This window comes from Salvelinus namaycush, chromosome 2, assembly GCF_016432855.1.
Source record: "Salvelinus namaycush isolate Seneca chromosome 2, SaNama_1.0, whole genome shotgun sequence".
Classification (NCBI taxonomy): Eukaryota; Metazoa; Chordata; class Actinopteri; order Salmoniformes; family Salmonidae; genus Salvelinus; species Salvelinus namaycush.
In genome coordinates, this window is record NC_052308.1 from 60,237,605 (window position 1) to 60,309,693 (window position 72,089).

Consider the following 72,089-nt stretch of genomic DNA (forward strand, 5'->3'; position numbering starts at 1 on the left):
CTGGTCAGGACGTTACAGTACCCCCCTCCTGAGGTGCGGACTCCGAACGCACCCCTAAAACTCAAGAGGAGGGTCTGGGTGGGCATCTGTCCGCGCCGGACGAGGACACCACTCCACCACTGTCTTTGTCCCCCTCCTTAGCGTCCTTTGAGTGGCGACCCTCGCCCACGACCTTGGCCTAAGAATCCTCCCCAAGGCCCCCTCATGATTTTGGAGGTAGCTCAGGACAGAGAGGTAGCTCAGGACAGAGAGGTAGCTCAGGACAGAGAGGTAGCTCAGGACAGAGAGGTAGCTCAGGACAGAGGGGCAGCTCCGGACAGAGGGGCAGCTCCGGACAGAGAGGCAGCTCCGGACAGAGAGGCAGCTCTGGACTAATGGCAGCTCCGGACTGAATGGCAGCTCCGGACTGAATGGCAGCTCCGGACTGAATGGCAGCTCCGGACTGAATGGCAGCTCCGGACTGAGTGGCAGCTCCGGACTGAGTGGCAGCTCCGGACTGAGTGGCAGCTCATGACTGTAGGGCAGCTCATGACTGTAGGGCAGCTCATGACTGTAAGGCAGCTCATGACTGGAGGGCAGCTCATGACTGGAGGGCAGCTCATGACTGGAGGGCAGCTCATGACTGGCGGGCAGCTCATGACTGGCGGGCAGCTCATGACTGGCGGGCAGCTCATGACTGGAGGGCAGCTCATGACTGGAGGGCAGCTCTTGACTGGCTGGCGGCTCTTGACTGGCTGGCGGCTCTGGCAGCTCCTGACTGGCTGGCGGCTCTGGCAGCTCCTGACTGGCTGGCGGCTCTGGCAGCTCCTGACTGGCTGGCGGCTCTGGCAGCTCCTGACTGGCTGGCGGCTCTGGCGGCTCCTGACTGGCTGGCGGCTCTGGCGGCTCCTGACTGACGGACGGCTCTAGCGGCTCCTGACTGACGGACGGCTCTAATGGCTCGGGACAGACGGGCGGCTCTGAAGGCTCGTGTCAGACGGATGGCTCAGATGGCGCTGGTCAGACGGATGGCTCAGATGGCGCTGGGCAGACGGATGGCTCAGATGGCGCTGGGCAGACAGATGGCTCAGACGGCGCTGGGCAGACAGATGGCTCAGACGGCGCTGGGCAGACGGATGGCTCAGATGGTGCTGGGCAGGCAGGCAGCTCAGACGGTGCTGGGCAGGCGAGCAGTGCAGGCAGCTCAGACGGTGCTGGGCAGACGAGCAGTGCAGGCGGCGTTGGGCAGGCAGGCAGTACAGACGGTGCTGGGCAGACGAGCAGTGCAGGCGGCGTTGGGCAGACGGCCGACTCTGACCTGCTGAGGCGCACAGTAGGCCTGGTGCGTGGTGCCGGAACTGGTGGTACCGGACTGGAGACACGCACCTTAAGGCTAGTGCGGGGAGCAGGAACAGGGCACACTGGACTCTCAAAGCGCACTATAGGCCTGGTGCGTGGTACCGGCACTGGTGGTACCGGGCTGAGGGCACGCACCTCAGGCCGAGTGCGGGGAGAAGGAACAGTGCGTACAGGGCTCTGGAGACGCACAGGAGGCTTGATGCGTGGTGCCGGAACTGGAGGTACTGGGCTGGAGACACGCACCACAGGGAGAGTGCGTGGAGGAGGAACAGGGCTCTGGAGACACACTGGAAGCCTGGTGCGTGGTGTAGGCACTGGTGGTACTGGGCTGGGGCGGGAAGGTGGCGGCGGATCTACCGGACCGTGCAGGCGTACTGGCTCCCTTGAGCACCGAGCCTGCCCAACCTTACCTGGTTGAATGCTCCCCGTAGCCCGTCCAGTGTGGGTTATTCCACCTCCCCGCACTGGACGGGCTACGGGGAGCATTCAACCAGGTAAGGTTGGGCAGGCTCGGTGCTCAAGGGGCTGTGTTGGCGAACCGGGGACACCATGCGTAAGGTTGGTGCCATGTACACCGGCCCAAGGAGACGTACTGGAGGCCAGATATGTAGAGCCGGCTTCATGGCACTTGGCTCAATGCTCAATCTAGCCCGGCCAGTGCGGGGAGGTGGAATAACCCGCACCGGGCTATGCACACGTACAGGAGACACCGTGCGCTCTTCCGCATAACACGGTGTCTGCCCGTACTCCCGCTCTCCACGGTAAGCATGGGAAGTGGGCGCAGGTCTCCTACCTGACTTCGCCACACTATCCTTTAGCCCCCCCCCAAGAAATTTTTGGGGTTTCTTCACGGGCTTCTTACCGCGTCGTCGTGCTAACCTCATTCGCCGGTATCCCTCTGCACATTGCTCCATCGAATCCCAGGCGGGCTCCGGCACTCTCCCTGGGTCAACCGACCACCTGTCTATTTCCTCCCAAGTGGTGTAACCCAGATCCGCCTCCTGCTGCCGAGCTAGCTCCTCGAAACGCCGCCTCTCTGCTTTTGCTGCCTCCAGCTCTGCTTTGGGGCGGCGATACTCCTCTGGCTCTGCCCAGGGTCCTTTTCCGTCCAGCTCGTCCTCCCATGACCCTTTCTCCTGGTCCCGCTGCTGCTGCTGCTGCCGTTGCTGCCCGTTGCTACGCTGCTTGGTCCGAGTTTGGTGGGTGGTTCTGTAACGGCAGCCTTCCCTCTCTTCACTAGAAGAGGGGGTGAAACAGGGATCGGACCAACACGCAGCGTAGCCAGTGCTCAACATGTTTAATTAAACGAAAACAGTGAACACTTACAACGAACAAAATAACAAAATGTGGCAAACCGAAACAGTCCTATCTGGTGCAGAACACAAACACAGAGACAGGAAACAACCACCCACAATCCCCAACACAAAACAAGCCACCTATATATGATTCTCAATCAGGGACAACGATTGACAGCTGCCTCTGATTGAGAACCATATTAGGCTGGACACAGAAACAGACGAACTAGACACACAACATAGAATTCCCACCCAGCTCACGTCCTGACCAACACTAAACAAGCAAAACACATAAGAACTCTGGTCAGGACGTTACACTAGTGCTTAAAGATTCATTACTTAAGAATCAGGTCGCTGTGCTGCCACCCCGAAACACTGTGACATGTAGACTGGTAGTAGCTAGAAAACAAACTAAATAAATGAAAAGAAGGAAATTACAATAAAGTCTTGGCAGTGATGGCTTGACTACTGTAAACTCACAGGCAGAAAACTCACAGGCAGCCAATGCAGAGACCTAAAAAGCGATGTAACGTTTGCTCTCCGTCTGGTCTTGGTCAGTACCCGTGCTGCATCAATCTGTATGTTTTGCAGTTGACCAATGGCTTTCTTGGGTAGACCAGACAGGAGAGCTTGACTACTGTAATCCTCTCCTGTCTGGTCTACCGAAGAAAGCCATTGGCAAAACATACAGAATGCTCCAGCACGGGTACTGACCACGATCAGACGGAGAGCACACAGTACACCGTTTTTAAGGTCTCTGCACTGGCTGCCTGTGAGTTTCAGAATTCATTTTAAGATTGTTTTATTGGTTTTTAAATCAATCCACAATTGTGCACCCCAATACATGTCAGAAATGCCTTTATGTGTCCAGTAGGTCCCTCAGGTCCTCTGGCACTGGCCTTTTAACCATCCCAAAGAGAGGTATTCTTTAGTTATTATGCTCCAGGCCTCTGGAATAGCCTGCCAGAGAACCCGAGTGGGGCCGAAACTGTGGACATATTTAAGAGATCTTAAAACTCATATTTGTAGCTTTGCTTTTCCTTAGGGTGCTTTTTTAGTTTTTCAGTTTTTGTCATTATTTTTGTTTTTTTATCTTATGTTTGTTGGAGTAGTAAATATTTCAGCTTTTATTTTCATTATTTTCATTTTTTCCCCCCCTGTGAAGCACATTGCGTTGCATTCCATGTCTGAAATGTGATCTATAAATAAAGCTTGATTTGATGGGTCTCAGACATATATGTTTTTTTTGCATGTGCTCGCTGTTTAGGTATATTTAAAAAATAAACCACAACCAATTACATCTGTGAGAATAATAAACCAATAAGCACACTTAAAATAAACTGTAATAATAAGCATAACCTTAACCATAGCCATAAACTTAAGGATAACCATAACCATATGACTTCCTCCATTTTCACCATACTGTAGCCTACATGCATTGATTATAGCTTGTGAAATCCAGCCGACTGGAAACTTTGACCACTAGATGAATCAAGTGTACAGAATGTTTTAACCAAGGTCATAAACCTTCCATTCACACGCAAACACACACGCGGAGAGATACTTTATGCCTGCAGATAATGGCCAAACTCGCTGTAGCCAGAAAAGAGAGAGAGACAGAGAAACACAGAACAGAGAGAGAGAGAGAACAGAGAAAAAGGAGAGAAGAGAGAGGGAAAAGGTCACACCAATTAAGCAACACGGAGGTGGCGGAGAGTTCTCCATATCGTGTCGTGGGGAGGCCAAGCGTGAGGGCCCTGACAGAGGCCATGCTCAACACTGACTCATCAAAAACAGGAGGGACAGATCAAATAAACAACCCAAAAAAGAAAAAACATGTTTCTATTTTGACTATGGTTCCGGGCTACTGCTGTCCCTTGGCTCTCGAAGCTCTCACATATATTTCACTTTGCAACGGGGGTAATTTCTGTTTACAAATTTCACATGCGCCAAAGTGATGCAACTAGGGCACACTGGCAGATGGGAGAGGTTGGTTTGTGTAAATCATGAGAGGACGAGCCCCTCCCCACCGACTACTAGAGGCACAATGAAGCGCAGATTGTCGACCAGACAGACGCCTTGTTGACCTGTTGCAATGCATTCATCCACCAGGCGGGAGTGTAACTACTCAAAATCTATATTGGAGCACTGAGGAGCCCAAGTTTGGGTCGTGTTCATTAGGACATACAACAGAATTTAAAAAAAAAAGTTTTAAAACAAGCAGTTCTTATTGGACAAGTACAGATAGCACCTCCCCATTTCACTCCATTTAGATGCGTTTCCCTCCGTTTCATGCCTACCCAACACAACTATGTTCTAGTTGTAGTGCTAAGATGAACCTGCCCATCGAACTGGGACAAACATCAAACGCATGTCTGAAAGCGCAATGTAGAAAAACCCACTATCTGTGTCTGCAACAACTGAATACTGGTCTGAGTTACAGTAAGCATAGATGATGCTTGTTTAATTTCATTAACCTCGACAACACTGCAGAAATAGTGACTCCAGTCGATTGATGTGGTTCTTTTTCAAACAGTTTTGTTGTGACATTTTATTTTCTATCTGTACTGTACTGTATGTAAGACTAAATTTGCTGAGCACCAATTGCCTGTATTACAGCGACCTCTACTGGAAGCATGTTTGTGTGGTTCTCGTGACAGCTCTTTTGAATTGATGAGATGACAGACATTTTTGTTATGATGATAATAACATCCTTGACTTGACATTTGACATCAAGATGTGCTGTGCTGTTTGTGTGACACTGCATTAAATAGTGCAGGAAAAATAAATACTATGTGATATCTTTACATTTGTATATTTTCACCAGTAGATCTGTTTTTCTCTTATTTTGCACTTTTTTTCCTCTCTTATAGTGTGAACTTTAGTTAAGATGATTAGCACCCAACCACATAATTATAGACGGTACAATATCACCTCAAAATAATCTCCCTCCAGTACATTTGATACACTGTGACACAGAGGGGGAAAACAAGGAAACGGCTGTAGCCTATACATTAACTGTAAATCATCAATCACATATAAAAGACCAGAAAAGTAGCTGAGACACAAACTCAACACAGTTTAGCCAGCATTTCATCAGCTAGATGAGACTCTTAATGACAACCATGAACACAAATGAGGTCATATGAGGTCTTGAGCGGCCCATCAGTAAACAATAGCTACAGGCCCAATAGCCACAGGAAGGAGGGTTCAGCACTTGGATCTATTTTTACTACCGCAATTAACATCAAAGAATGTGATATCTCTCCATTCTTTGGCCACAGTCTGACACGTAGCTTCGTCAAATGTTGGATGGCTCCTTTCAACGCTGCTGCTATTGCTTGGCTTGTCTCCATCTGTTGCAAGAGCATACCTCCACGATACAGATAGAAGGGAGATTGTGGTGGGAGAGAGGAAGGGAGAGGGAGATATAAAAAGAGAGTGAGAGAGAGACCGAGAGAGAGAAAGAGAGAGAGAGAGTGTGTGTGTGTGTGTGTGTGTGTGTGTGTGTGTGTGTGTGTGTGTGTGTGTGTGTGTGTGTGTGTGTGTGTGTGTGTGTGTGTGTGTGTGTGTGTGTGTGTGTGTGTGTGTAAAACCTTCTTGGGAAAACCTTCTTATAACCTTATAATAATGCTATTTCATAACCACAATAGAAAGACTATACAGAGTATACTGTATGCGAAATGTATCAGTGGAGTTCAGGGTTGGGGTTGGGGTCAATTCCAGGAAGTAAACTGAAAGTCCAACCCCCCCCCCCCCCCCCCCCCCCCCCAAATGTAATCTTATAGGAGGCAATGAGGAAATTTGAGTTGATATTGGAGAATTTACTTTTTGTATTGACTGAATTGATGGAGTTGCTACAGTAAACTTTGTGCTCTCTTTAAATGTGAACCTTTGCACTCTATGCTAGTTCAGGAAACACTGTTAATATCTCATTGGACATTTTCTTTTCGTTACTGAAACAATACATTTATATTATTCATGTTTAGAAGAGTGTTTAAGATGTAATTTCTGGGACATAGAAAAATTGAATAATGTGTCCTAATTAACAGTTTTATTTCATAAAGACCATGTTTTGGGGCCATCTTTCCATCATACATGTGTTTATGTAGTTTTTTATGAAATTACTGTATATTGAGTTGCCACAACTTAATTGGTTTAAAGTGTGTTGAGTTGTTGCAACTTAATAGGTTTAGTGCAATCGGTTTCCTTAAGCCATTTAAGTAGGAAGTTTTCATGTTCAAGTGAGCTTGTGAGGACAGACGCTGGGAGATGAGAAGCAAGTACATGGAGTGAGTATTTAATATTTAACAGACATGAAACAAAACAGGGACAGCATCTGGACAATGGGAACAAAACGACATTAATGCAGACACAGGGAAGAAACTAAGGAAGTGACAGATATAGGGGAGGCAATCAATAAGGTAATAGAGTTCAGGTGAGTCCCATGATGCGCTGATGCGCGTAATGATGGTGACAGGTGTGCGTAATGATGTGAAGCCTGGCGCCATCGAGCACCAGAGAGGAGGAGCAGGAGCATGCGTGACAGAGCTTAACTCAAATAAGAATTTGTTCTTAACTGACTTGCCTAGTTAAATAAATGTTACATTTACGTTGATTATTTAAGTACGGTTAACAAGAACACTTGTTATGCTTACTCAAACATTGGCAGTACAGTATGCTCAAATTAGATATTTTTTTTAACTCAAATTGTTCAATGCAAATCGGTTTCCTCAAACCATTTGAGTAAAATTAACTAATCAGGTTTTACAGTGACAGTATCCCTATGCATGCATGGGTGCATGTGAAAATATGTTATAAATATGTTTGGGAAAACATGTTATGTTTACCTTGTGACAGAGAGGTGCCTGGCAGTGCCCATGGTTGTGTGATTCGTGGGACCGTCTGGTTTATTTAAGGTGACGAGGAGAAAGGGAAGAGAAAGAGAGAGAGAGAGAAAAGACAGCACACCTGACTTCCTCCACAATAAACAGTTGGGATCCATCCCAAATGGCAACCTATTTCCTATATAGTGCTTAGGGCTCTGGGCCATAGGGCTCTGGTCAAAAGTGCACTAGATAGGGAAGAATATAGGGTGCCATTTCAGACGCAACCTCGTAAAATGAGCTGGCGTGGTAGGCGGCCAAGAATATCAAAACGTCTGCCCACATCGACAAAACCTCAACAAGACACCGGGTCCCTTGTTTTCCATGGGAGCGGTGAACCGCATAAGCGACACAAAAATGAGGACAAAACAGAGACGGTTAAATAGTATATTAATGACCTCCATCTTTTGCGGCATCTTCTAAAAGGGTTTGGTATATTGTGATACCCTCTAATGGAGGTGGTAATAGAGCAGCCGTGTAGATAGGGGCAGGAATTTATATCTGGTATGCATCTGATAAAAAAAACAGTGATCTTATCACTTTGGGTCGACTGGGCCTTTCTTAGCGAGACAATACATCATAGACTGAGAGATGTGGGAGTTTATGTGGGTCGTGAATGTGCTGTTGCTTGAGTCCTCTCTCCACGTTCTCTTTAAATGCTTACGCCCTTCTACTGTGAAGGTATGGCTTATTCAAAGCCCCTATGTGAGAATAATGGATAAATTGCAAAGATTTAAGGATAGCTTGGACTATTTATCCATAAATTGCAGGGTTCATTCTATCCAATCATTGATTATGATTTTGACTCTGCCTCCATAATGAGCTGGTGTTGTGCACTTTTCATTCATAACACTGCAAAAGGTCACTTTCACACAGCTGTTTTACATATACGTGCATCGGAGAGGTAAACACAGCTGCAAGCCAAAACTGGCAATGCCAATACTGTGACGCTTCCAACACCACGTGTGGGTTCAGGTCTACCCGCAGGTGCCAACGTCAGTACCGCCATGGCAGAGCCTAACAAAGCGTTCAGTGTTGGTCCGAGCAAAGTCGCTGCCGCCGTCAGATTGAGCAGAAAGGAGAAGGTGAGTTATTGCCAAACATACCCTGTGCCAATGTTGTTGAGTCATTGTGTATGTGGCAGTAAAGTGGGCCAAATAAGCAACTGAGGAGATGACAGTCAGGCTGGCCATGAAGTGAATAAAATAGGCCTACCTACTATCTAAACATACAGTACCATTCAAAAGTTTGGACACACCTACTCATTCAAGCGTTTTTCTTTATTTTTACTATTTTCTACATTGTAGAATAACAGTGAAGGCATCAAAAGTATGGAATAACACATATGAAATCATGTAGTAAACAAAAAAGTGATAAACAAATCAAAATATATTTTATAGTTGAGATTCTTCAAAGTAGCCACCCTTTGGCTTGATGAAAGCTTTGCACACTCTTGGCATTCTCTCAACCAGCTTCACCTGCTGCTTTTCCTTCACTCTGCAGTCCAACTCATCCCAAACCATCTCAATTGGGTTAAGGTCGGGTGATTGTGGAAGCCAGGTCACCTGATGCAGCACCATCACTCTTCTTCTTGGTCAAATAGCCCTTACACAGCCTGGAGGTGCATTTTGGGTCATTGTCCTGTTGAAAAACAAATGATAGTCCCACTAAGCCCAAACCAGATGGGATGGCGTATCGCTGGAGAATGCTGTGGTAGCCATGCTGGTTAAGTGTGCCTTGAATTCTAAATAAATCACAGACAGTGTCACCAACAAAGCACCTTCACACCTCCTCCTCCATGTTTCACGGTGGGAACCACACATCATCCTTGGAACCAAAAATCTCAAATTTGGCTTCATCAGACCAAAGGACAGATTTCCACCAGTCTAATGTCCATTGCTGGTGCTTCTTGGCTCAAGCAAGTCTCTTCTTCTTATTGGTGTCCTTTAGTAGTGGTTTCTTTGCAAGAATTCGACCATGAAGGCCTGATTCACACAGTCTCCTCTGAACAGTTGATGTTGAGATGTGTCTGTTACTTGAACTCTGTGAAGCATTTATTTGGGCTGCAATCAGAGGTGCAGTTATTCTAATGAATTTATCCTCTGCAGCAGAGGTAACTCTGGGTCTTCCTTTCCTGTGGCGGTCTTCATGAGAGCCAGTTTCATCATAGCGCATGATGGTTTTTGTGAAGAACCTTTCAAAGCTCTTGACATTTTCTGGATTGACTGACCTCCATGTCTTAAAGTAATGATGGACTGTCATTTCTCTTTGCTTATTTGAGCTGTTCTTGCCATAATATGGACTTGGTCTTTTACCAAATAGAGCTATCTTCTGTATACCACCCCTATCTTGTCACAACACAACGGATTGTCTCAAACGCATTAAAAAGCAAAGACATTCCACAAATTAACTTTAACAAGGCACAACTGTTAATTGAAATGCATTCCAGGTGACTACCTCATGAAGCTGATTAAGAGAATGCCAAGAGTGTGCAAAGCTGTCATCAATGCAAAGGGTGGCTACTTTGAAGAATCTCAAATATAACATATATTTTGATTTGTTTAACACTTTTTTTGGTTACTACATGATTCCATATGTGTTCTTTCATAGTTTTGATGTCTTCACTATTATTCTACAATGTAGAAAATAGTAAAAAATAAAGAAAAACCCTTGAATTAGTCAGTGTTTCCAAACTTTTGACTGGTACTGTATAATGGGCTATTTCAGAATTCAGAGGTGAGAGAGTGTATTATAAGGATGTTATAACTACTTATGAGTTGTTATGACAGTTTACAGCAAGTGTTATAATACACTACAAGGGTAGGCCTATCATAAAGCATTATGAATGCATTTGCCTCATAGAAAGTTACTAAAAGTTGTCGTGAAGATAGCCTCCCCTTCTTAGCTTATCTAAGATAGCGTTAGCAGGAAAAGTTCCAGCAAGCCAACTGTTACTTAGACAGACCTTATCAAAGCACTTTTCATATCAGGGATAATTACGCCCCAGATGTAGCCACTGAGAGATGTTAATGGTTACTGTGCAAACAACAACCACTATAAAGACTTTCCCTGTGGGAGAACATAACATCTTAACCTTTAGGATTTACAATGTATAATTCAAGTTAAAACTCTACAGTGTTCAAAAGTAGTCAACTGTATTAGTGTTCATTTTCAATTCTTTACAGTTACTGAAACTCCCTGAAAGCTAACACTAATAGTGTTAAATGTAACACTAAAAAGTGTCTACACTTCACAGTGGTAGCTAACACAGTGTAGTATTTAACAACATCTACACTTTTTTGCTGTGAGATAACCGTCACAAATGTTGGGCTGTCGATCAATTTAGAAAAGTTGATCAAAACTATATTTGTTTTTAAGAAAGCTTGAATCGTTGGGAAAGGGCCAGTGGTCAAGTCAGCTTAGATGAAAAAGCAATTCCCCCGGGACTGTAATCCAAAATTAACTCCAAGATAACTACAGTAAAAAGCAGTTGGAAAAAGTCCCTAATGTTCCCTTCAAAAACATGGCAGACAATATGTCTGTCCCAGACCAATTCTCTACCTCTCTCTAAGATAGCATTGGGAAATAATCATCTTTGGGTAGTTTTTTTGTCTTATCCAAAGGGTGGCATGTCATAATCAGTGCCTTGGCACACTTCATGTGGTGGCTGAGTTGGCCCTAGTCTAGTGCCTAGAAGAAACTTGGTAACACTTTCTAGTGTTATAATTTACAATAAGTATATCATAAGGCATTATGCAATTTTATGGTATGTGTGCCTCATAGAAAGTGTTACCAATTGATTTGTGTTGTTGTTTTATATTACATTTGTATCCCTCTGATTATACAGCAAAATGTGTATTATCCCTATCCAAATATTGTTGTTATTGTTGATATTTTAATCATATTTTATTTCAAGTGCATGCTCAACTTTTTAAATGCCCCAACACCCTTTAATTCCAAAGTGGAGCATTATAATTTTGACTTTAGCAATGATACACTTCCAATTGACGGTTTATTATAACCCTGGAGACAGTAAGGTCGCAGGTTGGTCTTCCTTGATTTTTACAATGAAACACATGCATGTCTTCCTCTTCAGGAGAGGTGAAGGTCGAGTGTTATATGAGGTCCTCCTCTCTAAAAGGACGTGTGTACGTGCAGCCGGACTCAGTTCCAACAGTTCCTGTGAGAGTGCCAGTATTTACCAAGCAGGTGTTCAACTCGGTTTAATATTAATCCTAATTTATTATATGCTGCTGGTGTAGAGGAATTTCTAGGTAAAGGAACACGACCTTTCGTCAGTATCCGGTTTCAGCGAATGAGTCAAACATCAATGGGTAGTGAATTGCTGTCGACAGTTTTGATAAGGTGTTGCTGTTTATTATCATTACGGTCCAGGTATTTCTGGTTTATGATATAGGAGATGTATTTCTGATTTTATGATTATTACGATATTATATTTATAATGTTGCATCATATGTTTAAAATCAACTCTGAATATATAGTTGTTTTAATGTTAGGCTATAGTCACTCTTCATCCTAGTATAAAAGTCAATTTGATGACATCATATATACATTGAATGACATCATATATGGATGAGTGTCCAAAATAGGCTAATTTCATATTGCAAATTAACAAAGCTTCATTGTGGGTCAAAACTCTTTCTATTATGAAAACAACATTGGGGACATCAAATCATGATATGTACCTAAGAACTTCATAACACATTCATAATGTAGTAACACATTTATAAGCAGTAAACATAACATGCTTGTGTAAACAACCACTTTAACTTTAACTGAAAATATAAAATAATGAGTGGTTATAGCTTAATAATAATGATCTGAATGACAAAAACAACAGCGAATTGGAAAAAACGGCACGCTTTGTTTCTACCTTTGAATGGGCCTTGGCCCTCAGCGGTTGGCCCTGCCCTCGTTATGCTGACGTCAGGGGTTGGGTTACTTTGGACTACGTGTGGAGTGAAGTTGAGGGGGGAGGGGGTGGGGTACAGTACGGTGCGTCGGCGCCATGCGACTCGACCAGAACGACACACTGCAAACGACAGTCAGACAATTGGTAATGTCGTGCTCAAACAGTATTTTATCTATTACGAAACCCAAAAGTAGGGCAATTCACCACGTGATTAAATAATTTAGCTGGGATGCCGCCGCTCTCCAATTTCGTTTGTATTGTTTTAGGAGTCTTCCAAAACTTACACGATAGCAGCGCGTGAAAAGAGCTAGGTTTAAAGGGGTGCTCGCTCTGCCTTAAAGCATGGAGACGGAGAGCGCAAAGGAAAGCGCCTTCGTGACCGATTTGGACAGGGACCAGCAGTATTGTGAGCTTTGTGGAAAGATGGAAAACCTGCTTAAATGTGGACGATGTCGGAACTCGTTCTACTGTAGTAAAGAACACCAGAAATCGGACTGGAAGAAGCACAAGCAGTTTTGTAAAGAGGCCGAAAAACCTCAGTGTCAGCCGCAGCCCGAATCAACACAACGGCCCGCACGGACTGCGAAAGGAGGGCAAGGCAAGCAGTTAAAAAAGAAAAGCACCGAGCAACCGAATGACACAGCTTCTCAGAGCACCACAAACACTGGACGTTCAAATCCGCCTGCAGATGGCGAAAGAATGAAAGATTTGATCACTTCGCCAACTCGCTCGGGTAGTGTGTCTGACAGCAAGCAGACTGGGGAAGGAATTAAGCTCAGCTATAATACCAACGGACAAACGATGTCCCCCCCGCAAAAACTGGCTATGAACTATATCGTTCCATGTATGAATAAGCATGGCATCTGTGTTGTTGACAATTTCCTTGGAGAAGAGACTGGACTGAGTATTTTGGAAGATGTGAGAGCCCTCCACAAGACTGGTAAATTTACTGACGGACAGTTGGTTAGTCAAAGAAGCGACTCCACTAAAGATATACGAGGAGACAAAATAACTTGGACTGAAGGAAGAGAGCCTGGTTGTGAGAAGATAGCCTTTCTCATGAGTCGCATGGACGACCTGGTCCGACACTGTAATGGTAAACTGGGAAACTACAGAATAAATGGAAGGACGAAAGTAAGTAAACACTGAAAGTGAGTTGCACATTATTATTAGATGTTAACTTATTGAAATAGTTATTTATCTTCTCCAGTTAGACCTGTTTAAAAGTTATGACTCTTAAACATTTGTTTTTGCAGCAACATAATAATCATAATATTGAAAACAGGAATCAAATATTTAAAAATGTGTAATAGAAATAGTATGAATATGGTATCATGAATAATACTATTATAAGAATATATAATACATATAATCTTATAATAACATATGCCTATTCTTAATATAATAATTAGTAAGAGTAGGCCTATTCTTGGAAAATATTTGGAAAATATTCAGACCCCTTGATTTTCCCCCCACATTTTGTTATGTTAGACATTCTAAAATTGATTAAATTGTTTTTCTCCTCAATCTACACACAGTACCCCATAATGACAAAGCAAAAATGTTTTTATAAAATTTTGCAAATGTATAAAAAAAAACTGAAATATCACATTTTACATATATTTTTTATTTAACCTTAGCTAAGTCAGTTAAGAACAAATTCTTATTTACAATGACGGCTTACACCGGTCAAACCCGGACGACGCTGGGCCAATTGTGCACCGCCCTATGGGACTCCCAATCACGGCCGGTTGTGATCCAGCCTGGATTCCAACCAGGATGTCTGTAGTGACACCTCTAGCCCTGAGATGCAGTGCCTTAGAACGCTGTGCCACTCGGGAGCCAGGTATTCAGACCCTTTACTCAGTACTTTGTTGAAGCACCTTTGGCAGCGATTACAGCCTCGAGTCTTCTTGGGTATGACACTACAAGCTTGGCACACCTGTATTTGGGGAGTGTCTCTCATTCTTCTCTGCAGATACTCTCAAGCTCTTGTCAGGTTGGATGAGGAGCATCGCTACACAGCTACTTTCAGGTCTCTCCTTAAATATTCGATTGGATTCAAGTCCAGGCTCAGGCTGTGCCACTCAAGGACATTCAGAGACTTGGCTGTGTGCTTAGGGTCGTTGTCCTGTTGGAAGGTGAACCTTCACCTCAGTCTGAGGTCCTGAGCGCTCTGGAACAGGTTTTCATCAAGGATCTCTCTGTACTTTGCTCTGTTCATCTTTCCCTCGATCCTGCCTTTTGGCAAACTCCTTAAAGGCCTGATTGGTGGAGTGCTGCAGAAATGGTTGTCTTTCCAGAAGGTTCTCCCATCTCCACAGAGGAACTCTTGAGTTCTCTCAGAATGACCATCAGGATCTTGGTCACCTCCCTGACCAAGGCCCTACTTACCCGATTGCTCAGTTTGGCTGGGCGGCCAGCTCTAAGAAGATTCTTGGTGGTTCCAAACGTCTTCCATTTAAGAATCATGGAGGCCACTGTGTTCTTGGGGACCTTCAATGCTGCTCTGACATGAACTGGTCAACTGTGGGACCTTATATAGACAGGTGTGTGCCTTTCCAAATCATGTCCAATCAATTGAATTTACCACAGGGGCACTCCAATCAAGTTGTAGAAACATCTCAAGGATGATCAATGGAAACAGGATGCACCAGAGCTCAATTGCGAGTCTTATAGCAAAGGGTCTGAATACTTATGTAAATAAAGTATCTTTTATTTTTAATAAATTAGCAAACATTTCTAAAAACTGGTTTTCACTTGGTCATTATGGGGTATTGTGTGTAGATTGATGAAGAAAAACATGAATTTCATACATTTTAGAATAAGGCTGTAACGTAACAAAATGTGAAAGTCAAGGGGTCTGAATACTTTTCGCATGCACTGTATGAACGAGAATATTAAAGTATTGTAGCGAATTCGGAAACTAGCCCTGATATGACTAGAACCGTAGTCTGCAGCTGTGAGGCCGGTTGGACGTACTGCCAAAATCTTTAAAGCGACATTGGAGGCAGTTTATGGAAGAGAAATTAACATTAAATTCTATGGCAACAGCTCTGGTGGACATTCCTGCAGTCAGCATGCCAATTGTACCCAGCACAAGGTGCACCTGTGTAACGATCATGCTTGTTTAATCAGCTTCTTGATATGCCACACCTGTCAGGTGGATGGATTATCTTGGCAATGGAGATATTGTCACGTTCCTGACCTGTTTTCTGTTGTTTTGTATGTGTTTAGTTGGTCAGGACGTGAGTTTTGGGTGGGCAGTCTATGTTTTCTGTTTCTATGTTGGTTTTGGGTTGCCTGGTATGGCTCTCAATTAGAGGCAGGTGTTTGACGTTTCCTCTGATTGAGAGTCATATTAAGGTAGGTTGTTCTCACTGTTTGTTTGTGGGTGATTGTCTCCTGTGTCTGTGTTATGTTACGCCACATGGGACTGTTTCGTTTTTTTTTGTTCGTTCGTTTTATGTAGTCAGTTTTCCGGTTCATGCGTTCTTCCTGTTTCATGTGAGTTCGTCGTTCAGGTCTGTCTACGTCGTTTATTGTTTTGTAACTATTCAAGTGTTCGTTCGTGTTTTCCTGTTTTGTTTATTAAACATTATGAATTCACACCCCGCTGCATGTTGGTCGAATCACTACTCCTCCTCTTCGTATGAAGAGGAGGAGGAACACCGTTACAGAAACACCCACCAAACCCGGACCAAGCAGCGTGGCAACGGGCAGCAGCAACAGCAGCAGCAGTACAAGGAGGAATGGACATGGGAGGAGATTCTGGACGGAGAAGGACCCTGGGCAGAGCCAGAGGAGTGTCGTCGTCCCAAAGCGGAGCTGGAGGCATCAAAAGCAGAGAGGCGGCATTATGAGGCGCTTGCAAGGCAGAGTGGCTGGAAACCCGAGAGGCTCACCCAAAAATTTCTTGGGGGGGGGGCTAAAGGGGAGTGTGGCGAAGCCAGGTTGGATACCTGAGCCAACTCCCCGGGCTTACCGTGGAGTGAGAGGGCGTCGTACTGGTCAGACACCGTGTTATGCGGTAAAGCGCACGGTGTCCCCAGTACGCGTGCTTAGCCCAGTGCGGGCTATTCCACCTTGCCGCACTGGGAGGGCTAGGTTGGGCATCGAGCTGGATGTCATGAAGCCGGCCCAACGTATCTGGCCTCCAGTACGTCTCCTCGGGCCGGCGTACATGGCACCAGCCTTACAGGTGGTGTCCCCGGTTCGCCTGCATAGCCCAGTGCGGGTTGTTCCACCTCGCCGCACTGGCAGGGCTACGGGGACCATTCAACCTGGTAAGGTTGGAGAGGCTCGGTGCTCAAGAGCGCGTGTCCTCCTTCACGGTCCGGTATATCCGGCGCCACCTTCCCGCCCCAGCCCAGTACCACCAGTGCCTACACCACGCACCAGGCTTCCAGTGCATCGCCAGAGCCCTGTTCCTCCTCCCCGCACTCGCCCTGAGGTGCGTGCCCTCAGCCCGGTACCTCCAGTTCCGGCACCACGCATCAGGCCTATAGTGCGTCTCAGCCGGCCAGAGTCTGCCGTCTGCCCAGCGGTGCCTGAACTGCCCGTCTGCCCAGCGGCGCCTGAACTGCCCGTCTGCCCAACGCCGTCTGAACTGTCCGTCTGCCCAGCGCCGTCTGAGCCGTCCGTCTGCCCAGCGCCGTCTGAGCCATCCGTCTGCCCAGCGCCATCTGAGCCATCCGTCTGCCCAGCGCCGTCTGAGCCATCTGTCTGCCCAGCGCCATCTGAGTCATCCGTCTGCCACGAGCCATTAGAGCCGCCCGTCTGTCCCGAGCCATTAGAGCCGTCCGTCAGTCAGGAGCCGCTAGAGCCGTCCGTCAGTCAGGAGCTGCCAGAGCCACCAGCCAGTCAGGAGCTGCCAGAGACGCCAGCCAGTCAGGAGCTGCCAGAGACGCCAGCCAGTCAGGAGCTGCCAGAGACGCCAGCCAGTCAGGAGCAACCAGAGCCGCCAGCCAGTCAGGAGCTGCATGAGCTGCCTTACAGTCATGAGCTGCCCTACGGTCATGAGCTGCCCTACAGTCATGAGCTGCCCTACGGTCATGAGCTGCCCTACAGTCATGAGCTGCCCTACGGTCATGAGCTGCCTTACAGTCATGAGCTGCCCTACAGTCATGAGCTGCCCTACAGTCATGAGCTGCCCTACAGTCATGAGCTGCCCTACAGTCATGAGCTGCCCTACAGTCATGAGCTGCCCTCCAGTCATGAGCTGCCCTCCAGTCATGAGCTGCCACTCAGTCCGGAGCTGCCACCCAGTCCGGAGCTGCCACCCAGTCCGGAGCTGCCACCCAGTCCGGAGCTGCCACCCAGTCCGGAGCTGCCATTAGTACAGAGTTGTCCCTCTGTCCGGAGCTACCTCTCTGTCCTGAGCTACCTCTCTGTCCTGGGCTACCTCTCTGTCCTGAGCTACCTCTTTGTCCTGAACTACCTCTCTGTCCTGAGTTGTCTCCTCTATTGTAGAGGGGAGTTGGTGAAGGTTCCTGGACCATGGTCGGGGGCGAGGGTCGCCACTCAAGGGACGCTAAGGAGGTGGACAAAGACAATGGTGGAGTGGTGCCCTCGTCCACCGCCGGAGCCGCCACCGCGGACAGATGCCCACCCAGACCCTCCCCTTGAGTTGTTAGGGGTGCGCCCGGAGTTCGCACCTTGAGGGGGGGGTTCTGTCACGTTCCTGACCTGTTTTCTGTTGTTTTGTATGTGTTTAGTTGGTCAGGACGTGAGCTGGGTGGGAATTCTATGTTGTGTGTCTAGTTTGTCTGTTTCTATGTCAGCCTAGTGTGGGTTCTCAATCAGAGACAGATGGTAGTCGTTGTCTCTGATTGAGACTCATATATAGGAGGCTTGTTTTGTGTTGGGATTTTGTGGGTGTTTGTTACCTGTCTCTGTGTTTGTGTTCTGCACCAGATAGGTCTGTATCGGTTTTGCACATTTGTTATTTTGTATGTTTGTAGTGTTTCACTGGTTCTTGTATTAAACATGTTTAACACTAGCCGCGCTGCACTTTGGTCCTCTCCTTCACCCCTGGAAGAAAGCCTTTACAGATATGCTCACTGACAGGGATGTAAACAAATTTGTGCACAACACTTTGTATGGAACATCTCTGCAATTTTTTATTTCAGCTCATGAAACATGGGACCAACACTTCACATGTTGCGTTCATATACTTTTCCCACTGTAAATAGTAAAAAGTACTACTTAAGTACTTTACACCACTACCGGTACTTGAAACAAAACAGAATCAGTGTTACTCACAATAAAATAACTTGGTGCTTATTAAATTGTTAAATTAATTAAATATTACAGTCTTAATAAATGTAACTATTACTACGATATGCTACTTTCCATATGCTAGGATATTTTAGTTACAGGACAAAAAAAACTGAGAGAATGGGGTATTCCCTATTACTGAGGAGTCCAGATTCTCTTTCCCTCCACCACCACCTCCCTTTTTTTTGTAGGGATAATGGAGCTCTGTCGTCCTAACATAGGTTTTTCAGTATATTTATGAGGAAAGTGGTGGCGGGGGCAAGATTTGATCCCATGCAGTTATTGGCCATGTATGCTTAGTGGACTACAGCACAGCTACTGTGCCACACACCCTAACAACCTCTCACTCTTAACACTAGAACCGCTGGGCCTCGAGGGACCCCCCTTCAAGCTAATGAGGAGTCATTCTGACTGCAACATTCTAACAGTGTAATTTATATATTTCATATATGCTATCGCAAAAAAATATGATTTGGTTGTGTTTATGAAGGCCTTGGGTAACATTAGAATACAATTGTTATTTTATTTCAAATTACACAACATTTTCATTAGTTTATAACAGAAAACACCCAAATAAACTGTATGCTATATGTAAAAACAGAAAACACCCAAATTCAAGTGTTAAATCAATTTTATTCGTGGATTGCCATTGATACAACAGTGAAACAGAAAGAATATGTGTTCGAACACAGTAACAGCTTCTGTTTATAATGACAAAATAAATACCCCAACCACCAAGACACACGGTCAGCAAGACGTGTGGTCAGATGATGAAAACATCAGTAGCCTAAACATCATTATAAGCACCAATTGGCCTTGATAGTGAAAAATCATAACAAAAGCAATAATGGCATTGTAATGAATGTGTCTATGACAGCAGTCAAAAATAGGTAATTGTTGTCAACTCGTGCTTACACTGTGTCTTCACGCAATGGCACAAATCTTCGTAACTTTCACTTGCTTGACACACTGACGTACAGTGCATTCGGAAAGTATTCAGACCCCTTGACCTTTTCCACATTTTGTTACGTTACAGCCTTATTCTAAAAATATATATTCTAGACATTTTTGCAAATGTATTAAAAATATAACGATACCTTATTTACATAAGTATTCAAACCCTTTGCTATGAGACTCAAAATTCAGTTCAGGTGCATCCTGTTTCTGTTGATCGTCCTTGAGATGTTTCTACAACTTGATTGGAGTCCACCTGTGGTAAATTCAATTGATTGGACATGATTTGGAAAGGCACACACCTGTCTAAGCAAAAACCAAGAAATTAGTTTGAATGAATTGTCCGTAGAGCTCAGAGACAGCATTGTGTCGAGGCACAGATCTGGGGACGGGGTACCAAAATTTTTTTGCAGCATTGAAGGTCCCCAAGAACACAGTGGCCTCCATCCCTCCAATACATTTTTATAGAACGTTAGCAAAAATAGATAAGATCTTGCTACCAATGGAAAGGCAAATACCTTTCTATTTGTGGAAAAATCACCCTGATTAACTCTTTAGTCATGTCCCAGTTGACCTATTTGTTTATGGTCTTGCCTACACCTAGTGAACAGTTTATTTTTATTATATGGAGAGAAAAAAAAGATTCAATTTTATTTGGAACGGCAAGCCAGAAAATAATTAAAACGGGCCTATTTATATAATGAATATGAATTCGGAGGACAGAAATGAATAACAAAAAATAACAAAGAACAAATAATACAACAAATACTGGTTAACTTCTCTGGGATATGTGGGACGCTAACGTCCCACTTGGCCAAAAGCCTGTAAAAATGCAGAGCGCCAAATTCAAATAAATTACAATAAAAATCAAACTTTCATGAAATCACACATGAAAGACACCAAATTAAAGCTACACTTGTTGTGAATCCAGCCAACATGTCTGATTTCAAAAAGGATTTTCGGCGAAAGCAAACGATGCTATTATCTGAGTTAGCACCATAGTAAACAAAGAGAGATAAGCATATTTTAACCCTGCAGGCGCGACACAAAACGCAGAAATATAAATATAATTCATGCCATACCTTTGACGAGCTTCTGTTGTTGGCACTCCAATATGTCCCATAAACATCACAAATGGTGCTTTTGTTCGATTAATTCCGTCGATATATATCCAAAATATCAATTTATTTGACGCGTTTGATCCAGAAAAACACCGGTTCCAACTTGTGAAACGTGACTACAAAATATCTCAAAAGTTACCTCTAAACTTTTCCAAAACATTTCAAACTACTTTTGTAATACAACTTTAGGTATTTTTTAACGTAAATAATCGATACAATTGAAGACGGGATGATCTGTGTTCAATACAGGATTAAAACAAACTCTAGCTAGCTTTCTGGTCACGCGCATCTAACCGGACACTTCCAGTGACCCTCGTTCAAAATTGCCGTACTTCTTCATTACACAAAGGAAAAACCCTCAACCAATTTCTAAAGACTGTTGACATCCAGTGGAAGCGGTAGGAACTGCAAGAAGGTCAATTAGAAATCTGGATTCCCAATGAAAATCCATTGAAAAGAGAGTGACCTCAAAAAACTAAATCTGAATGGTTTGTCCTCGGGGTTTCGCCTGCTAAATAAGTTCTGTTATACTCACAGACATGATTCAAACAGTTTTAGAAACTTCAGAGTGTTTTCTATCCAAATCCATCCAAAATAATATGCATATCTTATCTTCTGGGGATGAGTAGCTGGCAGTTGAATTTGGGTATGCTTTTCATCCAAACGTGAAAATGCTGCCCCCTCTCCTAGAGAAGTTAAACTCAAATATACTAATTGATAAAAAACATTTTTTTTTTTTTTTTTTAATGTTTAAAAAGGCAATCTTTGTAAATCATATCATAAATACGACTGGTAGAGTTATGTCATACATACTTTTTTTCTGGGTGTTCGCCAGCTCATGTTTTTTATTCATACATGCAGCTAACAAAAACATGTACATTTCTGCTCTACCCAAAATTACAACCAACTAATTGCAGCACTACCGCAAAAATGGAAGAGGAAAGAGTAAGTAACTTGTCTGTCGGCCCTGCATTAAAGACCATAATTTGTTAGTTGTTTTGGTACTGTACATATGTAGCTTGTTTTTGGTCATAGATCCAGGAATGGCTGAAGATTTGCAATATTTAACTGGCGCTAACCCTGCAGATAGCACTACTGTGCAATCTGAAAAGTCATAGTCAATCGATCAATAATATAATAATACTTTTAGCAAAAAAATATTTTCAATTTACAATCGGTAGAAACAATGAGAATAGAAAGGTTCAGAACTTTTATGAAACATCACAGCACAGTTGAAAAATATATGGCAAATAGAAATCCAACAAGGAGGGTGTTAAGAGATGGATGGGAGGTTTTGAATGGAGCTGAAGGTTGGGACTAATAACAACAAGATAACTAATGTAAAACATACTGTGCCCGTAAAACGAATATAGGTTGAGAACTTTTTTTAAAAGAGCACAGTTTGAGAGATATGGCAAATAGAATGGGCATCAGAAACAGTTGGAAGGGGTTGAGGGTAGAAGAAGGACAGGAGTAAAAACAAACAAAATAGAATTATTGTAAAATAGACTGTCCATAAAATGTATATAGTATGTATAAGATGGAAAAACAGGCCTAAGTGTTGTTGTTCACTAGTTTGCACCAATTGTGGGAGGGGTAGTAGGGTAATAAAGGAAATATATAAAAAAATATATATGTATGTATATATGTATGTATATATTTGCAAAAAATATATGGGGGATTGGAAATGATGCAGACACGTACAATTGATGGAAGCAAAAATCTATCTGCAATATTAAAGCTGATCTACCCCCCCCCCCCCAAAAAAATACCTACTACTAACCCTAACCCAAATGCCAAGCGTCACGTCTGGAGGAAACCTGGCACCATTCCTACGGTGAAGCATGGTGGCAGCATGCTGTGGGGATGTTTTTCAGCGGCAGGGACTGGGAGATTAGTCAGGATCGTGGGAAAGATGAACTTCGCTAAATACAGAGAGATCCTTGTTGAAAACCTGCTCCGGAGCGCACAGAACATCAGATTGGTGCGAAGATTCACCTTCTAACAGGACAACACCCTAGGGCACACATCCAAAGACAATTCAGGAGTGGCTTTGGTTCAAGTTTCTGAATGTCCTTGAGAGGCCCGGACTTGAACCCGATCGAACATCTCTGGAGAGACCTAATAATAGCTGTGCAGCGACGCTCCCCATCCAACCTGACAGAGCTGGAGAAAAGAATGTGAGAAACTCCCCAAATACAAGGGTGCCAAGCTTGTAGCGTCGTACTCAAGAAGACTCGATGCTGTAATTGCTGCCAAAGATGCTTCAACAAAGTTTCTTTATTTTTACTATTTTCTACATTGTAGAATTTCAGTGAAGACATCAAAACTATGAAATAACGCATATGGAATCATGTAGTAACCAAAAAAAATATATATTTTATATTTGAGATTCTTCAAAGTAGCCACCCTTTGCCTTGATGACAGCATTGCACGCTCTTGGCCTTCTATCAACCAGCTTTGTGAGGTAGTCCGTTTGAATGCATTTCAATTAACAGGTGTGCCTTGTTAAAAGTTAATTTGTGGAATTTCTTTCCTTCTTAATGCTTTTGAGCCAATCAGTTGTGTTGTGACAAGGTAGGGGTGGTATACAGAAGATAGCCCTATTTGGTAAAAGACCAAGTCCATATTATGGCAAGAACAGCTCAAATTAGCTAAGTAGAAAATAGTAAACATTAAGAAAAATGAACGAGTAGGTGTGTCCAAACTTTTGACTGGTACTGTATTAAAGTTTATAAAAACATGTTTTTGCTTTGTCATTATGGGGTTTGATGAGGGAACAAACAATTTAATCAATTGTAGAATGTCTGTAACGTAACAATGTGGAAAAAGTCAAGTGACCTGAATACTTTCCGAATGCACCGTACCTTTGTTTGGTTGTAATGCATAATAGTCTTCGGTTCTCTCTTTGTTGTGTCCCCGTCGTCTTGTCATTCTTCAGCCATATTGTGGAGTACAATGGCTGTGCAAGTGCCTTATTTTGCACAGAGGAAAGGATCTCCCACCTCACTTTGTTCACGGTGCCTGCCAATGACAGTGGAGTAAAGAAATTGTCCATGGTGACATTTCTCCCCTTGCCAACCCTGATATAGGGTACATACAATTTTGTAGATTATAATTAGAACAGATCAATACAATAGAATGGCCCATCCTGTTCTTCATTCACAATTGGCAATTACATAATTATGCATCGTTCACTGTCTCTCGCTCATCAACCCATTCACCCCCCTTTTCCCCCATCATACTTTATTTCATTTATTTAATCTGATTTTATATGTGTGAAATTAGTTCCGGTATAGTTCAGGTTTAGCTCCGAGGCAATTATTGGGGTGATTATCAGCTGGGCACTGCACTTTCAACTGTCGGGAAAAGGAGGGCCAATGGGGAATAACCATTCACTCCAGTTCTGTTTGTGATAATAAGATTCTAACACCGACAGTGTGTTATATAGACTTATTTAGGAAAAGTCAAGAACGGAGGGGGGACGGGCATGACTTAAAAAATGGCAGAGTAATAAAAATGTAATTCATGGGCAGTAAAAAGTGTTAAGCCTAAAATAGATAGAAAGTCATGGCTGGCCACTGACTATTTTGTTACTCTTTGTTCGCCCTGAACAAGATTATACATGAATCTGGGAATGACGGCCAATCGCTCATGTCCAACTAACGGCAAGGATGCGGCAGACACCTGTGGGTGATGGTCGACCACTGACGGTGTTGGACTGATCGTCGGTTCCGATACGTTCCCTACTTTATGTCTGAGTTCCTGCCCGACTTTATTGCTTTATTGCATGCCAGACCTTACTATGCTTGGATAGGTATTTAACATATAAGCTAACCAATTACCTCCAGAGGTCACATAATTAGTTAAGATTGAACACATGTGGACTTTATTTAAGTGTCACATGATCTGAGAATATATACACCTGTTCTGAAAGGCCCCAGAGTCTGCAACACCAATAAGCAAGGGGCACCATCAAGCAAGCAGCACTATGAAGATCAAGGAGGTCTCCAAACAGGTCAGGGACAAAGTTGTGAAGTACAGATCAGGGTTGGGTTATAAAAAAATATCAGAAACTTTGAACATCCCATAGAGCACCATTAAATCCATTATTAAAAATGTTTAAAAATATGGCACCACAACAAACTAGAGGTCGACCGATCGGAATGGCCGATTAATTAGGGCCGATTTCAAGTTTTCATAACAATCGGAAATCACACACCTTTATTTAACTAGGCAAGTCAGTTAAGAGCACATTCTTATTTTCAATGACGGCCTAGGAACGGTGGGTTAACCTTTTACGGGGGCAGCCCGACACCGGTACACTTATGACAACATCCAGCTCAAAGTGCAGGGCGCGAAATTCAAAATCTATTTTTTTAAAATATTTAACTTTCACACATTAACAAGTCCAAGACACCAGATGAAAGGTGCACATCTTGTGAATCAAGCCAACATGTCCGATTTTTAAAATGTTTTACAGGGAAGACAAAATATGTAAATCTATTAGCTAACCACGTTAGCAAAAGACACCACTTTTCTAACTCCATCAGTTTCTTACTCCATCAGGTGCTATCACAAATTCGACCAAATAAAGATATAACTAGCCACTAACCAAGAAACAAATTCATCAGATGACAGTCTGATAACATATTTATTGTATAGCATATGTTTTGTTCGAAAAATTTGCATATTTCATGTATAAACCATAGTTTACATTTCAGCTACAATCCGAAATTGCACCGAAAGCAGCCATAATATTTACAGACACCAACGTCAAATAGCTAATTACTCATCATAAAACATTTCTGAAAAATACATAGTCTGCAGCAATTGAAAGACAGGCATCTTGTGATTCCAAACAATATTTCCGATTTATTAAATGTTTTACAGCGAAAACAAAATGTATCGCTATATTAGCGTAGCTACAATAGACAGACACAATTGGGCGCCCACGGCCAGTTCACATGCACGACAGATATATGAAATAACATCATAAAATGGGTCTTACTTTTGCTGATCTTTCATCAGAATGTTGAAGAAGGTGTCCTCTGTCCAGATGAGTCGTTGTTTCGATTCAGAATGGCAAATTTCCCTCTTCAATTAGCATTGGCACGAGCCGAGTGGCATAAATTTCTCCAACAAACAAACACAGTCAGAGGACGGAACACGGCAAAACTCCCGAATAAAGTTTCAATAATCTGATTAAACTATATTGAAACATACATTACGATGATATGGTCACATGTATCAAAAAAAAATCGAGCCGGAGATGTTAGCCGTTCGTTACGAAGGCAAAACAGAAGTCAATCCCACTTCCTTCAGAGTACCGGAAGTGGACGGTCACGTCAAAGAAATAGGTTTTTTTCCACCACAGAACAAGATGAGCACAAAAATTTCTTCTCTGACATCCTCTTTACACCAATAGGAAGGCGTATAGAGTGTCAGCAGACTCCTAAGTGTCAAGACCATGTATAGGCATCAAGTTGAAAAGAGCATCGATTTCTGACATTTCACTTCCTGGTCAGGAAAAGTGCTGCAGAAGGACTTCTGTTTCACTCAGAGAAATAATTCCAACTGTTTTAGAAACTAGAAAGTGTTTTCTATCCAAAAAGAATAATAATATTCATATTGTACGAGCAAGATTTGAGTAGGAGGCCGTTTGAAATGGGCACGATTTCACTGGCTACTCAACACTTTGCCTTGCAGCCATAAGAAGTTAACTGCCTTGTTCAGGGGCAGAACGACAGATTTTTACCTTGTCAGCTCGGGGATTCAATCTTGCAACCTTAGTTAACTAGTACAACGCTCTAACCACCTGCTTTACATTGCACTCCACGAGTATTATGCGAATGCAGTAAGAAGCCAAGGTAAGTTGCTAGCTAGCATTAAACTTATCTTATAAAAAACAATCAATCAATCATAATCACTAGTTAACTACACATGGTTAATGATATTACTAGTTTATCTAGCGTGTCCTGCGTTGCATATAATCGATGCAGTGCGCATTCGCGAAACAGGACTGTCGTTGCGCCAACGTGTACCTAACCATAAACATCAATGCCTTTCTTAAAATCAGTACACAGAAGTATATATTTTTAAACCTGCATATTTAGCTAAAAGAAATCCAGGTTAGCAGGCAATATTAACCAGGTGAAATTGTGTCACTTCTCTTGCGTTCATTGCACTCAGAGTCAGGGTATATGCAACAGTTTGGGCCGCCTGGCTCGTTGCGAACCAATTTGCCAGACTTTTACGTAATTATGACATAACATTGACGGGTGTGCAATGTAACAGCAATATTTAGACTTAGGGATGCCACCCGTTAGATAAAATAGGGAACGGTTCCGTACATTTATCGAGATGATAGTTTCCGGATTCGACCATATTAATGACCTAAGGCTCGTATTTCAGTGTGTTATTATGTTATAATTAAGTCTATGATTTGATAGAGCAGTCTGACTGAGCGATGGTAGGCACCAGCAGGCTCGTAAGCATTCATTCAAACAGCACTTTCGTGCGTTTTGCCAGCAGCTCGTTGCTGTGCTTCAAGCATTGCGCTGTTTATGACTTCAAGCCTATCAACTCCCGAGATTAGGCTGGTGTAACCGATGTGAAATGGCTAGCTAGTTAGCGGGGTGCGCGCTAATAGCGTTTCAAACGTCACTCGCTCTGAGACATGGAGTAGTTGTTCCCCTTGCTCTGCATGGGTAACGCTGCTTCGAGGGTGGCTGGTTCGAGCCCAGGTAGGAGCGAGGAGAGGGACGGAAGCTATACTGTTACACTGGCAATACTAAAGTGCCTATAAGAACATCCAATAGCCAAAGGTATATGAAATACAAATCATAGAGAGAAATAGTCCTATAATAACTACAACCTAAAACTTCTTACCTGGGAATATTGAAGAGTCATGTTAAAAGGAACCACCAGCTTTCATATGTTCTCATGTTCTGAGCAAGGAACTTAAACGTTAGCTTTCTTACATGGCACATATTGCACTTTTACTTTCTTCCCCAACACTTTGTTTTTGCATTATTTAAACCAAATTGAACATGTTTCATTATTTATTTGAGGCTAAATTGATTTTATTGATGTATTATATTAAGTTAAAATAAGTGTTCATTCAGTATTGTTGTAATTGTCATTATTACAAATACATTTTTTTTTTTAATCGGGCGATTAAATCGGTATCGTTTTTTTTTGGTTCTCCAATAATCGGTATCGGCGTTGAAAAATCATAATCGGTTGACCTCTACAACAAACCTACTAAGAGAGGGCCGCCCACCAAAACTCACGGACCAGGCAAGGAGGGCATTAATCAGAGAGGCCACAAAGAGACCAAAGATAACCCTGAAGGAGCTGTAAAACTCCACAGCGGAGATTGGAGTATCTGTCCATAGGACCACTTTAAGCTGTACACTCCACAGAGCTGGGCTTTACAGAAGAGTGGACAGAAAAAAGCCATTGCTCAAAGAAAAAAATAAGCAAACACGTTTGGTGTTCGCCAAATGGCATGTGGGAGACTCCCCAAACATATGGAAGAAGATACTCTGGTCAGATGAGACTAAAATGGAGCTTTTTGGCCATCAAGGAAAACGCTATGTCTGGCGCACACCCAACACCTCTCATCACCCCAAGAACATCATCCCCACAGTGAAGCATGGTGGTGGCAGCATCATGCTGTGGGGTTGTTTATCAGCAGGGACTGGGAAATTGGTCGGAATTGAAGGAATGATGGATGGCGCTAAATACAGGGAAATTCTTGAAGGAAACCTGTTTCAGTCTTCCAGAGATTTGAGGCTGGGATGGAGGTTCACCTTCCAGCAGGACAATGATTAAGCATACTGCTAAAGCAACACTCGGGTGGTTTAAGGGGAAACATTTAAATGTCTTGGAATGGCCTAGTCAAAGTCCAGGCCTCAATCCAATTGAGAATCTGTGGTATGACTTGAAGATTGCTGTACACCAGCAGAACCCATCCAACTTGAAGGAGCCGGATCAGTTTTGCCTTGAAGAAGGGGCAAAAATCCCAGTGACTAGATGTGCCAAGCTTATAGAGACATACCCCAAGAGACTTGCAGCTGTAATTGCTGCAAAAGGTGGCTCTACAAAGTATTGACTTTGGGGGGGTGAATAGTCATGCACGCTCAAGTTTTCTGTTTTTTGTCTAGTTTGTTTCACAAAAAATATTTTGCGTCTTCAAAGTGGTAGGCATGTCGTGTAAATCAAATGATACAAACCCCCCCAAAAAATCTATTTTAATTCCAGATTGTAAGGCAACAAAATAGGAAAAATGGCAATGGGGGTGAATACTTTCGCAAGCCACTGTATAGCCATCTGATGCCCAACTGCACAGTCAATGACATGGCACGCAACCGTTGGTACACATCTAGTCGTGAGATCAGTCTTCACCCCTCCACCAGACAGAACTGTACTAGGGTTACAATACAGTACTGTGTTATTCAACGAGTCTATCCACACACACCAGCTGAATCACGCTGCTAGTATGCACTCATTAATCCTAATCTCTTGACAAACTTTGAAGTCTTAACCATTCTATGTACAGTGTTGGTGTGTACTGTTAACCGGTGGACTGGTGATGCAAAATAATTCAATGCAAAGCAATTCGAATACCTTTGACTGAGCTGTATGGAGAGCAATGCAAGCGTAATTGCTGCCCTGCTCATGTCCCCTTGACTTTCAGATGTGTAGTGGACCTTGGCCCCTTGCGCCTCTCTCACCAGCTGTTAATGGCACTCTACTGCCAAACTCTCATGGTTTATCATTACTTCATTCCACAATCTGCCCCCGTCGAGAGGACTAGTTCACTAAGGTATGCATCTGTTGTGGCCCCTATAGGTTCTTGCCAGGGGTTCATTGCAAAGTCCACAGGCCCACCACTCAAGCACAACACATGGGGCCCACCCCCTCTTAACACACACAAACTCAATGTTTTGAGGTTTGAAGATGTACCCAAAAAGTTGCTGTTATGTGCACTTATCTCCAGTTAGGAATCTGCTCAATAGGGGTTTAAAGGTAGAGGCTCAGCCAAACTGCTGTGTATCTTCTTTCTCTATTGTTCTGAACTCTCTGATATAAAAACTTGAGACCATTTCTTTAAACAGGGACTTCCTGGCAGGCTGCACCCTATGCTACTGATAGGACGTATTTGAGTCATCCATCGCCAGGACGACCTTCACATTTCCTGCATGTGAGGAACACCCCTTTACCGCCAGCTTTGGGCCCTTACTCAAAAAGGTTGTGTTGTGTTTTAGAGGACAATTGCCTTAAAGACACACTTTGGAAGTTTAGTTCTCATTGTTTAAGTCAAATTGTGGCTTGGATGTTGGCTGTGTGTTTCATATGCATATTATACGTTAATACATGCATTTCCTGTTTTCACACAAATCCATGAAAAAATATTAGGGAAACAATGTATGCTTTTTCTCATGGTTGTGAAAAATGTCACTCTCTGTCCAATCAGGTCATTTCTGGACAATGGCCTATTTCAGTCCATTTAGGGTACCCCTTTGGCTCAAGATCACCTCCCAGCAGATGTTACATATAGCCTCTAAGTTGTTTAGACCAATAGAGAAAAAAGACGCTGATGTAACTGCCATTTTGTTTGGGGGTGTGTCTGAACCCTTTGACCTGCTGTAGTTCTCTCAACACTGTTGGCTAGCAAGGTGACCGAGTTTGTTCTGTCACAGCTGTGAAGAAGGACGACCCCTGATAGATCAGTGACTGTTTGGACGTAGATTGGATTGCTTCCCTTATCAGTCTCTATACACAGACAGACATATGCATGAAGCTCAACTTTGTCTGCCATGGAAAACAGTCCAGCTCTGCTTGCTTGTAACACAAGCCCCGGATTCTATGAACTTTACTTCTGGGTGTCTAACCAAACAAACAACTTCTAAACTACTCGGAGAATGTTGCTTTTGGAACCCGAACATGCTCTGTGTCTTGATGTATCTTCTGTCTATAATGATTGGTTCTGTGGTTGACATGGGGAATGCAAAAGCAACATTTCACTACAAGAAAAGCCTGGCTTTTGTGGTAACTAAAATTGGTATCTGGTGTCAAGATCTCAAAGTAATAGGAAATTACGGTAATTCTACACTGGAAACAACACTATGATATGGGGTTAAAGGAAAACAATCATCTCCCTAGAGTACAGATAGGGCTTTCAAGTGAAATTTGATAGGAAGTAATCCGCCCTGCAAGCTTAAATAGTGGCTTGTTTATTTTCGATAATAATTTGACGTTTGCCTCAGCCGTTAGTTTGTGAGAAGCAGAATAGTGTCCAGGCTTGAAGGTTTCATTTAAACATTTTCCGGGTGTTAGGCCTAAACAGTAGGACAATAAACAGACTGACCATAATATTGTGCGCCGGGTATTCAGACTCCCCTGCCATATCCGCTAACAATTTGAAAAAAAACTATCATTATTGTTTCCTAATTGATTGTTTTCCAGCGGTCCTGGGACTTTGCACAAATGCACTCTGTCAAGGTCTTAAAGAACAAGAAAATGTCCCCTTTCCGTGATTGCAAGGCTTTGACTTATTTGCCCAAAACAATTGTACATCAATGTTTTTTGTCGCTTGTCACTATTTTGAAATATACATTTATCACCCAAAGTGTTGGGAGCCTAACACGATAAAGTTTTCTTGATTGATGGACTTTGACATTTTAAAATGTGTTCATTTATCAACACTTTTCAAAGTTAATTGAACGCTTTTCCGGGTAATTATATGTACATGTTGAAAGTGTTTATTTGAGCACTGTGGGTGTTAAAATTGCTTAGGAGATTTTCCTGTGTACTTTCCTGTTTGACAATTCAAAGGACATGTCAACTGCAATTGATAGACTTTTGTACAAATTCAAGGAAATTGGCAACAGTTCAATGCAGCTGGTCCAGTTTCATCTGTCAGTTTGCTCAGCCGTGTCATCTCCTTGTGGCCGTGCACTACAACAGGATGTTTGAGAAGCGCCAAAGCAGCACTTCCTGCAGACACTGATACGGGCAGCAGGGCCATACTTGTTTCTCTGACCTTTAGCACAATAGCATGTTAGCACCTACTAGACAATGAGGAAATGCTCAAGTTACTAGGCAAATAATTGTACACTACCCCTTTTCCCTTAACATGGCCCATTGCATACATTTGGGATCCACCTGCGCTCCCTAAAGAATCTTACTTATGGGGACCTACAAAATGCAGTGGTCCACACGTGGTAATGGGAAACCTATGGCATAATTCCTCCTGGTTGTGTATACTGGTTGTCTCAGGCCTCGTAAAAATTCCCAAAACCTTTGGTGAGTTACTGGCTGCCTTAGGATTGTTTGGACCTGTCCTGGCAGTTTCCCCACCATTTTTATCCTGTCTAGGAAGCGCTATTGATTCATTTAGGGGCTTGTTTGGACGGGCAGCGATGCAATGTGTTGACCCTCACAGGCTAAAGGCTAAAGGCTTAAACAGCAATTTAGGGAATGTCAACAAAACAGCCTGAGCTCTCTAGTGAGACACATAGATGGTTTATCCAGGGTTGTGTTCATTAGTCCATAAACTGTGGAAAGCTGACCAATACTGGGATGGACTACGTGAGCCTGGCCAATAAGAAACGCATTTTCATTTTTCGTTGCAAAAAAAGTTCTGTTGCATGCCCTAATGAACACAACCCTGGTGTCTGTGTCTGTCAGCCTCTACTTACTCCCTGGTGGTGGGTCGGTGCTGGAGCTCTAGCACGATGAAATGCCTAATGCCTCTATTTACAGTCTACGGTGGAGATGCACAGGCTAAAGACAGCCCATTTTGCCACGTTGTTTTAATTCAGAAGACCGAGGCTACTCCATTCGCCCAGAACTCAGTGGCACTGTGGAAAGTCCCCCTCGGGACAGTCTGTGAAACTGACAGGAAATAAGAGTTTTATGTTACTCTGTTTGAGAGGTTATTTAAGAAAATGTTCATGTCATAGCAACTTATATTTTTTCGATCCTTGAGTGCTTGAACTCCTTACCTGTGCTGCAGCTCATATGTGAAAACAAAATGAATCCGGGTCCAAATGGGTTCTCATGTGCTTCTGAAATTAAATGACGTTGCTTTACCAATGGTTGGAGTGGGGCTACCGACTTTCGTCTCCAGCTGCACAGAAAGCTTTGATATGATGGCACAACTTGTTGTAACAAATTCTTACAGTAGTGCAATGCTCTTCAATCCTGATCTTGGGGGACCCACAGCTTTTGCACATTCAAGCCCCTGATAAATTGAATGTGGTGTGTTTAGCGCTGGGATAGAACAGAAATGTCCATGCCCTGGGTGGGTCCCCAGGACCTAAATTCTAGAACACTGTCGTAAAGAAGAGCATATTTATCGACTTTGATTGAATTGGATATTGCAGGCAATTTCAAACGTGGATGAGTTGCTTTGTGATCTAAGTGAAGTTGCATTGAAAGAGTGAAAACTGTTGCTTTTTAAAACAGCTGCTTTATAAAAATCCAGCTTAAGGCATAAAACAGTGCACATCCTTCTTGAAAGTCAGTCTCACTTTAAAAGGTCACTTTGAAGGCTGTTCAGGTCCTTCATCTCAAACAACACTAAATGTCTGCGTCAGACAGTAACTCATGTAGCGTAAACTGCACACTGCGGGGGTTGTGCATGACCCGTCTCAATCCTCAATTGACTCGCTAACCTCCCTCTCTTGACCATAACAAATGTGTTTACGCCAACACCGGTTGAGCCTGGCCTGGATGCTCTTCTAGTGCCAGGGCTAGTCCCCATTCCCTGCTAGAGGAACAGCAGCCAGCTAGAAGACAGACAGGCAGCATCACGCACCGCACGTAGCACGATCATTAAAATAAAGCCTGTCTGGATGGGCTCCAGCTGCCGACACAGCCACCGCTGAGTTTAGATCAGTTCAGCCACTTCACCCTGAAGTAGGCTTGGGCAGTATACCATTTATACCATATACCGCAGTGGAGGCTGCTGAAGGGAGGACGGCTCACAGTAATGTCTGGAACGGCGTGAATGGAATGGCATCAAACATATGGAAAGAATGTGTTTGATACCATTCCACTAATTCGGCTCCAGCCATTACCACGAGCCTGTCCTCCCCAATTAAGGTGCCACCAACCTCCTGTGGTATAGCAGGGTATTGGAAAAAGCCGCAGGATGTTTTTTCAATACCGTCAAAACTATTTCTATTCTATTTCTATATAAGTTTTTCACAAATATTTGTAGCTAACTTTTAACCATTTCACACATACCAACAAACGGATGTGATCATCCTAAAGTGGTCCCTGTTGCGTATGATCATACCTCTTGATTAGAACGCTTATTTCGAACGTCCATTTTTGATTGACACAACAATCAGCATTTGAGCTGGCCACACTTTTTTCCACAAACATTTTGCACAAACACAGTCCTTACAAAGTTATGTCCAGAATGTGACCAGTTTATTTTTGGATGGAATGATCAGACATTCACAGAAGTAGGTTCAGAAAAAGCAGAAAAATGTAGGCTACATTTGTTCTAGCGCTAACTGAGGAAAGATTGAAGTAACACAAGCGGTCATATTTTTATAATATTCTCGGCTGATAGAAACTACAATATGAATTAGCTAATAGCAATTACATCATGGGTGAGCTCACCACTGATCAAAATAATTGAGTAAAACACTTTCTAGAAAGTAATCTGACGATGGGTAGTTTGTGCGCACCACCATGCTTGTTTTTTTTCTCACATCAACCAAAGATAAGAGGAGACAAGATGAGTTTGGTTGGTTTATAGTACAACCTTCAAAGAAGTATTTTTGACACATAGGTGTCCATTACAATAAATGCAATAATCAGAATGCATTATTTGTCATTAGTACTTGAAAACATGTGAATAAAACTGTAAATACATTATGCTCCATGGATAGATACTGTATGCGCCTACAGTAGAAACGACAACACGATATACAAAAAAATAAGGAACTTACTTTGATAGGAACGCACACATGTCCAACGTTATTATTTGTAAGGAAAACAACGAGGAAGGCAAAGCGAGCGCCAGCAAGAGAATTTTCCAATTCTTGCAAGAATGCGCAAATGTATGCATATTTGATCTGCGCAAACATGAGTGAAGTTTATCCGGCTCAGTAAAGCCTCAAACATAAATTGTCCGCAATGCTGAAATGGGCTACTTCTATGTGAATTAATGAGGAGGCGGAACACACCTCAATTCAAACTGTTGTTAAAAAATACAACTTGTTATAAAATAATTTGAAATTGACAAGTTTAAACATAACCTATAGATAATTAGCAGCCAGGGCGTGTTAACTGTCCTGTTGCGTAATAATCACATTTTAGAACAGCGAGCGCATTCTGACATCACGTGCATAAAACAACTCACGCTGGGGCGACCATTGGAGATATTTGGTACTCACTTGTGAAAAGGTTTTAAGTTAATACCTGCAGTCAACTTGTGTTATACGTTAGGAGATAAAGTAGATTGCCTTCACATTATGCCTTCACATTATGAAGCTTACCGTAGTTCCCCAGAACAGTTGAGCCAGTGGCGTGTTTGTTTTTAAATAGCACAGCAGAAGCCGGTATGTCCATAGCGTTCTATATCTATCGGCGTGTCTCAGTTGTGACATGAGGTGATGCAATTCACTAATAATGGCTTTCTGCCAGAAGTCAAAAACTCTGGATGAGTTATCTGCACAGTTACAATTTTTTCCCTGTGCTTCCTATTAGCATTTTTTCCTCTGTTCTTTTTCCATCTGCTCGGTTTACACATGCTGCTCTTCCTTTAGAAACGCATGCATCACATCTTTGTTCATTTGCACAATTCCCCTAGTTCACTTTTGCTTGTAAATGTCCATACTCACTGAAAATGACATTCGGTAGCTACTAACTTGTATAACTTTATGAGCTCGATTTCCCTGTCTTTGCAATTAGTTTGTTCGCTTTTCACTCGTTAGCAGTTAGCTAACAGTGTCTATATGATTTTGCTATTAGTTTGTGCTAATTTTGTTAGCATTTTGATAATAGACGGTCAATTAGCTTTTCTCGTGTTTTTAGCTCCCCTTGTGTGCTATGCCGGTAATATCATAAATCTCGGGATGAGAGAAGGACGGTATGAAAATCTGGATACTACCCATGCCTACTCTGTAGGTGGCGCGGTGTCAGAGATCGAGTAGGATGAGAGAGCGGGAAACATCACTCACACACACACTGAGGTGCATTCACACAGACACACACTCACTTTCAAACGTTGAACCATGCAATTACACAGAAAGACTGAAACATGCACAGACACCCTCACCTTCAGACACACAAACACAGGAATACTCAGACATTTACACTCAGATACAGATACACTCACTCCAAGTGTGCAAAGACTGGAGTGTTGAAGTGCATTATGCGCAATGGCTATAAGTGCAATATAGCCTATTCCATTTGTGTGGCCTTATACAGTTCAGAGCTGTGACCCATTTATGCATTGTGCCTACAGTAAGCGAGTACCTCGCTCCAATACATGTCTATGGCATAACGCATACATTGGCTTTCTCACGTCTGCTTGCAGCAGTGCAGTATAAAATGTAACTGATCACCATCAACTTTATTAACATAAAACATTCATTAAACATCTGGAAAATAAAGTAAGAAAAGCAGCAATTTAAGGTCAAAGTTACCAAATTACCCTCAACCCCCTATAACAGTCTTGTTATGCATATTAAGTGCTTACAGTATGAGATGTTTCTTGCATTTTGTAGACCGCTGTTGTCATAATATGGTATGCGTAGGGTTGCAAAACTCTTAATCAATTCCCTGGTTTTTCCAAAATCCCTGTTGGTGGATTCCTGGATTCAGGAGCGAAAAAGCAGGAAATCCGTAATCCTCCTACCAGGATTTCTAGAAAACCAGGGAATTTATTGAAAGCTTCCGGAATTTTACAACCCTAGGTTTTGTACGGGCACTGCCTGTATGAAGGTGGTATGTCTGCCAACCCCCTCACCCTTTTTCTCCATTCACCTGCCCTCTCTTAATGGGGGCACTTGAGAAATCGCTCTTGCACAGAGCTGATAGGAGGCATAGCATGGCATGCGAGAGATGACCACCAGAAGCCAAATGACGCAATGCCCACATAATGTAAACCCCAACGGCTCACCACCCCACTCCCCCTCTCGCACTGAGCGAAACCTCTCTGACGCATGTACCCGTTCACTCCCTCAATTTGCGTCAGCCCTCGGAGCTGTGTTAGCTTTGTCCCGAATCGTCTTTTGTTTTTGTTTGTGTGTGTCGGTGGTTCCCTCCATTTCGAGCCCAGCTTGCACCTGCCTGCAGGAAAAGCGCTAATGGTTGGATAACAGTTGAAATAATGGCGAGTGGATTGTGGGGGCTGTCATGTGTCATGCATAGCCTGTCACTGACTGCCGGCTGCAGCGTGGAGATCACTCAACGGAATCCGAGGGCGAGCGCGGGAGAGATCGAAGCATCGTCATTTATATTAAAAAAAGGTCAAGTCATTGAGCCGAAGCTCTTTTCCACAGTTACTTACAGGAGCATTTAGGGTTAAGTGCCTTGCTCAAGGGCACATCAGATTTTTCACCTAGTCGGCTCGGGGATTGGAACCAGCGACCTCTCAGTTCCTGGCCCAATGCTCTTAAAAGCTAGGCTACCTGCCGCCCTATCCTGATGAGCTAAGCAGAAAAATTCAAACAATAGCAGTGGGCCTTTTTTTCAAGTTTCTGCTGCCCTCGTTCCCAACGTTCCGACCTCGACATTCCAAAACTTTCGGGGATGGATTGTTCTGTTGTGCAAAACAAAAAAATCAAGACCTTGGTTATCACACAGTCTGACCTTCGCTTCACGGCATGGTCTCCACACAGACAGACAACCACACGCACACACACAATTTTGATCACCCACCGCCTATCCCAGTTAGACTCAAAGTCTGACCCAGAGCGCCGCTGACTTATTTCGTGACCTCAGACACCCCTTTCCTCTCTTTGATTTCCTTTCTTTTGCGTGCGGGCCTCTCTTAAATAAAAAGACGAGGGGGTTTCCACCATCTGGAAATGACCCTGGCGGAGAGGCGTGAACGGGAGACGTGCAGAACATCCTGGTGGTTAACAGCCTCCCGCCCCCCTCTCCCCTCATCTCGTCTCACCCCACCTCTCCGTCCTCCTCCACAGATGGAAAAGAGATCAGAAGGCCTTCCAGTTCACAAATAAGCACATACAGAGAGAGCCCGGTAATCTGGGGAAAACAGCAGTGTAAGCAGTCTCATGTCATAGTATCATACAGTCCGGTGGGGGGGGTGGGTTACACTCTGGCCATTGTTGACAGTCTAAGAACCTATCGGAATTCTGTTATCAGTGGAGCATAGTTATGATTATTGTAGAGTATAATTGAAGAGGACTTGCTATAGGAACTTGACAGGGATGTTGTTTGGAAAGCAGTTCCAATTCAGAGTGTTGTCAGTTTGCCTACTTTGGAATCGAATGATTTGTCACATCAATGTCTTCTGTTTCTGTGATTAGATATGAAATATATGGTAACACTTTATTTGGATAGTCCCAAATAAATGGTTTGTACATGATTTGTAGATGTTCAATAACTGTCAACAACATTTCAACTAACTATCCACTAACCCTAGCCCTAATCTTAACCTTAGCAAGTAGTAGCTTATCAACAGATAGTTGTCCCCCGTGATGAAATTAGTCCCCGTACGTTCGTTCGTTCGTCACATGCGATTTCTCAGACCGCACTGGACTGATTTTGACGAAAACTTAGGTGAATGATGTGTTTTGCCATAGAGATCTGGCATTTACAAAATTACACATTCCGCCCTTTAGAATTTTGTGAAAAACACTTAAACGCTACAGCACAGAATTACCTATCTGCACAAAACTTGATATGTGGCATCTATAGACAGAAGTCTCAACGCAATATTTTCCAGACTAGTACCCAAAACAACATTGATATTGACCAATAAACATTCACGTGGGCTTGGTCTTGCAAAGTAATACATATAAATCAGTCAAGGATATTCGTATTGTAACAACATTTGGTACACATGTTGCGAACACTGTCAAGACACAACATATGCAAGAACATTCATATTGACAACATGGTGGCACTATAATGGGCACATATCTCTTAATCTGCGATTAAATTTGGCACACACGCTCAGGGATATGATAGCTAACCCATGCAAAGTCTCAGACACCACTGGCCCGATTTTGATTAAACTTGGGTGAATGATGCATCTTGCGTTAGAGATCTGTAATTTATAAAATTACACTGATCGATCCAAGGGAGGTGCTGCATCTTTCGTGGGGGACGACATGTTTACTTTTGCCTTGTTTGTTGAAAGTTTGACCATCTGTACTTTCAAGTTGTATTGTCGCATGCACAAAGACAGTGAAATGCCTTTTTTGCAAGCTCTTTCCTAACAATTAATTAATCAATATCAGAGCACAGTGCCATCTCTTTTGATCTCTAGATCATCTATATGGGAGTATCCAAATAAAGTCTGACAAAATATACTACTTTGCGACTACTCAATTGTAGCCTATGTCCTTGGAAGTACTATACATCTCCAATGACCAAGCAAAAGGCATGTGTGTGTGTGTCCCTCCCCTCCACTTTGGCCCGGTCCCGTGGCAATACCCGAGCACCAAAAGGATGTATCCATTTATTTAAAAAAGACATCTTTATTTATCTGTGCATAAAGAAAAATGTACAAATCCACCCACGGTTTGTTACGTAACAACTTGTGCCTGTGACCCAGAGACCGACATAATAAAGGGGGAAAATGCTCGTTAGCCAACAGTTCTGACCTATTGTTTTCTAACGCTTGAAGTAAAGGCCTGATTGATGACACAGCAAAAACAACTTGTCTACTCCAATTAGCCTCTTTCCTTTCAAATCAGCCCAGCAAGTGTGTCAGTCGCGCCTCGGCCTCGTCTTTCACATATCAGCAATTATGAATAACAAGCTCGCCTTTTTGTTTGTGAATCTCTTTTTTGTTAGCATGCTTTGAACAGGAATAATTGAGTATATACACTTTTTATACACATGCATTTCAATAGCAGTATTATCCATTATGAATCAACAAGACTTCTTAAATGACATGACAATTTCATAATAGGAAATATGCTGTTCTATTATATGCTTTACCAGAGTGTAGCCTAATCATGGAGACAAGTATTCTGAAATGACATAGAATAATAGCGTGTTAAAAGGGGTCACTTTAAACAATTGGCTGTGCATTAATCATTTGTTGTGAAATGCATTGTAATGATTGTCACATTTAAAAATGTATTTGGAAAGCAACAGCCAAGCAACTGAATTGCATCTGCAATGATATCCTGAACCGGTGTAATTTATTGCTGACTTGCATGGACATCTCAGAAATAGGTGTTGAAAGTATGTCTACTGTTGGGAAGCATTTTTATCTTCTGTGATAACTTTTACGACACTGTCAAAATGGCCACCCAAAATATTTCCTCCTGACATGCCCTTCTCATGTTCTTTTTCAGGCTATGGTGGCCTGTTACCCGGGCAACGGGACTGGGTATGTACGCCACGTGGATAACCCTAACGGCGATGGGAGATGTGTAACGTGTATTTACTATCTCAATAAAGACTGGGAGGCTAAGGTATGTCAAAACAATGAACTGAAAGCAAACTTTATGTCCAATATTTAGTTTATACTAACCCAAAATTTGGCTTGTTGTAAACAAGTTGTAAACTGGTTCTCTGTTTGAGGACACTTCACCGGGTAAAGAAGTATTTTTCATGACAAGATCTAGATGGCATGGGAAAGACTACATATTTTGGTCAAATTCTAACCAGTAAAAACAATTCTGGTTCCTTAAAAAAAACAGTAGATCTATACAAGGCCTTTTCATCAAAGATGCCATAATGACGTCATTGCAACCAGTTCTCTCTGCCGGGAACAACACTGTGGCTTTGAATATTGACTCTGTTAATTCCATGCCAGTCACCCTTTAGAGTTCAGTGTCTGGATGTAATCCCAAAGTTCACCAACCAGCCCACTAAATGAGTTTATGCGGAGGAGAGAAGCGTTGTTCCGATAAAGGGGAAAGGGGGGTGTCTAAACAGGTACTGACACGCTATGGATTAATCCCATACATACTGTACACTGACTCCATTGCCTGGCTACCCAAACTCCTTGCTCCAGAAACCATAATGGGTTGGGACAGAGCCAGAACACACGTTGGCAAAGCGTCGTTTTGAAAATGTATCATTGGCTTTGAAACTCTGATTGGTTAGAGATGATCTGATGACTTTGTTTTGTGAAGCGCCCCTCATTTTGACGTCGCCGCAGACGACTTCAGCGACGGCAGTCTGACTGAAGTATGTAGCAAACGATAGAGCAGCGGAAGAATTCCGGTTGAGTCGTCAGGTAACTGACTCCGTACCGTATGTATGGCGCCCGTATTAGGACAGTCTCTGATAGACAAATCAGAGGGATACCAACACCTTGTGAATCTGAAGCTGTTCTAATATGACAACCATACATGCTACGGTGTGACAAGTGATGACAAAAGCCATTTCTGACATGGCTGACTATGGAGTCCTGTTGGGATGGAAAACATGTAATGGACACAGTCTGCATAATTTACAGCTAATGTGGGCACTCACTGCTATTACATTTATCTCAATTGCACAAATAATACACACAATCCCACACAGACACAGACATTCATGCACCAAAGGGGGTGGCAGTAACTTCTAGAACAAACCCCAGGGCTACCACTAGAACATTGTGATTGCAGGTGGAAACTATGCTGGAATGGGGATGACAGGCAGGCAGGTCCTCTCACTCTCCCACTCTGACGTTGTGGGCCTTAATTCTAATACGATAGCTCCCTCCCTGCTCTTTCCCCCTTACCTTTGCTGACCCTCCTCTCAGATCTGAAAGAATTCACGTGAATTCACGTGAGTTATCAGTTTGGAGTCCACTAGTGGGGTCATATAGTAGGGCTGCAGCCTAGGTCCTTGTAAGACTCGACAGAAGAGAAGCTGTCAGTCTCACTGCCCTACAGGCCTGGTATAAGATTAGCAGCTAATTATTAAATTAGGACCACTTAAGAGATCTTACCTGGGTCATGTTCAGTAAGGAGAAAACAGAGTGAAACAACAGGAACTACCTAAACTTTTCCAATAAAGACAGATTTTAATTTACTGTTGTGTAATTTCCCTATGGTGTGCCCTACTGAGCACGACCCTAAACTTGCAAATGCCTCACCATCGGACATCCCGGACATTTTGTTGTAGCCCTGAACCAGCACACCTGATTCACCTAATCAAGGGCTTGAGGATTAATTGAATCAGACATGCTAGCTCTGGAATATCACATATACGGAATGGTTGGAGGTCTCCGTGGAATAGTTTGAGGAATGCTGGAGAAGTTGATGCATCATCAGTGTTTCCCACTTCCACTCATCCAGTACCCCCAGACAAGCACACCTGATTCAACTTGTCAACTAATCATCAAGCCCTCAATTAGTTGAATCAGGTGCGTTTGTCTGGGGCTACAACAAAAATGTGTGCTGTACTCGAGGACCAGGGGTTGGGAAATATTTAAGCAATAATGCCTGAGAACCCGGGAATTATTGTCTGACAGCTCCCAACAAGGGTTGTTCTGAGACCCTAGGCGAAGCCAAGGGCCGGGATACAGCCCATGGAGGGAGTTGTCACACGATAATTCCCGGGTATGAGGGAGTCATTGCTTTTAAAAACTTTTGCCAACACATTTACACAAATATTTTTCCTTAAAAATATAATTTTAAGAAGTAAATTTGTTTTTGCATTCTGAAATTGCTACCCAAGCGGGCTGGTCGTTAGTTCTTTTCTCAATAATTACATTCATTCGACATTGCTGTGCTAAACAAATCATTGGCATGTAGCTAGCTAGCAAAGATTCAATAATGATGAGAGACAAGAACCTCAATTTTTATTTTTTTATTTTTATTTCACCTTTATTTAACCAGGTAGGCTAGTTGAGAACAAGTTCTCATTTACATCTGCGACCTGGCCAAGATAAAGCAAAGCAGTGCGACACAAACAACAACACAGAGTTACACATGGAATAAACAAACATCCAGTCAATAACACAATAGAGAAAGTCTATATACAAATGTGCAAATGAGGTTGGATAAGGGGGGTGAGGCAATAAATAGGCCATTGTGGCGAAATTATTACAGTATGGCAAATTTAACACTGGGGTGATAGATGTGCAGAAGATGAGTGTGCAAGTAGCGGTACTGGGTTGCAAAGGAGCAAAATAAATAAAATAATGACAATATGGTGATGAGGTAGTTGGATGGGCTATTTACAGATTGGCTATGTACAGGTGCAGTGATCTGTGAGCTGCTCTGACAGCTGGTGCTTAAAGCTAGTGAGGGAGATATGAGTCTCCAGCTTCAGTGATGTGTGCCAAAATGTGAGATAAATAATATTCCTGTGCGTGTGGACGATTTCGGGGATATTTTATTTCTGCTCATGAAACATGGGACCAACACTTTACATGTTGCAATTATATTTTTGTTCAGTATATTTCAGAGCACATAATAGGATGTTAGATTACACCAAGACTTGGTCTGTGCCATCTACAACAGTGTTAATCTTGGTCCTTGGGACCCAAAGGGGTGCACATTTTAGTTTTTGCCCTAGCACTACACAAATCCACTAATCAAAGGTTTGAGGATGAGTTGATTAGTGGAATGACTTGTGTAGTGCTACGGCAAAGCAAAAATGTCCAACCCTTTGGGTCCCCACAACCAGGCTTAAGAAACACTGATCTACACTATGGGTTTATTAACAGATTGATTAACAGATCACGTTTCTAAAAGGAGGCCTGGGTAAGCCCAGAAGACAAATTGGGACTGCAGGATGAATTATAAATATGTGTGTTTGGTGCCATTTACACCGTGCAGATACTCAGGGTGTTTCCACACTTGGTCCCTTTCAGACAATTTTCGCAGAATTTTTTGTGTGCAGTGTGAACACTCCAAAGGAACTCAGACCCCTCAAAAGAGCCCCCATATGGAAAGATGTTTCATCATAAATACATTACATTTTTATATCAATAATTGTCTTCCTTTATATCAATAATTTAAGTTCTTATATCAATTCATTTAATTTTTTATATTTTATATCCCCAAAAACGATTTATTAATATAAAAAGATTTATCTTAAAAAATATCTATATTTTTATTATTGATATGATTTTTTAATTTTTATTATTGATATCATTTAAAAATATTTTTTGATATTGATAAATCATTTTTGTATATCTATAATTCTATGATAATGACCTTCATGGGGGCCGGATTACATTTGCATGCTGCTACATATCTTCCCTGCTCCCAACAGGAAGACACAGCAACATGGCCGCATGTGTGTTGCACCAAGTTAGGAGCGCTGCAGCAAAGATGCACAGGGCGCCGTGACCCTAACCCTGTTGCTACAGTAATATAGACATTATGTAGGCCTAAGCACAGCTCTTCTGGCACTGTTGAGGAGCAGCAGTGGATAGTATTTTCGGGGAGGAAAAAAAGTTTGCAGGGGGAATCGAACTCACAAACACCGGTTTCTCCATTGAATCCTATTGGGAGTTATTGATGTAAAAAAAAATATATTTTTTAATTTCAATGAATACATGTTGAAAATATTATTTCTCTCCCACCACGTGATCTCGAGAGGTTGCTTGAATTCCGGTTCCCTTTTTTAGGGCAATTTAAGCTCCTGAGGTTCGCTTGTCATTATTCTTGCACCACACTAGGCTACTGCAACACGGGTTTCCCCTGACATAACCCCTCACATTGGTGCCACAAAACAAAAGAGCGATGATGTGCAGGTTCGCCAAAAAAAAAGTGCTGTTTGTTGTTATATTGATTAGCTATTGTCAAGGATACACAGAAATTCAAAAATATGTGTGGACATTTTAGTTAAGGTTAGTTGTTTGCAATATGTGATCTATAGGCTAAGGGAGCTTCAGAAGCTGTTTATTCAGCAACATATTTGGTGAGAATCACAACAGGGTACAAAATCAATTCTAGCTCTTAAGGGAGCAGTAGCCTACATTGGGTGTACATTTTCAATTACAGCATTATTTAATCTGCAGTTATTCTTCCGCTATTTACTTTGTTACTAATAATATTTACATTGCCTTCAGAAAGTATTTTATCCCTGGCCAACACACAATAGCCCATTATGTCAAAGTGGAATTGTTTTGTCAAAATTTTCGCAAATGGATAAAAAATTAAAAGCTGAAATGCGAGTCAATAAGTTTTCAACCCCAGTGTTTAATAACATGATTTTTGAATGAATACCTCATCTCTATACCCCACACATACAATTATCTGTAACGTCCCTTCAGTAGAATTTCAAACACAGATTCAACCACAAAGACCAAGGTTTTCCAATGCCTTGCGACGAAGGGCACCTATAGGTAGATGGGTAAAAATATCCTTTTGAGCATGGTGAAGTTATTAATTCCACTTTGGATGGTGTATCAATGAGGCCAATGGTGACTTTAAAACAGTTCAAGTTTAATGTCTGTGATAGAAGAAAACTGAGGATGGATCAACAACATTGTAGTTACTCCACATTACTAACCTAATTGACAGCGTGAAAAGAAGACAAGCTGTACAGAATACAAATATATTTGAAAAATGCATCCTGTTTGCAACAAACTTTTTGTCCTGAATCCAAAATGTTGCACAATCCAATTGTGGAAAGCTCTTAGAGACTTACCCAGAAAGCCTTTTGTGTAGGTCGTTGACACAAAATTACAATCAAATCCGTTTTAATCCCCCTTTGTAACACAACAAAATGTGGAAAATGTCAAGGGGTGTGAATACTTTCTGAAGGCACGTGTTAATAGGACCTTCTGATAAAAATGATTGTCTGAAATCTTTTAACTAAATGCAATCTAATTAGCTTCCAAAATATAAGTAGGTATGTCTCGCTGTCCGATAACTGATGGAATGGCTTGTCTTGCACTTTGTAAAAATCCTGAGTGCATTGAGTGAATGTTAGAAAAATGTCTTGGTTCCTTTCGAAACATTTCAATTTGAATGCAAAGAGGACTCGGATCACAGAATAGGTGAAGTGAACTGGCAAAATAGTTGAGTCCTCATTTTAAAGGCAGGGGCAGTGTGAATACAAAGAGAACTGAGGTAATTACCTTCTCTCTTTTTTTACCCAAGAGTTCACTTTAAAGAGGACTGTGAAAACACCCTCAAAGAGCTCGATTCGGTGTTGGTTCTTGTAGAAACCATGTTGTAGACCGATTGTTACCTCGTACATATAAAAAATAAGTTAAACGGTATTTCCACATTTTTTCAGTTAACTTTATAAGCTCATAGTGGGTAACAAAATTGGAGGCATAGCTGTGATTTACTATGAAGGAAGGAGAGGACACAAGTTGTGGTACCAAGATAGTACATGGCACTTATTTACAAATACCTACACAATGAAATGGCCAATCTCTGAATAGAAAGAGTATTTGCTTAGCCAATCTATTAGCACATAAAGTCAACTAAAAGTGATTAAGGTACTGTTTAACTGATTTTCAATCATGTAAGTACGAGGTATCATTTGGCTTTTTAAGTGTATCCACATGGCACTATGGAGTGATATTAGAGCTGACAGAAATAGAATCTGAATTAAATCATTTTGAATCATTTCAAAATGATTGAGATCAGATAAAATTTCTGTTGCCACTAAAATCACTCCAAATAGCAATACCTTCCCTTTTAGTTATTTTATACTTATGATGTAGGGTTAAGACCAAGTTACTACTCTCTCATACCCACTAGTTACTCATTATTCCCCAGCCCCCCTTAGGAGGCGAACAGTTAACTTGATCCCCCAGAGAAGCTTGGGGAAACGTGCATGTTTGAAGGTCAACAGACCCCGCTCTCATGTCTTCTTCACACACTGCACACACACACACCGGACCCCACGCAGTCACACGCAAACACACACACACACACCCCTCACACATACCTGTCACACACCGGCCCCCAAGCAAACCTCCATTCATAAGTTATGTAAATCACGCCGTGCAGATTCCTCATAGCTATGTTTAGCACCAGGTTAACCCACAGGAAAAAGCCATTCTCCTTTTAACATTTTCCCACCCTTAACATTTCTATCCTGCGTGTTTCAAGGGGTGTGTGTGTAGGGATGCGTGTGCACCTATGTGTGTTTGCATGCATTTATTTGTATGTGTTGGGATGTGTGATACATGGCCAATATACCACAGATAAGGGCTGTTATTAAGCACAACGCAACACGGAGTGCCTGGACACAGCCCATAGCCATATTTTTATTTAAATAGGCAAGTCAGTTAAGAACAAAATCTTATTTACAATGACGGGCTACTGGGGAACAGTGGGTTAACTGTCTTGTTCGGGGGCAGAACGACAGATTTTTACCTTGTCGGCTTAGGGATTCGATCCAGCAACCTTTCGGTTACTGGGCCATCGCTCTAACCACTAGGTTACCTGTCGCCCCATATATCACAAGCCCCCGAGGTGCCTTTTTGCTATTATAAACTGATTACCAATGTAATTAGAGCAGTAAAAATAAATGTTTTGTCATACCTGTGGTATACGGGCTGATATACCACGGCTGTCAGCCAATCAGCATTCAGGGCTCGAACCACCCAGTTTATAATGTGTATTTTGGCCTGTGTGTCATTGTGTTTGTTGCTTTGGTGTTGCTCATTTTCCTCTTAACTCACACTGAGCCAAATCCCAGAAAACGCTACACGTGGTAACAGCTTTATCCGTGGACGTGATGTTTGTTTTCCATGTCATGTGTGTACACCGAACCACATTTATCTGCATAGAGTAAATAGCAACAGACACATAAACTCAGCAAAAAAAGATACGTCCCTTTTTCAGGACCCTGTCTTTCAAAGATAATTTGTAAAAATCCAAATAACTTCATTGATCTTCATTGTAAAGGGTTTAAACACTTTTTCCCATGCTTGTTCAATGAACCATAAACAATTAATGAACATGCACCTGTGGAACGGTTGTTAAGACACTAACAGGTTACAGACAGTAGGTCAATTACTGTCACAGTTATGAAAACTTAGGACACTAAAGAGGCCTTTCTACTGACTCTGAAAAACACCAAAAGAAAGAAGCCCAGGGTCACTGCTCATCTGCATGAACTTGCCTTAGGCATGCTGCAAGGAGGCATGAGGACTGCAGATGTGGACAGGGCAATAAATTACAATGTCCGTACTGTGAGACGCTTAAGACAGCGCTATAGGGAGACAGGACAGACAGCTGATCCTCCTCGCAGTGGCAGACCATGTGTAACAACACCTGCACAGGATCGGTACATCCGAACATCACACCTGCAGGACAGGTACAGGATGGCAACAACAACTGCCCGAGTTACACCAGGAACGCACAATCCCTCCACAATCCCTCCATCAGTGCTCAGACTTTCTGCAATAGGCTGAGAGAGAGCAATTGGCTGAGAGAGGCTGGACTGAGGGCTTGTAGGCCTGTTGGAAGGCAGGTCCTCACCAGACATCACCGGCAATAACGTCGCCTATGGGCACAAACCCACCGTCGCTGGACCAGACAGGACTGGCAAAAAGTGCTCTTCACTGACGAGTCTCACCAGGGGTGATGGTCGGATTCGCGTTTATCGTCGAAGGAATGAGCGTTACACCGAGGCTTGTACTCAGGAGCGGGATCGATTTGGAGGTGGAGGGTCCGTCATGGTCTGGCGTGGTGGGTCACAGCATCATCAGACTGAGCTTGTTGTCATTGCAGGCAATCTCAACACTGTGCATTACAGGGAAGACATCCTCCTCCCTCATGTGGTACCCTTCCTGCAGGCTCATCCTGACATGACCCTCTAGCATGACAATGCCACCAGTCATACTGCTCCAGAAATGTCCGGGAGCTTGCAGGTGCCTTGGTAGAAGAGTGGGGTGACATCTCACAGCAAGAACTGGCAAATCTGGTGCAGTCCGTGAGGAGGAGATGCAGTGCAGTACTTAATGCAGCTGGTGGCCACACCAGGTACTGACTGTAACTTTGGATTTTGACCCCCCCCCCCCCTTTGTTCAGGGACACATTATTCCATTTCTGTTAGTCACCTTGTCTGTGGAACTTGTTCAGTTTATGTCTCAGTTGTTGAATCATGTTATGTTCATAAAAATATTTACACGTTAAGTTTGCTGAAAATAAACGCAGTTGACAGTGAGAGGACATTTCTTTTTTTGCTGAGTTTACTTCCTCATTCCTCCCCGCTATTTGCCGACAAGCGGATAATTTAGCCACAACTGAAGGTGAATCTGGTACAAATGGTTTGAACCAAAATGCAACACTGTTTCGCTCACGAACCTCATATCACTTTTTTTCTGCACAGTCAGGGTCACGTCATACACTACATGGACCGAAGTATGTGGACACCCCTTCAAATTAGTGGATTTCAGCTACACCCGTTGCTGACAGGTGTATAAAATCAAGCACACAGACATGCAATCTCCATCAGTGACTTTCAACCTGGCACCGTCATAGGATGCCACCCTTCCAACAAGTCAGTTTGTCAAATTTCTGCCCTGCTAGAGCTGTCCCGGTCAACTGTAAGTGCTGTTATTGTGAAGTTGAAACATCTAGGAGCAACATAGGCTCAGCCGCCAGGTGGTAGGCCACACAAGCTCACAGGACGGACAGCCGAGTGCTGAAGCGTGTAGCGCGTAACAAACGCCTGCCCTCAGTTGCAACACTCACTACAGAGTTCCAGACTGCCTCTGGAAGAAATGTCAGCACAAGACCTGTTTGTCGGGAGCTTAATGAAATGGGTTTCCATGGTCGAGCAGCTGAAGATCACCATGCGCAATGCCAAGCGTCAGCTGAAGTGGTGTAAAGCTCGCCGCCATTGGACTCTGGAGCAGTGGAAACGCATTCTCTGGAGTGATGAATCACGCTTCACCATCTGGCTGTCCAACAGACGAATCTGGGTTTGTCTTATGCCAGGAGAACGCTACAGTATCTGTATGCTACAGCAGACGATTCTGTGCTTCCAACTTTGTGGCAACAGTTTGGGGAAGGCCCTTTGACTGGCCTGCAAATATATATATTTAAATCTATTGAATTACAAAGGTTATTGTTCGATGATATTTGCAATTGCTAATGAAACTTGGTGCTTGGTTTCCCTGCGGAAGATTGTCATATTAACAATGTACCGTGCTGCAGCATGGCATTTTGAAAAAAGTAATGTTTCAATGCCCAGAACGGTAGGTGTTCTTAAAGGTGTTTTTAAAGGTTCTTATTCCTTATGATTTCTTTCTATTCGCACCTTTTGCTGTTTTATGAGGGGATATGTTCTTTGACAAATTGAAATGGGGGAATACAATTTTATTAATTTCTGAATTAATTAATTATTGGATAAGTTTGGATAATTTATTGATGTCACACATGACTTGTTTTGTCTCGCAGGAACACGGAGGAATCCTGAGGATTTTCCCAGAGGCCAAGGCACAGTTCGCCGACATCGAACCTAAGTTCGACCGCCTGCTCTTCTTCTGGTCGGACCGGCGGAACCCCCATGAGGTGCAGCCGGCATACCACACCAGGTAGGGTGATCTCTTAGCTTGACCTCTGACCTTTTGACCGCAGAGAAAATGTCATACTCCTGACCTTCGACCCAGGGTTGTCTGCTTGTCTTCCATCACAATCCCACACCTCCTGTTTTGTGTTGCTTATTGTAATGTCATTTAAGTAAAGCATCCGTCAGGCCATTTTGAGAACTTGGTTGAAGCGTGAATTGTGACATAGTTTACATTAGGTTAATGCATGCCTTGATCTATGAACAGACATTATTGTAAAGTGTTACCACATTAAGCAACACCACCAACACTATCCAGCTTTAATATATTTGAAAATGCTCAATACTGTTAGAATAGTTGGACCATGACAAATGGTTGGGTAGCGTTAGTATGTATACCTATTATGTGAATAATTGTATGTTAGTTGACCTCTCTTTTTCGTTGTCTCACTTGCTGTCCAGGTATGCCATAACAGTGTGGTATTTTGATGCCGATGAACGAGCTCGGGCCAAGGAGAAATACCTAACAAGTAAGATGGAGTCCTGGGCACGTATTCATAAAACATCTCAAAGTAGGAGTGCTGATCTAGGATCAGTTTTTCCTTTTGGATCATAATAAATAAGATAAAATGATCCTAGATCAGCACTGTGAGACTAATTCTTTATGACTACAGGACCATAGTGATCATCATACGAAGTAAGAATTTATAGGAAGTCATTGGAAATAAGAATTTTGTTCTTAACTGGTTGAATAGAAATGAATAAAATAAGAATTTGTTCTTAACTTGTTGAATAAAATATAACTCCCCGCTCTCCCTCCTTCTCTATTCTGTCCTATAGGTGCAGGAGAAAAGGGAGTAAAGGTAGAATTGAACAAGCCGTCGAATCTGAGCTAATATGAGAGAAGCGGTTGGTCCTGAGGCGCCACTGCCATCACCTGCTGCTGCTGTGGACAGATTCGGAAAGAGGGATGGATGGAGGGAGGGAGGGAAGGAAGGAAGAAGGATGGTGGGATGAAGAGGAGAGAGACGAAAGAAACCAACTCGGACTAGTCCGCTTTCTTTACACTTCATATCCAAAGTTGACACACACACAACACACACACAGAGACCCTGAATGTGATGTCATTGCACTGCAAGGACTCATCATTATTTCCCAAGTTTCTGTTTTTGCTTGTTGCTTTGATTTTTTGCCTTTGTAGAATGTGTAGAATGCCAGTGTAAAAATTAGCTTTTGGAGAGAAAAAATATGTATGGAGGGAGACGAATGCAAAGAAATTGTATTCTTGTGAATTTTGGGGTGATGTAAGAAGGGTACCCATATGTGCTTATCTGTCAGACAGGTTGTCATGGTCTCCATCGGATGGATCTCTCACTGTTAAAAAAGAAAAAAAGGTACAGAAGACTGTGTATGATGTCCCTCGACAGGAGGTTGTGACACACTGTCCGGCTATTGCCTGATGCACACTATAAGGCCGACTCAAACCATACTGTGCTGATTTGGATACTTTCTTTTCACATGATCCTTTGCAGCACGGTTCTAGTAAATGAGGATGATGCCTAACCACGCCAGAACAGTACAGTATGGTTTGGCTTAGTAGAGTGAAAAGGCTATTAATAGCTTAAGCTGCACTGACTCGAACACGACAGAAGTTTTCACGTTTGTGCAAACGGGCTGTAGTGATTTTCACATTGCAGGCGTATGTTGATTGCGGTGCTGTTCTGTGTCCTGGCAGCCATTGCATGGTAACTGGGTCCTGTTCATTAGGCACCAAACAGAAGGAAATGGACTGAAACTGACATGCTCGTTCTCCGTCGCAAAGCATTTTAAAAAGGTTCCTTGCGTGCCCTTATGAACACGGCCCTGTGTCCGTTACAGGAGCATCCTACCCTGCGAACAGAGATCTGTCTATTGTTGCAGGCGTAATATCACCGTTGTCTTAAAAACCAAAAACTGACACCTACTTATTAGCCTTGCAGCGACCTTGCAGCTCTGAAGTTTAGTTTTGAATAAAAAGGCTGATTTTGTAAGTGCAGTTTGAGTCTGCGGCTGTATCGTCTCGTCATTACAGCGTGTGTGGGGTATGTGTGTGTATCTGCACGTATGCATTTGTGCGATTCTTTCTCTGACCACTGAGCCGAGATTGAAAGTGAGTGAGAGAGACTGTAATAATACAGTCATGACTATTCTCTCCGGCTATACACCATCGCCATCATGTGGTCACCAAACCATAAATGATTCATTCCTGTTAAGGCACATCTGACCAATGAGTTTATCAACAGGAGAATTGGCAGACCTAACTGAATGCGGAATCCTAGCGGTTAAGAGCGTTGGGCAAGTATCCGAAATGTTGGTTAGAATTTTTGCCTTTCTGCCTTTGAGCAAGGCAATAACCCCCAACAACAACTGCGCCATTGACGTTGATTAAGGCAGCCCCCCCCCCGCACCTCTCTGATTCAGATGGGTTGTGTTGAACACATTCAGTTGTGCAACTGATTAGGTTTTCCATTTCTCCATCCACCCTAAAACATACCACAGAACCTTTGCATGTGATTTTGATTAAACTGTATTTATTTGCCATTGATCTATTCATTTGTCAATAAATCAGTTGACAAGTAAATAAGACAACATTTAGAGAATAAATGGTTTCTTGAGATAAACATGTATGTGTTGTTTGCATCAAGTTTAAAATATAAATTTCCGTAAATAATTACAGACTTTTCAATTGGTTTCATTATAAAGGGCAAGCTCAATCAAGCACAGCTGAAATATTAGAAATTTCTTCACCCATGTCTGAATATATCTCCATTGCAGTCTCCTCAGGAACTTCCCAGACCATGTCTCACATCACACCCACAGGAAAGCCAAGGATCTTTTTCTAGCCCCTACTCTTTTGGTTTTTACAAGTGTATGAAGGAATAAGATGGGTGCAAGGAATATGGAGGAAACTCCCCAAATAAACAAGAAATGACAGAGCTGTTAGAGGATGAGTGAGTAACAGAGTCCGGCTTGTTCTGCTCTAACCAGGAGTATGGTCACTACTATCAGCAGCAGGGCAGGGGCCCACCTATTGCATTCAGAAAAAACACCATTCACCATTCATGCATGATTTTGAGTTTACATCAAGGGCAACCAAGAAGACAAAGATCAGATGAACGTTACAGGCCATGATGAGAAATGTTCCGCCAATGACCGTCACCCTGTCTTTGGACAAATTCCACTTGAGGTATTCAGTGCACTTGGCCCTGACAATGGACCCCAACACCCCCAGAGTTCCAATGATGCTTGAGATGGAGGTGATGGCCAAAGCTACTACTGTAATGGGGAAACAGAATAATTACCCGTAAGGACAAAGCAAAGGTCACTAGGGAGATCATCCACCCTGCCACTCCCGGGGTGTTGACCACAAACTCCATCCAACTCCTGCTTCAGTGGGGCTTTAGGAGATATTGGAGGGGTAGACAGTTCTGTACAGTAAGGTCCCCCTGGTCAGGAGCAAGGATGAGGCCCCCCACCTGATGTAAAGCCCTCAGCTCACTCCTCTGGGCAATCAATGAGTTTCAGATGATGTTTCTGGCTATCCAGGAGAAAGGGATGAGAAAGAAAGTTCCAGTTAGAATCACTATGGCCTTGGACTTTTGACTCTTGATGTGGTTGGTGCACTTGACCCTGATGAGCAGCATCACCCCCAGAACCCCCGACATGATGGGGATGATCGTCAGGGCTCTGGAGGCCTGCAGGTCCTGAGGTAAGGCCAGCATGGAGTCGTAGACCTTACACTGCATCTGGCCTGTGCTCTTGGTCACACATCTCATCCACAGGCCCTCCTAGATGAAAAGGTTGTCTCCTATGGTTGTCTCTATCCAAGTGGGGAGTGTGCAGACCACAATGGTCATGATAAATCCTATCTCCCTGGGCGATGCCTAAAATGTCCATGCCCATCAACATACTCTCTTCTATACCTGCCCTTTCTGGAGGAAAGGTGATACAGAACAAGTAATTCCAGAACAACAAATAGGTCAAAACTTCAGAGGATTTCCTAAAAGATGTACAAACCAAGTTCTAGAATGGCATATTCTTCCACTTTGAGTTTCACAGACATTCGTTGCTGAAGTCTTCTGTGTGATTAGAGTGCAGAGCCCAGAATCCCTGTCTGCTTTACTGTGGTGTCAAAAATGAGGCTGTCATGGAAACACAAACTATTTAATAAAGACGTGGTTATACATTTCATTGTATTTATTATTAAGATTTTTATTTATATGAGAAAGTAATTTGTCATTATGTGATAACAACAATTATAAGTGGACAGGCACAGCTATGTCCTTTTTAGGTTCCTTATTCCAAACACTGCTTGACGTGGCCTCCACACAGGGAACCATAACTTCCATCTGCTGTAGCACACATACAAACCAATGGTGCATATAAACACTAGATGACTGATGGGTGGCGCTGTTTTGAAGTCACTGCGTCACCATTTTTGTACCCCTCCACCAGTGTAAAAAGGAAGTCTTTTTTTTGTCAAGCATATTATATTACAGACACCTTAATACATACTTTTAAATTGTATTATATGAACAAACAAAACAACCACAAAAAAATGTTTCCTTAAAGTACAATTCTTAGAGAGTATGAATGTTACTGTTCACCTTTACAACAAATAAATACTTAAATATATGTAATTTTGCCCTTGAAACATTAAATTGAAATAATATAGCATTCCATTTATTCCTATGGAGGACTGCTCTTTCCGAGAAGTACCAATATGGTGGACAGTGGCTTCAAAGTCTATCAATGGCCAATACAGATAAATAGCAATCTAGTGTTTTAATACATCATTGATACAAACCACTACAGCAGGGTTCCCCAACTGGGGAAACTTTTCTTGTTTTAATTTTATTGTTGGACATAAAAGACTGTAAAAACACCAGGAAATCAGCTCCAAGTGATTTTAATTTTGGAAATCTGTTCCGAACTATTCCCACGCATTATAGACACATGATTGTATACAAATGTAAGCATGGTTTGAAATGTAAGCATCTGTTTGTGATTCTTGTGGTCAAATTGCAGTCTATAAATTATTTGTAATTATACCATCCCCCCCCCCCCCCCCCCCCCCTGTCAAGAAAAATCAGCCCAAGATTTACTGTAGGGCAGTTGTTGATCCCTGCCCAACAGTAACTGAGGCTGTGGCTCATTACTGCCTCTGCTGGAAGATTGCACTGTAATAGAACAGTATTACAGTCATCATTACAAGTAGCCTACTTCAATTGATGTGGTTTTGAATAGATCACTATATCCCGAACAGACACGTTGATACTTTATGATTAGCAACAAAATAAAATAAAACCAAAATAATGTATTTGTTTAATAGTAAGTGTGTCAGGTACATTTTTAACAGATCAGGTTCTGCTTCCTGTCAACAACCACATAGCCATGTCTTGTGTATTCTACTGCGTTCCATTTTACCACATTCCCTGGAGATAAGACCTCTCCCTTCATGTAGCTTTGAATCTCACAAGGGGAGAGCACTCTGTCCCACATGTGGACATCGGTCTCATGTCCGTAAAAGGAGTCATACACATTAAACCCACCAACGTATGTATCTTGGTCCTGACCTAAAATAATACTCGGAGTACCAGAGATGGAGCCACCGGCTTGGAGAGTTTTCCTCGAACTTGGCTTTCCATTCACCCACAGTTGAGTCAGTCCTGTACTGGCATCCCACGTCCCACAGAGTTCCACTCGTTCCTTTTGTCTGGCAATCCCCAGAAATAGATACCTTGGTTCCCAATGTACACCCTGTCATTTCTCCCATCTCCCCTGAAGATGACAAAACCATCAGCATGAGAAGGCGTGGCCAACGAGGAAATGGTCTGCTCCTTCGTCTGGTAGTCGGTGAAAAATCAAACGCAGACAGTCACAGCAAAAAAAGATTTTGTTCATGTCTTGACAAAGGCGGTGTTTGACTCCACTGGGGAAATTATTTCCTTCTCTGACATGTCTGTTACAATTAGAATCATATTCGTTATTAGAGTTGCAAAGGGAGGAAATATTCCTGGTAACTTTCACAATTTTGTGTCTGAAAATTCCCAGAACTTTGGAAAATTACAGGGAATTTTGCAACCCTAGTAGTATAGTAAGTAAGTACTACTGAAACACGTAATTATTCAACAATTCATAATAGTATTTTGGGCCATCTACAGGATTTCAGTCTTACCTTGTGGCACAGCATAGCAGCACGTGAAGATCATCAGAAGCCATGTCTGCATGTCTGCAGTTACATTTTGTAGTTTCAGTTGGAGTAAGCACCAATGTTATGGACACATCCTCAAAGAATATTCCTATTTCTAATTTAGAAAATGGACTGAAAATGGGAGGGACTACCTGTGTGCTCTTATGAATGCCAGCCAGACAATTTTATTTTTATTTTATCTTTATTTAACTAGGCAGTTAAGAACAAATTCTTATTTTCAATGACGGCCTAGGAACAGTGGGTTAACTGGCTTGTTCAGGGGCAGAACTACAGATTTTTACCTTGTCAGCTCGGGGATTCGATCTGCCACCCCATACATTCCCCACTTCCTTGATATTGGTCTAGATTAGAAAATAGAGTCATCTGAGAATCAAAGTTCATATGATTGATCAACATTGCCAGTTTATCAAGATGTTGGATGTTCTGCCATCTGACTTTCTAGGTCAAACCAATTTCTAGGTCAACAGGTGTATTAATCAGCATTTTCACACAGTTAGTAGGTAATGGTATTATTGGGCAAACATCATAGAAATTCTATAGAGAGTTTGAGCAATCTTTTAAAGTTCCAATGCAGCTGTTTTTATCTCAATATCAAATCATTTCTGGGTAACAAGTAAGTACCTTACTGTGATAGCTTTCAATTAAAATGGTCAAAAATAAACAAAAATAGCTTCTTAGCAAAGAGCAATTTTTCAAGCAAGAATTTTGCTAGGACTGTCTGGGAGTGGTCTGAGTGGAGAGGGGAAAACTAAAAACTAGCTCTTATTGGCAGAGAACTCTCTTTCTTATTGGTCTATTAACTCATTTACCAACTGGTGATGTCACCAGGCAGGCCAAAACTCCACCCCACCAAAACATGCTGAAATTTCAAGCTGTCTTTTTAAACAGCTCTTACACTAAAAGGGCATTATCATAATTTTCACAATTTCACATTATTATTCCAACCTCATAATGTGGAAATATGTTTAAAACACAGGGAAAGCAGGTTTTTGACTCCACTGGTCCTTTAACAATTGGTGGACAGCTTCTGCCACGGATTTGAACTTTATTCCCTCTCTATAGTTTTATCTCACACAGATGTGGTGCCACTTTAACAGACATAAAGCAACGTTTAATTGGACACTGTAACTGTTCAATTAAAATTACATTTTTAGAAGCTCATATTCTGTTCACACATCAAAATAATGTTGTTGACTTGTACCTGAGACCAAAGCATAAATGAAAGAGAAAAAAAAACACACCTCAAACTTGTATCTGAAACAGACGGTTTCAAAAATACTTGCTATTTCTTGATATTGTGTGAGCTCATACTTTTGCCAAAACGTAACATTTTCCCTTTGGCTGGACTAGAAAATCATCTCTTTACTTTAAATTTATAATGACTGGTATACACCCACACAACTCTGTTTGTGAATGGGGCAAGCAGTGGTGTGCAGCAATGCTAGCTAGCTTAAGACATTGTCAAGCGGACTGTCACTTCTGTTTGCAAGGTAGAGAGCCCTGCAGTGCCGGCCAAGCCAATAAGCGGCATAAGCTAGTGCATCGGCAGTTTTCCACTTCTTATGTCAGTCACTGATAGTTACTGAATTAGCCCATGTCAGCTAACATTCTTTAGATTGCTAGGTAGTTAGTCTAGCCAGCTATCAAAACCTTGTATTAATCATGTCCGAGATCCCAGGGGCCCTGACCTCCCCCATTGATTTTTTTTGTCAGTCTCACTCAGACATTATATGAACATGGCATTAGTCTTGGCAAAATGTAGAATTGCATGAAATTAGCTTTAAAACGGATTTGATTTTCCCTCCAACTAATTGCAAAATACGTAGAATTGCAGAAAATTTGCTTTAAAACTGCAAAATTGTCTCTCAGTCCCATGGCAAAATAAGTAGAACTGCATGAAATTAGTTTTAAAATGGCAAAATGTTCTCTCTGCCCCATGGCAAAATTAGGAGAATTGTATGAAATTTGTTTTAAAACTACAAAAATTATATATTTTTTAATAAAACTTAAAATCTCGCTTAGGGCCCCCAAAAGGCTATGGCTGGCCATGGGGCCCTGGTTCGAGTTGTTGTACACCCTGGGTGGTAGGAAGCTAAGCTGCTAAGCAAGCACACTTAGGTTCGACACACCACTTTAACAAAAGTTTTAAAAATGTACACTGTGTGCTCTTATGAATGCCAGAAGTAATACATTCCCCACTTCCTTGTTTTTGATGTTGGTCTAGATAAGAAAATAAGGTAATCTGAGAATCAAAGTTCATATAATTTATCAATATTGCCAGTTTATCAAGATGTTCTTTTTGTCATCAACAGCTGTGTTAGTAGGAATTGTCACGCATTTAGTAGGTAATCGTATTATTCGGCAAACACATCATAGAAATTCAATAGAGAGTTTGTGCAAGCTTTTACTTTTATGACCTCTTTTATGACCTCTCTATGGTTTTATCTCACACAGATGTGGTGCCACTGTAACAGACTTAAAGTAAAGTAAAGTTAAAGTTTCATTGGACACTGTAACTGTCCAATGAAAATCTAATTAAAAAAAGTTAATATTCTGTTCATTCACAACCAAATAATGTTGTTGACTTGTCCTTTACTTCTACTTGTGACCAAAGCATAAATGTAAAAAAATATAAAACACCTCAAACTTGTATCTGAAACAGACAGTTAAAAAGATGCTTGCTATTGCCTGATATTATGTGACCTCTGTTTACGTGTCATGAATATTTATGGTTCTTTGTTAAAACCTTTAGGGCCATTGTCTCACCAGTCAGGTACCTATCCAGTTCACACCTGACTGAGGTTTTTGGTGTAACCACTAAATTGACCACTTTGACACTAAAACCAGGGGACCTTACAAGCTTTACTCTGGAACTAAATAACTGTTTTTCCAAGATGCAGAAAAAGTTTGTTATCTGAAAGCCATTTAGTGATATTGGATAACTCTGCACTAAGGATCTCTTCTACTGAGGCTTTGTTCTTATTGGACACCAGTAGAGCAGAGTCATCCACATTCAAAAGTAAATGATGAGCGTTTTCTGATTTCATATCGTTAAGGTATAGTAGGATGAGAAGTGGGTCAAGGATGCTCCCCTTCTGGACCCCACACCTAATCTCCTTCGCACTAGAATGTTTTCCATTAACTTCACTGGTGTAGGGGGCAGTATTTTCACGTCCGGATGAAAAGCGTACCCAGAGTAAACTGCCTGCTACTCAGGCCCAGAGGCTAGGATATGCATATTATTAGTATATTTGGATAGAAAACACTCTGAAGTTTCTAAAACTGTTTGAATGATGTCTGTGAGTATAACAGTCGTCATATGGCAGGCGAAAACCTGAGAAAAATCCAACCAGGAAGTGTGAAATCTGAGGTTTGTAGTTTAAATATACTGTGTCTATGGGGTCAGATTGCACTTCCTAAGGCTTCCACTAGATTTCAACAGTCTTTAGAATGTTGTTTCATGCTTCTACTATGAAAGGGGAGCGAATAAGAGCTGTTTGAACCAGTGGTCTGGCTGAAAGTCTTTAGTTTAGTCGTGCGCAGCCGTGAGGACGAGCTCCGTTCCCTTTCATTTCTAAAGAAAAAGGAATTGTCCGGTTGGAATATTATTGAAGATTTATGATAAAAACATCCTAAAGATTGATTCTATACATAGTTTGACATGTTTCTACAAACTGTAATGGAACTTTTTTGACTTTTCGTCTGGACTTGGACTACTGGACTAAACGCGCAAACAAAAAGGAGGTATTTGGACATAAAGATGAACTTTATCGAACAAAACAAACATTTGTTGTCTAACATGGAGACCTGGGAGTGCCATCCGATGAAGATCATCAAAGGTAAGTGATTAATTTTAACGCTATTTCTGACTTTTGTGACACCTCTCCTTGGCTGGAAAATGGTTGTATGGTTTTCTGTGGCTAGGCGCTGACCTAACATAATCGCATGGTGTGCTTTTGCCGTAAAGCCTTTTTGAAATCTGACACAGCGGTTGCATTAAGGAGAAGTTTAACTTTAATCGTATGTTAAACACTTGTATCTTAGATCAATGTTTATGATGAGTATTTCTGTAATTTGATGTGACTCTGCACTTTCACCGAATGTTTGTTTGAGACAATGCATTTCTGAACATAACGCGCCAATTTCAAATTAGGTTTTTGGACATAAAGATGAACTTTATCGAACAAAGCACACATTTATTGTCTAACATGGAGTCCTGGGAGTGCCATCTGATGAAGATCATCAAAGGTTAGTGATTCATTTAATCGCTATTTCTGACTTTTGTGAGCCCTCTCCTTGGCTGGAAAATAGCTGTATGGTTTTCTGTGACTAGGCGCTGACCTAACATAATCGCATGGTGTGCTTTTTGCAGCTGATATTGGCATGCAACGCCAATGCAGCCATAGGCCTACAGCAGTAGTTCCCAAGTTCCAGTCCTTGAGTACCCCCAACAGCACACTTTTGTTGGGGGTACAAACATACTTGATTCAACTAATTGAGGGCCTGATGATTAGTTGACAAGTTGAATCAGGTGTGTTTGTCTGCGGATAAGATGAAACTGTATTGTTGGGGGGGTACTCGACGACCAGAGTTGGGAACCACTAGCCTATAGTATGATGATATTAGAGACAATTTATGCTTGATCCGAAAATGTGGTGGGAGGCGCTGTATAGATGGTGGTACACAATTTCGGAGCCTCCAGTCCAAATTGAGCTCCGTACCACTTTGCCGTGCACCTTTCAAATTTTGTAACAATGCGGAGGGCTTCGTATAGCTCCGCATTGACATGATTGGTTGACGGTAGGTGGGATCGGGAGGTCCTGTATAAACACAAACTCACTTCCTTGACAACTTCGTTCACAACAGCTCTGCGAAACGCAAGAATTATGAATGCCCTGACTTCTGCAGAGGCCTTATCACTGTAAATGCTGCATGGCCAATGCAGACATCGGATTGACGATGGAGCGCCTTTAAGCCTTATGGACATTTGCGATGCACCCCTCCCCTTTACATTGTGCATCTGAAGCAGAGAATAGCTTAACTCACACACTGTTTACATAATGTTATATGTTCTCAATTTAAAAATGATTCCAGTAGACAATGTATTCGAGGCTAATCATCATACTAGAATTTGTACATGCCTTGTGCTGACATGATATTTGTTGGTGTAAATCCAACCCTTGTCATTTGGGCTCCCGAGTGGCGCAGTGTTCTAAGGCACTGCATCTCAGTGCTTTAGGCATCATTACTGACACCCTGGTTCAATTCCAGGCTGTGATTGGGAGTCCCATAGGGTGGTGCACATTTGGCCAAGTGTCGTCTGGTTGTAGGCCGTTATTGTAACTAAGAATGTGTTCTTAACTGACTTGCCTAGTTAAATAAAGGTTAAATAAAAAAATGACAGACAACCTGGTTTGAATCCTGGCTGTATCACTACCGGATGTGATTGGGAGTCCAATAGGGCAGTGCAAAATTGTCTGATTTCTTTTTATTTTCCCATGATGTCAAGCAAAGAGGCACTGAGATTGAAGGTAGGCCTTGAAATACATCCACAGGTACACCTCCAATTGACTAAAATGATGTCAATTAGCATATCAGAAGCTTCTAAAGCCATGACATAATTTTCTGGAATTTCCCAAGCTGTTTAAAGGCACAGTCAACTTAGTGTATGTAAACTTCTGACCCACTGGAATTGTGATACAGTGAATTATAAGTGAAATAATCTGTCTATAAACAACTGTTGGAAAAATTACTTGTGTCATGCACAAAGTAGATGTACTAACCAACTTGCCAAAACTATAGTTTGTTAACAAGAAATTTGTGGAGTGGTTGAAAACCTAAGTGTATGTAAACCTCCGACTTCAACTGTATATATACAGTCTTGTAACGATGTGCAAATGGTTAAAGTACAAAAGGGAAAATAAATAAACATAAATATTGGTTGAATTTACAATGGTGTTTGTTCTTCACTGTTCTTCACCCTTTTCTTGTGGCAACAGGTCACAAATCTTGCTGCTGTGATGGCACACTGTGGTATTTCACCTAGTAGATACGGGAGTTTATCAAAATCGGGTTTGTTTTCAAATTCTCTGTGTAATCTGAGGGAAATATGTATGTCTAATATGGTCATACATTTGCTAAAGAGGTTAGGAAGTGCAGCTCAGTTTCCACCTCATTTCGTGTGCAGTGTGCACATCTCCTTCCATCTCTCATCCGGGACCGTAAACCGTTAAGTGGTCGCCAAATGAGGTAGAGTGTCAATTCGTTAATACATTGTAGGTGAACGGAGGAGTTCGCTCCTCTCCTTGATTTCTTCCTCCGGTGGATGATATTCAGGTGTATCTTATCGCGGAAGAGTTTAGAAATCCGCCACACCCAATTTGAATGAGCTGTTTGCTACTTAACCTTACAACTATAAAATGTCTAGCACAACTAGCTACATTTATTTTTACCTCTTTACACATGTATTGTGGAATTCCTCCTCTGTAAACGTAATTTGCCTGCTAGTGGAGCAGGAGACTCTCATTTCATACAAGTGCATGTTTCCATGTTACCTCGCCTCCTCTCCTCGATGACCTTTGACCTTTTTCAAAAAGAGGTGGAGAAGACGGAGGAGAGGAATTTAGCAAATCCAATTGAGACTCTCCCTAGGCCTTTTTCTCAAATGGATTTCATTGACTCCTCGTCCTTTTGAAATTGCGCTAATGCATTGTCTAGATTTCAGTATACTAATACTGGGCATGCATATGTTTGTTGCAGCAGCCACCTTAGCTACAATGTAGTCTTAGACACTCATTGTGTGTAATCTGCCGCCCAGCATTAAAACAGTGTAATTAAAAAGCTTGTTTATCAATGAAAGTCGCATGATACGGAATCTAACTTTAAAGACTAAAAGGAAAGAATAACAAGACAAGAGTAAACATGTCGTCAATGGCAAGATGTACGAACGGAAGGAGACAGATCCATAATCCCCCTCCGAGTTCATCGTGGGGGACAATGTGTGAATCAACAAAGCTTCATTTATTTCCACACAAACTTTTTTTTATTGTCGAATTAACCAATAATGTCATAATCATATAGTATCCAGTATTTCAAATCTGTCGCTTTCAACTGCTCCTTTTGCAGACATGTTTGTTCATAAAAGGGCATACAGTGGCGTCACACCCCCAACACACCTCCAGAGAGTGGCCAATCGGTGTCTGCATCTTGCACCCCTTACACCTGCCCACAACCCCCTGCTCGTTTCCCTGTCCACTTGACTCTGCCCCCTGTCTCTGCTGACTGATGAGCTTCTCGAGGGCTTTCTTCGTGGCCGGGTCGCCACAGTGTGCAATGCCTTCCACCGCCACCCGCTTGGGGTCTTTAACACAGTCCTCCTCATGCCCAATGACGGTGGAGGGCAGCCAGGCAGTATCATAGCCGCTCTGTTGCCACGAGCGCCACATTGCTAAATTCTGTCCATCCATCTTCTTCACGCGGCCCACCCGGACTTTCAGCTGCAGTACCACGTGTTGCCCAGGGGGGCACCCACTAGGGTAGCCCTGCGCCTTGGCTATGTCCCGGCTGCAATAGACCCCCGGGCCCAACGTGCCCCCCGCAGAGGGCCGGAAACCCCCTGTGATGATGGCTCGAGCGCTGTCACGGTGGGTGCCATGGTACATGGTGTAGCCTTGTCTGCCCCGTGGTGCCTGACCAGGTTTCAGGACAATCTGCTTCTCAACCACAGCCTCCCAACCGCTGAACTGCACCAACTTCGCTGGCATGGCTCTGCTAACGGACACACAGTTGACACCAATTTGTAAACAGATGAGATCAATCAATCAAATGTATTTATAAAGACCTTTATAAATCAGTTGTTATCACAAAGTGCTTAACAGTAACCCAGCCTAGACCCCAAAGCGCAACCAAAGCAGAAGTGAGAGCACAGTGACAAAAACTCCCATGAAGGAACCTGGAGAGGAGCTCAGTTCAGAGAGAGGGGTGGCCTATCCTCTCCAGGCTGTACCGGGTTAGGCTATATGTGTTGTACACACACATCAAAACATATTAAAGACACAGACATAGAGGTTTTCTTTTCTAAAATCTCCCCACTCAAATGATTATTTATTCAAGTATGTTTCCATGATTTATTCCACCAGAAATTCTAATTCGAACCGTACAGCTGAAGATCCGCTTTATAGGGCTTTTGACAAAGGCAATGTTCCCGCAGTTGCGGATACCGCATTCACGGTAATTGCTGCATATGTTGCTGAATCAGAAATAGTCTTTAAACGTGAACTACAACGCAGATATTCTCCGCTACTGCTTGAATCAAGCCCCAAGTGTGCTAATTTGACTACACAGTAGGATATCATAATGTATACAAGGTGTCACTGAACACTTATTTTCCCCTGAACTAAACTCCAACTTCTCTGTCCATAAAGAGTATGTTGTATAGTCACCACCAGGGCTGGAATAAGTTCAGGGAATAATTGAATTAATTCAAATCTCCCTTAATTTCCTGTATTATGAAGACTTTTCATTTTCCTGAACTAACAGAATTAAAATCAACCCTGATCACCATAGCAGCTGTACTGCGGTAATTCGCTAAAATATTATTACAGTGTTTTTACCTTTCTCTCGTGATTAACCTACCTTTTTTGCCTCCAATGTTTTGACAGTGTTTCTCATAGTTTCACTTTCGATTTTTCAGCTCAACTCCGCTTCCTTGAGTGGCATTCATGGACATCACACCCAATAGAATCTCTTCAAACAATATCCTGTTTGCTTTAGAGAGCACATTCACTTTCATTTTAAAGTGATGTACACAGAATCCCTCATTCTTGTAATCATGCTATTCCATTTCTTAAGGTAAAACCAAAGGCCCGTTCTCATGGTCAGACATGCTAGGCAATATCGTCCTCTAGTGATTTTTTGGGGATACAGCATGTATTATTTTATCATTGGTCATTAGGGTTGGGGTTAATTCCATTTCAAATCCAGTCAATTCAGAAACTAAACCAGATTCAAGTGACACATTTTTCATTGAAAAACATTTAAGAGAATAGGAATTGGAATTTCAGTGTGTGTATATATAGTATTGTTTCATTACAGTATTTACAAGCTCATCACATATTTATGATTTTATATGGGAATCAAAAAGCTTTCATGAATGTTCACCATGTGCTAATCAGCACTGTCAACAAACCCCATTATGACATCACAATGTAACATAACCCTTGCCATGATGTCATTGCTGGTTCCATCTGACTGGCAAAATTCAATTTCCACTCATTTCATGATAGATCTCTCACAGAGATAGGTTAAGTTCTTATTTAGAGAGTGCTAATATTTATCATCAATGGCTTATCGAGGAAGAAAAACAAGTGAGTTTGACAAACTCCAGAAGGAGAACTCTCAGATGAAGAGGGTCATCGAAAACTTGAGGAAGCAAAACATGGCTTTAAACCGACAGGGTGACCAGGACAAGTTTTCAAGTTTTGTAAGGCTCATCAGTTTTTCAAAAATATCACTGTGTTTATTTTATGGTTTCAAAGATATACAATAGGCCTACATCCATAACATCTTCAGCTTAAAAGCTTTATATGACACACAGTAGAAACTATTTTGACTACTTCACTTCTGCTATTCATTTCATACTGTACCATTGCGATCCAGGGCTATCAGGAGAGCTACTCAATCCCAGAGGGCCATCGTGGCTTCATCAGCGATGCCAGACTTCTGCAGATGCAGAGAGCTGAGAGAGAGGCCATGGAAGTAAAGCAAAGAAAGATAAGTGCTGTCCACGATAATTATGTCCGGACTGCTCTCATCGGGGTTGGCAGCACCTTCGCGCACCACTTCGTCCCCTCTATTCAGTGCCTTCCATGCCCGAAAGCTCCACTGAGGCCTTTGCCGCGAAGGCTGGAACACATAGCTCTGGCCCCACTGAAGAACGTGGTGGGGGTGGACGGAGCCCAAGTTCCACCCGGATCTCACTCTCTGGAGTCCATCCAGGTAAAGAAGTCATGCAGTAGCGTGCGTCCTGTTCCCGTCCCTCCCACTGGAGCTCCCTCCAAGATGGGCAAGAAGAAGAAGGGCAGGCGGGGAGTCAAGGCCCTGAAAGTCCAGTCAGACCAGGGCTGTGCTGACAACAATGGACCCATTGACCTGTTGAAGGAGGTGAGGGCCATCGAGGCTCACTTGAAGGAGGAGGCCTGGAAGGTAGGATGGACTTTGAATTTATTGTAAATGTGCAAATTTGCAGTTCGGGATTATACTTGGACTGATAAATTGCCAAAACAGACAGTGGTTCCATGTCTTAGGATACTAGAATAGATCATAGAATACAGGATCTCTCTATGTATTAGTTAATGTATATAGTTCTATATGTATTTCTATGATGGGAGCATTCTTTTCTGGTCTACGCCAAAGGTTGTACAAGAGGTGAAGGCCATGGGCAGAAGTTTGGGCTCGGTTATGTCCATGAGGGAAATAGACACCAGCTCTCTGGAAAGCCTGAGCTCAGTGGATATGAACACCCCTGCAGAGCTCCGTGACTACTTGGAAGTCGGGACCCCGGTCAAGTCATGTGACACCACACCCAGGCCTGCTACCTCTCTTACCAAGCCCAGGAGCAAACTGCCTCGGCCAATAAGGTTCCTGAGCCTGCCAAAGGCTGCCACCGGCTCAGGTCAGTCCCTCTCATGTTCTCACACTAATGTAAATTAGACGGGGAGATGACGCTAGGTAGATTTATAGGAAGACAGTAGGAAGGGAAGGGACACAAATGGCTTTTCATATAACTTTTTTCCCCAGCTTAGCCCAGGGCTAAGACATTTTTCCACACTTGCTTTGCCTGTTTCACAGTGAGATAACCTTTGCTCAAAGCTCAACAGCTTCTACCCACCAAGCCATAAGACTCCTGAACAGCTAATCAAATGGCTACCCAGACTATTTGAATTGCCGCTCTTTAATTATTTGTTACTGTTATTTTTTTTTATTTTTTTTTTTTACTTGTCTATTTTTTACTCAACACGTATTTTTCTTAAAACCGCATCGTTGGTTAAGGGCTTGTAAGTAAGCATTTTACGGTAAGGTTGTATTCGGCGCGTGTGACAAATACAATTGGATTTGATTTGAACTGGACCCTGCTTCTGAGCATGGTGAGCACCAAAGAATGTGGGCTACATTTAGAGTTATATGATATCATAATGAACTAATATGTTCTAGTGTTAAACGCTACAAACAGATATGGAAATTAATAAATATATACAGTTCACAGAGAGATAGATGTCCGCTTTCAACCCATAGACAAGAAGGCAGCCAGTGAGCCAAAGGGCCAAATAAAGAAGAGTCAGGACCAGGCCAGATTGCAGCCCCTGTCCAACCCAGAGCAGGCCCTGACTAAGACCTTCAAGCTGCTCCGCTCTGCCTCTGATGACTGGTGAGCATTCACTGTAGACAAGACCATGGGAGCTAGGCTAAAGGAAGCACAGTGTAGTGTCCTTGGAAATGTAGATTTGAGCTACGGAGCGTAGAAACTTCAGAAATTAAGAGACCGGAGTCCTAATTGATGAACATCATCATAATGTTTTTGGAAAATGTTGTGGAAATTTCTTACGTTTATTTCACTGAATTGCAGGGAGAAGAAGATTGAGGGTTTGACCTCTCTCCGTGTGATGTCTCAGAACCACATGGACATGCTGATGCCTAAACTCCACGATATCTGCCTTGCCATTATAAATGAGGTAGCTTTATTCATTCATTGCCATGTTCATTCATTTGCACAAATCTGCTACATTTGGAGAACAAGTCAAGACAAATTATTGTGTCATGTTTCTGATGTTTGTAGGTTGTACTGCTCAACATTAATAGCTGGGCCTGTGCGTGTTATTATCATTCAGGTGAAGAACCTGCACTCTGCAGTGTCCTGTGCTGCCATGGCCACACTGGGTGACATGTACATCCACCTCCAGAGGGCCATGGACAGTGAGGTGGAGATGACGGCACGCGTACTGCTGCACAAAGCCAGTGAGGCCAACACCTTCATCCGGCAGGGCGCAAACATTGCCCTGGGTCACATGGTGCAGAGCTGCACCCCTACCCGTGTCATGAATGCCCTGCTGGTCGGTGGGCTGAGGTAAGGAGGGAGAGCGGTCAATTAACAGTCACTCACTAAGGGGTAGATCCTGACTTCCACAAATGTTCACTTTGCCTCTCACATTGAACGTTTGACTCGAGTGGAAGTTAGGATTCACTCCAAACAGCCCTGATGTGACAATGCAATAGATCATTGATATGGAGTGAACTTTCTGGTGCAAAATGGTCACTGCTCGCTTAGGTATACTACACATTAATATTAGGGCCGGGACAATACCAGTATCGCAATATATTTTTAATGGCAAAAGGAAAACACAACGCAGATCTCACTCTTTGGTCCTTTAAAAACCTGCTGTATGTAAAATATTGTGTGCTATAGCTTGGAAAATAAATAAATATGACTCATAATGATATTTGTTTCCAACATTACAGCTGTTTTCCTAAAGAAATGAAATCCGCTTTGTGTTTTGGATACTGGTATCGTCCCGGCCCTAATTAGCAGTGGATGTGTCATCTCTACACAAGAACATTTGTTAACACTTTATATGAAAGTGATGCTCCAGAGCAGGGCCGGCTCTAGCCTCTTGGGGACCCTAATTGAGATTTAATTGTGGCCCCCCTCTTGACGGCAGAGAGAAACATGTACGTTTTAAAGTTAATTTCCTGCAATTCGACACATCTTGCCATTGGATGATATGTCTTACAGATACTTAGGACTAAATTGGAGTTTTTTCTATTAGATGAACAGATATAACGAACACGTGGACTACGTGATGGCGAATATGCAAGCGATCTATATTTTTGAGTTATGGCAATCAACTCGTATTAATGATTTGATCAAAAATGGCAAGAATGTTCTCACATTTGATTCGAATAGGGATTAAATTCTTCAGTACTGGCAATATACACTGAGTACACCAAGCATAAGGGGGTGGGGGGTCCGGTGAACACGTCAGTGTTCTATGGCCGCAGGCAGAACAGCAGAAACAGGGTCAGCAGCATGACCAGATGGACTAGGGACGGGGACAGCCAAGAGTCGTCAGGCCAGGTAGTCTTGAGGCATAGTCCTAGGGCTCAGGTCCTCTGGGAGAGGAGATAGAGAGAGATGGGAGAATTAGAGGGAGCATATCTAAGATCACACAGGACACCAAATAAGACAGGAGAATTACACCAGATATAACAGAATGACCCTAGCCCCCCGTTCAAATGCACTTAAATATTTTGTCTTGCCCATTCACCTGCATGGAACACATACACAATCCATGTCCCCTCCCATTCATTTACACTGCTTGAAGTAGATTTAACTGTTGTTTACGAAAATATATATATATTTTTTTACCCCCTTTTCGTGGTATACAATTGGTAGTAGATACTGTCTTGTCTCATCGCTGCAACTCCCGTACGGACTCGGGAGAGGCGAAGGTCAAGAGCCATGCGTCCTCCGAAACACAACCCAACCAAGCCGCACTGCTTCTTAACACAATGCACATCCAACCCAGAAGCCAGCACCAATGTGTCGGAGGAAACACCGTACACCTAGCAACCTGGTCAGCGTGCACTGCGCCCGGCCTGCCACAGGAGTCGCTAGTGCGCGATGAGACAAGGATATCCCTGCCGGCCAAACCCTCCCTAACCCGGACGACGCTGGGCCAATTGTGCGCCGCCCCATGAGCCTCCCGGTCGTGGCCGGCTGCGGCAGAGCCTGGGCTCAAACCCAGAAACTCTGGTGGCACAGCTAGCACTGCGATGCAGTGCCTTAGACCATGGCGCCACCCAGGAGGCTTCTAAAATACTTTTAATTCAAATCATATGGTTTGGTTTCAATACTTCAAAACCAAATGGTAGGTGATATATCAGCCAATCAGCATTCATAATTGAAATTATAAACCGGGTGGTTCGAGCCCTCTGCGTTGCGTCGTGCATAAGAACAGACCTTATACGTGGTATATTGGCCATAAACTACAAACCGGGCCTTATTGCTTAAATATGTAGTGGTCTTTGATATATATTATAGTAATCAGACTGATTAGATAAAACCACATCTGAAGTTGCTATTGACCAATCCAATCAGATAAACGGACTATTTTAGATTAATTGAAATGTGAATTCATTTGTGATATCTTGATGTACCTTCAGTTCTGTGTTTTGCTCTTACACAAAAGAAGGTAGCATTTCTTTCTAGCTTGCTTGCAGCGAAGGTGTTACCTAAAGACATTTGCATGTCTAAAGCAGAAGACAATGCTACCTGCCAAAACGGACAACCCTGAAGTGATGCTGCTAGGCCCATTAACTGCTGGTCTGAAGATTTTTTGTATTTGTATTCATTATGGATCCCCATTAGCAGCTACTCTTCCTGGGGTCTGGCAAAATTAAGGCAGTTATACAATTTTAAAAACATTACAATACATTCATTACAGAATTCCCAACACACTAAGTGTATCCCCTCTGGCCCATACTCCACTACCACATATCAACAACGCAAAATCCATGTGTACGTGTGTGTGTATAGTGCGTATTTTATCATGTGTTTGTATGCATGTGTCTGTGCCTATGTTTGTGTTACTTCACATTCCCCGCTGTTCCATAAGGTGAATCTGATTTTTAAATCTGATTCTACTGCTTGCATTAGTTACCTGATGTGGGATAGAGTTCCATGTAGTCATGGCTCTATGTAGTCCTGTGCGCCTCCCATAGTCTGTTCTGGACTTGGGGACTGTGAAGAGACCTCTGGTGGCATGTCTTGTGGGGTATGCATGGGTGTCTGAGTTGTGTGCTAATATTTTAAACGGAGCTCGTTACCTTCAGCTTGTCAATACCTCTTACAAAAACAAGTAATGACGAAGTCAATCTCTCACTTTGAGCTATGAGAGATTGACATGCATGTCATTAATGTTAACTCTCTGTGTACTTTTAAGGGCTAGCCGTGCTGCCCTGTTCTGAGCCAACTGCAATTTTCCCAAGTCTCTCTTTGTGGCACCTGACCACATGACTGAAGAATAGTCCAGGAGCGACAAAACCAGGGCCTGTAGGACCTGCCTTGTTGATAGTGTTGTTAAGAATGTAGATCAGCGCTTTATTATGGACAGACTTCTCCCCATCTTAGCTGCTCTTGTGTCAATATGTTTTGACCATGACAGTTTACAATCCAGGGTTATTCCAAGCAGTTTAGTCACCTCAACTTGTTCAATTTCCACATTATTCATTACGAGATGTAGTTGAGGCTTAGGGTTTAGTGAATGATTTGTCTACAGTGACTAGAGTGCTGGCCATCCAGATCGTTTTGAACACTTCTGTCTGATCCAGAATCAGGTGTGTTCAAGGGAGGATTGTATA

General features: G+C 42.6%; 2 protein-coding genes and 1 pseudogene across 3 annotated transcripts; 1 reads left to right on the top strand and 2 right to left on the bottom strand.

The window, feature by feature from the left end:
* The first annotated feature begins 12,528 nt into the window (after nt 1-12,528).
* On the top strand, nt 12,529-52,463 carry LOC120065243 (egl nine homolog 1-like). Its single transcript, XM_039016065.1, has 5 exons — nt 12,529-13,586; nt 40,342-40,461; nt 50,314-50,450; nt 50,885-50,952; nt 51,263-52,463. The coding sequence occupies exons 1-5, from the start codon at nt 12,795-12,797 to the stop codon at nt 51,316-51,318; spliced, it is 1,173 nt and encodes a 390-aa protein (XP_038871993.1). The 5' UTR covers nt 12,529-12,794; the 3' UTR covers nt 51,319-52,463.
* Nucleotides 52,464-53,861: 1,398 nt separating this feature from the next.
* LOC120022518 lies at nt 53,862-54,370 on the bottom strand (annotated as a pseudogene).
* A 9,333-nt stretch (nt 54,371-63,703) lies between these two features.
* Nucleotides 63,704-65,536, bottom strand: LOC120027021. Of its 2 annotated transcripts, none has more exons than XM_038971874.1 (2): nt 65,310-65,536; nt 63,704-64,442 (listed from the first exon to the last, which is right to left on the bottom strand). In XM_038971874.1, the coding sequence occupies exon 2, from the start codon at nt 64,436-64,438 to the stop codon at nt 63,782-63,784; it is 657 nt and encodes a 218-aa protein (XP_038827802.1). In that variant the 5' UTR covers nt 64,439-64,442; nt 65,310-65,536; the 3' UTR covers nt 63,704-63,781. The 2 variants fall into 2 exon arrangements, with proteins under 2 accessions (XP_038827802.1, XP_038827794.1); XM_038971866.1 differs by having other exon boundaries at nt 63,704-64,445.
* Nucleotides 65,537-72,089: the final 6,553 nt, after the last annotated feature.

Coding starts and splice junctions, on each gene's coding strand:
- LOC120065243 (XM_039016065.1), top strand. CDS start 12,795: ATGGAGACGGAGAGCGCAAAGGAAAGCGCCTTCGTGACCGATTTGGAC. Junction 13,587..40,341: donor GAATAAATGGAAGGACGAAA/GTAAGTAAACAC, acceptor GTTCTTTTTCAG/GCTATGGTGGCCTGTTACCC. Junction 50,451..50,884: donor CAGCCGGCATACCACACCAG/GTAGGGTGATCT, acceptor CTTGCTGTCCAG/GTATGCCATAACAGTGTGGT.
- LOC120027021 (XM_038971874.1), bottom strand. CDS start 64,438: ATGCCAGCGAAGTTGGTGCAGTTCAGCGGTTGGGAGGCTGTGGTTGAG.